Source organism: Gopherus flavomarginatus, chromosome 8 (assembly GCF_025201925.1).
Source record: "Gopherus flavomarginatus isolate rGopFla2 chromosome 8, rGopFla2.mat.asm, whole genome shotgun sequence".
Classification (NCBI taxonomy): domain Eukaryota; kingdom Metazoa; phylum Chordata; order Testudines; family Testudinidae; genus Gopherus; species Gopherus flavomarginatus.
In genome coordinates this window covers 2870437-2942525 of record NC_066624.1, presented here as the reverse complement: position 1 = coordinate 2942525, position 72089 = coordinate 2870437, and the positions used below count along the sequence as shown (strand labels likewise).

The window sequence follows — 72089 nt, the reverse complement described above, 5'->3', positions numbered from 1 at the left end:
CTTTGACTCCCATCCAGTTCAGTGTTTTTGGTACCTTTCTGGTTTCCCAAATATCACTGGAGCAGAGCCCCAGGGGGAATGGAGAAGACCTAACTGTCCATGCATTGTGATGGGGAAGCATCCTTAACCTACAGCAAGCCTGTGGCCAAATGTCTACCACAAGGTCAAATTCTGCACTGATGTACGCCCTGTGAACCCCAGTGAAGAAGACAGAGTGGGTGAATCAGGACAGATTTTCACCTGTAGTGTCTGTGCCATTCACTGGGGGTTTCTGATGATGCTTTTAACTAGGGAAACCAGAGATTACTTTGTGAGTTTCCCAGTAAGCAAAAAGGTCTAAGCAGGAATCAGGGTGTTAGGAGCTTCTGAGTTCTGTTGCTGTTCAGTGTTTGTGACATGCTGACAGGTGCTTTCCAACCTGGTCCCTAACACTTGCAAAAGTCTACTGACTTCTCTGACTCAATGTCTGCATCTGTAAAATGGGGATAATCACGAAACTCTGCTTCTCCATAGTGTGCAAGGGCTAATTAGTTATTATTTATAAAGCCCTTTGAGAAGACAAGAGGTCCTAGATTCATTCTTTAAGGCCAGAAGGGACCACTGGGGTCATCTAGCCTGACTTTCTGTATATCACATGCCACAAAATTTCACCCACGTACCCCAATGTAAGTGTTAAGAATTATCAGGCCAATTGTACCTGATCCGTCTGTGGAATGATCAAGAGATTCTACAGCCCAAACCTGTGAACCCACCAACACCTCTGAAGAGTCTCCTCACAGCCAGAGTGCTGTGTACCTCTCTCTCTCTTTCTAACTACTGCTGCCCCGGGCCACATAGGTCCCACTGCTATTGTCCCATATGAAGGATCTTCATCTGATGGGAGCCATGTTCTAGGGGATCCCCTCAGCTGTGGCTTCCCGTGGAGCTCTCCCATTTCGTAAGAGAAGGGGAAGAGATCCACAATGAAACTAGTCATAACACTTTTAGAAGAAATTTTTTTTCTTAATTTTTGTCTAAGGGCTTGTCTACACTTACTGGGGGATTGACACACAGCGATAGATGAATCAGTGATCGATTTAGCGGGTCTTCACTAGACTGCAGATCACTCTCTCATCGACTCCTGTACTCCAGCGACTCGAGAAGAGTAGGAGTTGACGGGAGAGCATCTCCCGTCGACATAGCGAAGTGTGGACCCCCCCAGTAAGTAGATTTAAGCTACATCAATTTGAGTTACACTATCCACGTAGCTTAGATCGAATTTCCCCTGTAGTGTAGACAAGGCCTTAGTCTCCAGCAAAAAGTTTGGGGGTTTCCTCTAGATAAATGATGTATTAAATATGTGACTATATTTGAATAGTTCCTTCTCGTCTATGTTCTAATGATCTCTCTTCTGTCTCCCGTGACTAATCGAGCATTGCATCTTCCCTTCTCGGGGCAGGATGTCTGTGTCATCCAAAGGTCATGCACAGTGGGACTCACTCAGCCAGGAAGCATCTTTCCTGGCTATTGAACAGTCATAAAAAGGGCATTTTGAATTAGTGTCTGATTCCACTGTATTTTTATAGGCGTTAATTAAGTTGTTTGTTTTGATCTTTCCCACCTGGAGTACTCTCATCTACCCAGCATTTACTCTTTTCAGGACTTGTCACTAGTACCTTTGTCAGTGCTGTCTCTTGTCCTGGGCTCTCAGGTGAACATCAAAAACTCTGGATGCTGACTGAGTTTTGCGCTGCTTCCAGACTTATCAGTGCAATTTGCGTATGGTTAATATTTGTTCCTCGCCGATGTAATATTTCACTTATGACTGGCCTTTAGTAGCATTTTTGTGGAGGACATTAGATTGCTTTATGGAGGTATTTAAAATTTGCAGAACTTGATGTAGATGCTTTCATTACATGCATAAAACTTGTAGGAGATACTATAGTAAAGCGTATTGAGTAGATAGTAAATATCCTCCTGTTCTGAGGATACTTGATGTGTGGTGCACTTACTAATGAAGGATTCATGGTTCAAGGAGCAATTTAGCAGTAATCACCATGTGGCTTAATTGGGAGCCAGTCTACTTGCCTATGCGGTGGAGATATTTGTCTTTCTGAGGTACCACGACATGCTGGTGGACATGAACCCAGCAGGTCAGCATGTGGGGTGAGTGGAGTCATGTCCAGCACAGCTGATCCGACATGAAAGGGAGAAGTAAACTGACCCAGGAAAAGGGCTAATGCAGTTTACTTGCCTTCTGCTAGCGCTCTGAGTCAAGATTCAGGCCCTGCCCTGCTTCTTCAATAGAACAGTTTCCTGCTGCTCCTTACTCAGGGCCGACTGCAAAGTGCCAGGCTAGTCTCATAAAAGTAGGGGTAAAACGAAATAAATTCCAACACTGTTCTCCTCCTTGCAACTCTCAATGGAAGATCGATAAAGGAGTTTGAAATGCCTTAAACCAGCTTACATAGAACGTAGATTATAAGGCCAGAAGGGATCACTGTGATCATCAGCCCTGAATTAATTCTGGTTTGAACGAGAGCAGATCTTTTAGAAAAAATCAAATCTTGACTTAAAAAGTTCCACAGATGAAGAATCCATCCCAGGCCTTGGTAAACTGTTTCAAAGGTTAATTATCCTCCATGTAAGAATTTGCATCTAATTTCTAGTCTGAATTTGTCTAGCTTCAACTTCCAGCCATTGGATCCCTTTATCAATTTTTTGTTCCGACTTATATATATCAGTTATTTGTAGGTACTTATAAATTGTGAGCAAGTCACTCCTTAACCTTCTCTTTGGCAAGCTAAACAGATTGAGCTCCTGAAGTCTGTCATTATCAGGTGTGTTTTCCTGACCATATTTCTTATACTAGATGTATAAAACCATAGTTCTTAGGGAACCTACGCTTTGAACGAATGACAGGAATGAAAAGCACATAATAAATGAACTTATTGATCATTTACTAAATTATTGATATCTGATTTGAGTTATACAGAGAAAAATGAATCCGATTACTGTAATGTATTTTCTCAACTGAGCTAAAAGTCATGATTTACAGCAGGCTGAATAATACAGAAAGAATTTCCAGCATTTTTCTGAATAAATGTAATGAGTTCAGTTTCTTACTGTTTGTGCGGGGTCACATTATTCATTATTCATGGGTATTCAGACATAAGAACATAAGAATGGCCGTACCGGCTCAGACCAAAGGTCCATCTAGCCCAGTATCTGTCTACCAACAGTGGCCAATGCCAGGTGCCCCAGAGGGAGTGAAGCTAACAGGCAATGATCAAGTGATCTCTCTCCTGCCATCCATCTCCATCCTCTGATGAACAGAGGCTAGGGACACCATTCTTTACCCTTCCTGGCTAATAGCCATTTATGGATTTAGCCACCATGAATTTATCCAGTTCCCTTTTAAACTTTGTTATAGTCCCAGCCTTCACAACCTGCTCAGGTAAGGAGTTCCACAAGTTGACTGTGCGCTATGTGAAGAAGAACTTCCTTTTATTTGTTTTAAACCTTCTACCTATTAATTTCATTTGGTGACCCCTAGTTCTTGTATTATGGAAATAAGTAAATAACTTTTCCTTATCCACTTTCTCTACATCACTCATGATTTTATATACCTCTATCATATCCCCCCTTAGTCTCCTCTTTTCCAAGCTGAAGAGTCCTAGCCTCTTTAATCTTTCCTCATATGGGACCCTCTCCAAACCCCTAATCATTTTAGTTGCCCTTTTCTGAACCTTTTCTAGTGCTAGAATATCTTTTTTGAGGTGAAGGAGACCACATCTGTATACAGTATTCGAGATGTGGGCGTACCATGGATTTATATAAGGGCAATAAGATATTCTCTGTCTTATTCTCTATCCCCTTTTTAATGATTCCTAATATCTTGTTCGCTTTTTTGACCACCTCTGCGCACTGCGTGGACATCTTCAGAGAACTATCCACGATGACGCCAAGATCTTTTTCCTGACTCGTTGTAGCTAAATTAGCCCCCATCATATTGTGTATATATAGTTGGGGTTATTTTTTCCAATGTGCATTACTTTACATTTATCCACATTAAATTTCATTTGTCATTTTGTTGCCCAATCACTTAGTTTTGTGAGATCTTTCTGAAGTTCTTCACAATCTGCTTTGGTCTTAACTATCTTGAGTAGTTTAGATCATCTGCAAACTTTGCCACCTCACTATTTACCCCTCTCTCCAGATCATTTATGAATAAATTGAATAGGATTGGTCCGAGGACTGACCCCTGGGGAACACCACTAGTTACCCCTCTCCATTCTGAGAATTTACCATTAATTCCTACCCTTTGTTCCCTGTCTTTTAAGCAATTCTCAGTCCATGAAAGGACCTTCCCTTTTATCCCATGACAGCTTATTTTACGTAAGAGCCTTTGGTAAGGGACCTTGTCAAAGGCTTTCTGGAAATCTAAGTACACTATGTCCACTGGATCCCCCTTGTCCACATGTTTGTTGACCCCTTCAAAGAACTCTAATAGATTAGTAAGACACGATTTCTCTTTACAGAAACCATGTTGACTATTGCTCAACAGTTTGTTTTTCTATGTATCTGAGCCCTTTTTAAATATTGGCGTTACATTAGCTAACTTCTACTCATTGGGTACCGAAGCCGATTTAAAGGACAGGTTACAAACCTTAGTTAATAATTCCACAACTTCACATTTGAGTTCTTTCAGAACTCTTGGGTGAATGCCCTCCAGTCCCGGTGACTTGTTAATGTGGAGTTTATCAATTAATTCCAATACCTCCTCTAGTGACACTTCAATCTGTGACAGTTCCTCAGATTTGTCACCTACAAAAGCCGGCTCAGGTTTGGGAATCTCCCTAACATCCTCAGCCGTGAAGACTGAAGCAAAGAATCTATTTAGTTTCTCCGCAATGACTTTATCGTCTTTAAGCGCTCCTTTTGTATCTCGATCGTCAAGGGGCCCCACTGGCTGTTTAGCAGGCTTCCTGCTTCTGATGTACTTAAAAAACATTTTGTTATTACCTTTGGAGTTTTTGGCTAGCCATTCTTCAAACTCCTCTTTGGCTTTTCTTATTACACTCTTGCACTTAAGTTGGCAGTGTTTGTGCTCCTTTCTATTTGCCTCACTAGGATTTGACTTCCACTTTTTAAAGGAAGTCTTTTTATCTCTCACTGCTTCTTTTACATGGTTGTTAAGCCACGGTGGCTCTTTTTTAGTTCTTTTACTGTGTTTCTTAATTTGGGGTATACATTGAACTTGGGCCTCTATTATGGTGTCTTTAAAAAGGGCCCATGCAACTTGCAGGGATTTCACTTTAGTCACTGTACCTTTTAACTTCTGTTTAACTAACCCCCTTATTTTTGTATAGTTCCTCTTTTGAAATTAAATGCCACAGTGTTGGGCTGTTGAGGTGTTCTTCCCCCCACAGGGATGTTGAATGTTATTGTATTATGGTCACTATTTCCAAGCGGTCCTGTTATAGTTACCTCTTGGATCAGCTCCTGCGCTCCACTCAGGATTAAATCTAGAGTTGCCTCTCCCCTTGTGGGTTCCCGTACCAGCTGCTCCATGAAGCAGTCATTTAAAGTATTGAGAAATTTTATCTCTGCATTTCGTCCTGAAGTGAAATGTTCCCAGTCAATATGGGGATAATTGAAATCCCCCACCAAGTAATCAAGAGCGTTCACAAATCTGGAAAATTTCATGACTGTTAAGGTTGGTTATGGTTCATGTCAGACTTGAAACGTGCATTATTAGTTAATCATAATTTCTTGTGCTGAAAAATCATTGTTTAATTCATGCCATTTAAAAGTCTGCCAACCAATCAGGGAACTGAAACAATGCCATGTAACGTAGCCCTGGCACATAAAATTCCACACGGGTGGCCGCTCTCTGTTGGACAGGTGAAAACTTTAGAACTGCAGGTCTATAGAGGAGAATCACACAAATTATCCTACAGGCTGAAATTTGTTGGGAAAATAGGTACAAACTCATTACTAGAAATCAGGATCACTTGCAAACAATTTGGAAATAGCAAAGAGGCGAAACTGACACTGCCTGTTAGAGACAATGAATAACAGGGCTATCTCTAATGAGGATAGACAAGTTAAGATCCATCTGTGACTGATTTTCTTTCACTGGAAATCTGTATGAAGATTTCTAGAAGAAAATTGTCTGACTTTTAAATTTAGGAAATTTTTTGTTTTCAGTCTTGAAATTGATGATCTAAATTAGCAATACTTTAATCTTGACTTGAAAAGTGTTGATCATAGGCTCAGAGCAGTGTTAGAACAATTCAAAGAAAGGGCTACTGCCTTGAAATCCAATAGAGTAAGCTGCCTTGCAGATCTGCTTCTGTCCTTCATTTGCGCTGAATACAGCACTCTTCTGATCAGGTGTGACAAGTCAAGCCCCATGTTTATCAGTAAATCTTAATGTATTTTACAATGGAAGGTCAGAACCATTATCTCCATTTTACAGGTGGAGAAACCAAGGCACGCTGAGGGGCAGTGACATGCCCAAGATTGCACAGCAAGTCAGCAGCAGAGCCAGGAACCAGACCCTTTGCTCTCCAGATTACAGGGTCCTGCCACTGGGCAGTACAGCCACCACTCCCAGTGCCATGCTCCTGTGCATCCATTGACTGATGCTACCTTCCTGTTTCAATGAGCACCCATGGGAAAGAAATCTGGAGACCTCTGTAGGGTTAGTGGAACTGTTCGTACTACTGCAGTACTTAAGAGCTGCAAAAGAAAGAACTCAGGTCCAGCCCTATCAAGTCGCATCCTATCAGCTCATTCCTCTAGGCTTTCAAGATGGACCCTGTCAGCTATTCATCTGCCTTTCCATGGAGCCTATAAGCCTGATGCAAAGCCCAACCGAGATAAATGGAAAGACTTCCACTGACGTGAATAGGATTTGAATCAGCCTCTAAACGCATGTATGAACTGTGCTGAGTAAAGCTGTGGTTAAAGGTGAAAAGTAAAACCAGTGGAGAACGTAAAGATTAGAATGGCAGGAGTCAGCAGCTTTGCTGACATGAATGCTAAAATTGAAGAGCTATCTTCTGGGAACGCGGCTGAGGAGACGAGCATTATGGAGCTGGCTAATGGGCTGCTGTTTCTACTTTATTCCTGAGTGAGTTTGCTGCATTCTTTGTTCCTGAAAGAGAAAAGTTGACTAGAGCCTGGCAGATTGTGGGAAAGTTTCTCCATTGGCACCAGCCAGTCCATGGCTATCCTGCAATGGCCCTGGTATTCCATCACTGAGCTTCTCCTCAGAAGAGGCTGCCAACTGGGCTAAACCTTGTGCCAAATTTCGTAGTGTGTGTCTGTGTGAGTGAGTTACCCGCTAAGAATACACAACGGCATACCTAATATGTATCTGGAACGTATTTTCAGCAAATTATTTGTAAAACCTACAGTGCAGCTGTTCCACATTACTCTGTTCTGCCTTGTAAATCTGGCTCAACACAAGGCAATTCCTCACTTTTTTGGAGCTGGGTACAGAAGAACAGTGAAAGATCTGAGGCACTTGACAGGGGAGGGAGTGTAGGGAGCTACTCTGCACCCCTTACCACCATAAAGAGTTTGAGGCTAGATGAAGGGCAATGTACTGACCGTGCCGTGCCAGCATGTCTCAGGGAAGTATCACATCAGGGTGCCATAACTTGGGAGAGAGGATTCTTTCCTGCTTGATTCCCACACAGCACAGGAATGAGGATTTAGCCCTTAATCTGTATGTGTCTGGCTATCCTGTGAAGTTCTTCTTTAATGTAAGCAGGATGGGAACAATCATAAACATTATAGACGAATCCCGTTTGATTTTCAGTGGGCTGGGCCGTAACTCACAACAAGAAAGCAATGGAATATTCTGTTTCACGTTTCCTTAAAGCTTGATTACTGCTATGTGATTCAGCACCACGGGAATGGGTGTACTGCTTTTATATTTTCATCATTGAAAGGTGAAGCATTTACTGTTGATGTTCATTGATTCCAAGGCGAGAAGGGACTGTTGTGATCATCTAGTCTGACTTCCTGTAGAACAGGTCAGAGAACCTTCCCAAAAACAATTCCCAGAGCAGAGCTTTTAGAAGAACATCCAGTCTGGATTTAAACATTGTCAGTGACGGAGAAGCCATCAGGACCCTTGGTAAATTGTTCCACTGGTTAATTACTTTCAAGATCAAAAATGTATAAATTATTTTAATACCCTCTGTAGGCAAGTAAAGAATAGCACGTGCATTTACTGTCCATGTATCTGATATGTCATGGAGTTCAGTAATTCAGGGCAGCTCTGCCACCCCCAAAAATGATCAGTTACTTTAACCTAAGCATGTGTATTGTTAATGGGTAATATTTTGCTGGTATTTTATTTCGTGTTTATACCCATTGGAAAGCTCTGACAAGGACACAAATACATAGGGGAGGTTCCATTGTAGTTGGAGGAGCAGTCTGTCCGTCGTTTCCCTAAACAGTAGCTTCCTTAGCTGAGACCTCTGCTGCAAGATAAATTGACCTAGACACAGTATTATGTGCCCTCACCTTTCACTTATATGTGTAACTCATTTTGCAGCCAGTTACCAGCCTGCTGAGCTGAAAGGGGCTTGTGTCTGAAGAGGGATTTTAGCAGACAACTAGAGGTTACTCAGCAAGTGGACAATACTGAGAATAAAGCAGGAAGAGAAATGATTAAAACTAAAAAAGTAAAATCTTGAACTTTCCTATCGAGTACAATAACCTGTCGAAATTGTGCCACCAAATAAATAAAATACAATAACTAGACTGTTGCCCAATTGCACTTTGTCCTTTGAATTAGACATCGACAGGGCTTCAGTTCAGAGCTATCTAGACTGTAATCTCTTTCTGGAGCGGAGACGGTCTTTTGGCATGTGTTTGTACAGCACAGCGCCTGGCACAAAGGGGAACTTGGCGCGGTTAAGCAGTACCGTGATACAAATAATTGGGGCTGGTTGGGCTTAAACTAAACCCTTAGTTCAAACAGAGCCATTTTTTTTGGAACTTGCAACTTCACAGCTCAGTTACATGGCTTGGGCCCATCTAGTGTTTGAATGATATGCACATTGTCATCTGTGGCAGGTTCGTACTTCTAGAAGTACCCAATTTGGGGTCATTTCTGTTGATATTAGTGGAAAGGTTTGGTTACACATTTTTGATCTGATCCAGCCCTTGGATACAGGGTTTCATGAATTTTAAAAAAATGGATTTCTATTGAGCTGTTTTCTGGTCTCAATGTAATTGCCTTCTGGAGAATAGTGTAACAGTAATGGGATGTCTCATGTGTGCTGTTATATTCTTGAGTGCGTTCTCACTACACTGGTTCATTAAAATTTTAAGTATTTTACTTGAATTCACTATTAACACAAGACAAATTGATGCAAATGTTTGAACATCAAGCCTAATTTTTGATGCAAAATGACTTTGGTCATAAAAGATGTACTTCTGAGCGCATGATGCAGTTTCTCTTCACTTTCTGAGTCCAGTTACTCTAAAGCACATCAGAACCTGTGCTACAGTGACCTTTTTCAAAGTATCATTTGCTTTGTTGGTCAGTTCTATTTTCTCTTGTTAAGAGGTTCTGAAAGCAGAGGGAGAATGGGCAGTCACTCAAAGCAAGGACTCTAGTAAATGTCAAGAGTACAGTTTGGTAGATGTTGACTATCTCATGATGAAGAATTTAATAAAAATGGGAATTTGCCAGATATCTACAGTATTATTCTGACTACAGTTTTAAAACTGAGTTCCTGTGATTTCTCCTTCATGGGTTCTACACTAATACATGTACCAATACATTGGTAGCATTGGCATTGAAGGTCGGGTATGTTACCTATTAGAAAATGGTTTGACCACTAGTTTTTTATAACTAGTCCTAAAAATTCAATTTATGTTTACTGCACTCAGTAGCCTTAATGCTATCATGTATTCCAAAAGGGATATTTTCCTCTTCATTGAACCTTGTTGGTGTCTAAGACCAAGTTCCCTTGTGACATTTAGCCAGAAATATGTTACAATGATATTTAAAGACTAGACCAGCAGTATTCAAACTGAAATGCTCTGGGAACCATATATAGTCAATAAAAATAAATTAGGATCAGAGAGGGGACAATATGTCTGAGTCAACCTCAGATCTATGAGTTCAAAATGTGCTTGCAAAACTGAAGCATTTTAGTTGTGAAGAGTGTTTAACATAATCTTACCTCATGTATTTAGCTGTGAAAGCACTGCAGAATGAAGGTTAATTTTCACTGGTAGCAGCTCTCCAGAGACAGAGAGGTAGGTGTGGGGTAGAAAGAGAGGAATCATGAGGAAAATTAAAAAGGAGGGAGAGATGGAACTGGAGATGTATATAGAGCCTGGTGTAGGCTGCGAGGACAGACATTAAGTGAGAGAGAGAGAGTAGGTGGAGGCAGGAAAACCTAGTGCCACGATAAGTGAGAGAGGCAGGGCCAGAGAGACACTGGGCATTGGAAGTATAATAAAATGCGACTATAGGAAGGTCAAAGTATCTGTATGGGATCTAGTTCTTGGGTTGAAATCCTACTGCAATGAGAGTTTTGCCATTGACTTCAATTTCAGATCTGTCTTCTAAGTTGCCCTATGTTTTAACTGTAAGTGAGACACTTCTACCTCAGCACAACTCACTGTAGTTAGCTATAGGTAGCAGATTACTCATCAGGTTTTTCTTCTCTGGGACGGGATGTACTAGGCTTGGAGGTCCCCTGCTGGAGGCCCAGTGGTCCTACCCTAAGTTGCCCCAGGAAAAGGGCAGTAGAGGTGAATCCTCCAGACTGACTAGGTTGGCTGCAAGGGTGCATCCAATCAGAGAGAGGCTTCAGGGAGCAGACAGTCAGAATCCAGCAGGCTCATAGAAAAGGAGGTGTGGTACAGAGTAGAGTCCGTTGCTGGCTGAAGCCAGAAGAATAAGGATGTTGTTCCTGGCTGGTTGCCGTACCTTGACAGAGCAGTTGCTGGCAGGGACCAGTGGAGCAAGAAAGGTGCTCCTGGCTGACTGCAGGGACTCAAGCAAGACTTCAGCCCTGAGCTCAGGGTGAAGGCGAAAGGGCTGCAGGGAAGTGTCCCAGGGAACAGTAGCTGCAGAGTTAAAAGGGATGCAGCAAGTGGCTTCTATTTGTAAGGTCCCTGGGTTGGGACCTGGAGGAGTGGGTGGGCCTGGGTCCTCAACTCTGGCCTCAGGTGGAGTGGCCAAAAGCCCCAAAGAAGGGGAGTTTAATCAGCCCCAAGGAGTGGGCTGAAGACCATGAGAAGGGTCAGCATTTGTGGACTTTGATACCACCCCCCAGCAGGGAACTGATCTGAACTAGTGGCCCAGCTGCAGAGCTGGGGCCAGTGAGGCTTGCTACCAAGTGAAGAGTCTCCAGGGAGGAAGCCATGGGGTCACTGCTCCATTCCAGAGCAGGGACCATTTGAGAGAGAGCCCGGAAAGGGCTGGAGACTGTTTGAACCAGGGTATTTGATAGGCCGTTTGGACTGACTGAGCCCAGGGTTGGGGTTACAGATAAAGACACTGTACTGAGGGCACTGAGACCAGCCCTGTTGAACTAGTACCCTGGAAGGTCTGGTTTTTCTTCACATGCACACAGATTGTGTGTGACTGACTGGAGGGCTGAGTCACTGAAAACTCATCAGAGAAGTAAACTGCCAGCAGGGATCACCCCAAGCAGTGCAACGCGGAGAGAGAGCAGGTGCAGACATGGTCACGTGAGGTGAGTAGACTCTGCCACACTCCCCCATTCTTAAAAACAAAGGGCTAATGTCTGTTCTAATCTGTTACAGAACATTTCGATTTATACCAAAGCTACGAATGGAATTCCACGCTTGGATACCTTGGGACCAGCTACTTACTGGGTGTAAATCATCTGATCCTGTGTTTTATAAGCATTAGATAAATATGATGGTTAAACGTAGTGCTTGAATGGTAACACATGTTGGGCAAGTTTTTAGGATAGATTTAGAGCATTTGCTTATTTAGAATGTTGTGTATTGCAAAAGACTTTTAATCAGAAAATGGCCTTTTTTAGAACAAAATGTTGCTATTGACATCTACAATTGTTTATGAAAATTGGAGATATCAAAGTTTTATATTTTTTTAATATATCATGCTATTTGTATTGAAAACATCATTGAAAATCTTAGTGAAATAATATGAAAGTTTTCTGTAACAAATTTAGAAAAAATCATGGAAAGATGACAAATTGGCACATATTGAGCTATTCAAAACAAAAACATCTTTGGAAATTCAAAATGTTTCATTTTTCAACAAGCTCTAGTTACAGCTAACCAACCAGTGGGGCCACTGGACGATCAAGCTGTTAATGGAGCACTCAGAGATAAGGCCATTGCAGAGAAATTAAATTAATTCTCTGCATCAGTCTTCACGGCTGAGGATGTGAGGGAGATTCCTACACCTGAGCCATTCTTTTTAGATGAGAAATCTGAGGAACTGTCACAGATTGAGGTGTCATTAGAGGAGGTTTTGCAACAAATTGATAAACTGAACTGTAATAACTCACCAGAACCAGATGGTATTCACCCAAGAGTTCTGAAGCAACTCAAATATGAAATTGCAGAACTACTAATTGTAACCTATCATTTAAATCAGCTTCTGTACCAAATGTGCAATTTGGCATTTACAGGCCGGTAAGCCTGACTTCAGTACTGGGAAAACTGGTTGAAACTATCATAAAGAATAAAATTATCAGACAGATGAACATAATTTGTTGGGAAATAGTCAACATGATTATTGTAAAGGGAAATCATGCCTCACCAATCTACTAGAATTCTTTGAGGGGGTCAACAAGCATGTGGACAAGGGGGATCCAGTGGACATAATGTACTTAGATTTTGCAGACAAGGTCCCTCACCAAAGGCTCTTAAGCAAAGTAAACTGTCATGGGATAAGAGGGAAGGTCCTCTAATGGATTGGTAACTGGTTAAAAGATAGGAAACAAAGGGTAGGAATAAATGATCAATTTTCAGAATGGAGAGGTAAATAGAGGTGTCCCCCAGGGGTCTGTGCTGGGCCCAGTCCTATTCAATATATTCATAAATGATCATGGAAAAAGGGGTAAACAGTGAGGTGGCAAAATTTGCAGATGAACTACTCATGATAGTTAAGTCCCAGGCAAATTGCAAAGAATTACGGAAGGATCTCTCAGAACTAGGTGACTGGGCAACAAAATGACAGATGAAAACCAATGTTGATAAATGCAAAGTAATGCACATTGGAAATCCCAACTATGTATATAAAATGATAGGTCTAAATTAGCTGTTATCACTCAAGAAAGAGATCTTGGAGTCATTGTGGATAGTTCTCTGAAAACATCCATTCATTGTGCAGCAGCAGTCAAAAGAGTGAACACAATTTTGGAAATCATTAAGAAAGGCATAGATAATAAGACAGAAAATATCATATTTCCTCTATATAAATCCATGGTATGCCCACATCTTGAATCCTGTGTGCAGATCTGGTCACTCCATCTCAAAAAAGATAAATTGGAATTGGAAAAGGTTCTGAAAAGGGCAACAAAATTATTAGGGGTATAGAATGGCTGCTGTATGAGGAGAGATTAATAACACTGGGACTTTTTCAGCTTGGAAAAGAGATGACTAAGGAGGGGTAATATGATAGAGGTCTATAATATCATGAGGGGTCACCAAATGAAATAATAGGCAGAAGTTTTAAAACCAACAAAGGTAAGTATTTGTACACACAACACAGTCAGTCTGTGCAACTTTTTGCCAGAGGATGTTGTGAAGGCCAAGACTATAACAGGATTAAAAAAAGAACTAGATAAATTCATGGAGGATAGGTCCATCAATGGCTATTAGCCAGGATGGTGTCCCTAGTCTCTGTTTGCCAGAAGCTGGGAATGGGCGACAGGGGATGGATCACTTGATGATTATCTGTTTTGTTCATTTCCTCTGATGCACCTGGCATTGGCCACTGTGGGAAGACAGGACACTAGGCTAAGTGTACCTTTGGTCTGACCCAGTATGGCCGTTCATATGTTCTTATGTTTTTACTCTTTCTGAATACATTTTTCTCTATGAAACATTTGCACAGTATGGAGTTGGGCCTGAACTTTGTTGAAAAAAGAAGACAGGAATAGCTAGAAATAAAGGAAGGGCGCATCTCTCTGCTTTGGTCATGAAGTGCAGAACATGCCTAGGCAGATGGCTTTTGGTGACCCTAATGGGCTTCCTAGGTCACTGCGGAGATCTGGTTTCACTTGCAAAATTAAACTTTAGGCTACATTTCTTTCCAAAGAAGAGCAATGTATCTGTGCACCAACAGGGCCCTAATGAAATCAGCGGCAGGTTTGGGAGTATAAGATTGAGAAGTATTTAGGAATAGTGAGTGTGTATTAGGTATACAAGTAAAGCATGACTGACTCTAATGCAAGGCCTACAGGTGGTGACATGTAAGATTTCATCTTAGTCACACTAGGCTTAAGGAAGCTTGACATAAGTGGATGACCTAAGAATAACCCTATGCCAATCAAGTCACAAGATTACTGGAAAGAGTGTGCCAATAGGTGATGTGCCAGAAATATGTTGTAATGTACCTGTCTAGATTGTCTTGGCTGCAAGACACCTGATTGGAACATCATAGAAAGTTCTGCTTTTACTGCAGGTTACCATGGGAACATGTGTATGTAAATGTTAATAAGACACTAAAAAGAAAAAGAGGAACTAAGAGAACAACTTACTAAAAGTGGGGTGCCTTGAAATTTACAAGGTATAGAAGTACAGATAAGGAAAAGGAGGTTGGAAACCTCATGTATATGCAAAGGGTATTAGGCGTGATCAGAAGAAGATGACAGAATTGGTGCTCTGGTTGGGTGAAAGTGGGAAGACTCTGAGGTAAGACCTCGTTGGGAAAACCACCCTTCTATCGGTGACCACGTGTTGAGAGATTCACCAGACTCTGTACTATCTTTGGGTAGGTGAGGATGAATATGGTGTTGGCTATTGCTTGGGCTTTCTCAGGATGTGTAGATGGGTGTGTGAATATAACTTGTAATACAAGATTTTTTTACCTGTAACTGTGTTTGTGGTCACTATATTTGTTCTTTGCACACTCCTAAGAGTCTCCCAATCTAAGAGGTTCTTAAAGGGTAACTTTCACCCTATTGATCTGAAACTATGGCCACCTAGGATCAAGCTCACTCTATGGGACACTAGTTTCACACAGGACTATCAATCAATTCAAATTTTAAAAAAGGCTACAAGAGGCTAGGGGTTCCCAATATGTGCACCTGGCAAATATGACCAGATGTAAATCTATGCCCATATGTTTGTTTGGGTTTCCCTTTGGAAAAAAAAATGAACTTCCATGAGTGTTGTTCACCTGTTCCACACACAGCAAGCTTCCTAGCAGAGCTGTGTTGGTTTTCCACTTGTTCAGGAAAAAAAAAAAATTGGAGGGTTGGAAAAGCATTTGAAATTTTTGGTGAGCCAAGAAGTAAAATTAAAAAAAAAAAATCCATTTTTGGATAAATAAACTGCTATATTTCATTTTTGAGCTTTATTTAAAATAAAATTGAAGTAAATTTCAAAACAAAATTGTTTTGAATTGAAAAATCAAAATCTTTTATTGAAAAAAAATACCAAAACAATTTGGCAAATTTGACATACATTTGCAAAAAGTTTCAGTTGAACTGAATCTGCATTTTTCAGAGCAAAAAAAAAAAGTTTTGGTGAAATATTTCAGCCAGTTTTAATTCCAATTCACTTCTTTACTGGAGACTTTGGCAGAGTTAGCAAGATTAGAATTATGTGACAAATTCAAAATCTTTTGCTGAAATTACAAGCCCCAAAGCCACCACAGACATAGCATGAACAGAAAATATATTATACCTTTTAGAAACTTCACACACCCTTCCTACCTTATTTAAAGCTCTTTTAATTACAAATGGCTTGTAGCTCAGTAGTACTATATAGCCAATCAATATGGATTGCACCATTTCACAGTTAGGCCTGCATCATTTAGAGGCATGTGGTGTGCCTTGCTGTTAAACTAAGGACATTTCCCAGGCTGGCTTTTTGGCTGTGACATTTCACCTGGACTGCGGCATGCCTCACTAGACAAATCGGAATGTGACATGCCTTTAATTTCACTTAGAGAGATCACAGAATGCTGCAACTTCCGCTGAGTGAGATTTCCTCATATCTACCTCAACAGGTAAATAAAAAGGAATAATTTATTTAACCTGCATTAGTAATTTGCATGAATTATATTGGATTTATTTATCAAACTATCAAACCACCATCATTACTTCAGGGTCTCTGTTACAGCTGTAAAATCTCCTGGAAGGAGAGTAACCCATTCTTTGCTTTGTACAATGCAATGGGTGTGACAAAACCAGATTGGGCCCTAGTGTGCTGCACGTGACAAACAGAGCGGTGAATCAGATGAAAGATGTGAAGAATTGGAAGCAGTCAGAGAGGTCTTACCCAGCTGATGGTCTCTGGAGCTAGCTGGGTGCTGTTTATTCTAGAAAGTGAATGAAACCTCTGGCATTCCTGAAAAGTGTGTAAACTCCCCTTGTATTTGGTGGGGGAAACCCCAGAACTGATGGTTAGAGCCAAAACTTCCATCCATCTTTTTGGACAAACATAACTCTTACTGGGCACAAAGATGCATCAGGCACATATAGGTGTTTTCACACTACAGCTACGGAAAGCCAACTTTCCCAGCAAGTAGTTGTCTGGATGGCTTTAGCAAACTCTCTTTGCCTGCTACATCAGTGATTAATAGCTGCATACATGGTCAGAGCTAGTTACTAGATCAGGTGCCAGTGTGCAAGAACATGCAGCTTTGTTCCTGGACTTTGTAGGACAATAAACTTGTTGTGCACATCATCTCATCATAAGAACATAACATAAGAATGGCTGTACCAGGTCAGACCAAAGGTCCATGAAGCCCAGTATCTGTCTACTGGCTGACTGACTCCTCCCATCAATTTGCACCCCCTCACAAAGGCTGGCCACTCCTGCAGTCCTTGAGCAAGTTTAGGTGCAAGGATTGCTCCTAGCCAGTGCAGCTGTCAGTGCTACTAACCCCAAAAGGGGATCAGAGAGGGCTGGGAAGGGAACCCATAGTCAAGTCCCATTGACTTCAATGGGACTTACTTGTGTGCTTTAAAATTAAGCATATGTTGTAGCATTGTTCTGAACAAGAGCCCAGTTCTGAAGCAGAAAAAGCAGAAGAGTCTCGCTGCAGGTACCTTTTGTTCAGAGGCACAGTTTGTTTCATTGTGGGGGAGTGCAAATCTTAGTTTGTTGTTGAATTTTTCATATGAGCCAATTATCCTGATTATATAGCCAAGAATATTTCTCTTTCTAAAGAGGAGATTGGAGTTGTCTCCACAGATTTTTTCTAAGCTATACCTTTCTCTAAGTTCAAGCAGAGCAATATTTCTTTACACAACATGGAAGTAATTTCTCTTTGACACAAGTTTATTGTAATGTAAAGGCTAATTGATAGCTTGCAGGGCACTTGGGTTTTCCAGGCTGTTGTTTTTGCTCCCAGCAAAAATTTACTCAGCTGATGAGAATATTTTGACAAGTCTGCCTATGTGTGTTCAGGAAGTGCAGTTTGGTGTGAATTTTCTGGGTGCACTGACCCACTTTTAAAACCTAAAATGGACATGCTCCAAATTAGTATGATGATAGTGTACTTGGATAAAATAAAACAAAGAGATAAGGTAAATAAACAAATATACATTACAGAAACAGGTAGCAGAGTTTGCTAATCAGGTGCTAAATTATTTTTTGTCCTCACACTTTTATTCTCTCACTTATTCCAGGAGCTACAATTGTTTTGGTTTTAAAGATTCAGTTTGGGTTGCAGAAATTAATATTTTGACCCAGTTGTATCTGCCCCAATCCCATACTTTTTCAGCAAATTACCTTAGTTGTAAACAAACACACACAAGAATGAATGTGCCAGATCAAATAGAATTACTTTTCAAGAGAGGAAATATGCTGCTTCATTTTTCCTTTGTGTTCTTGGAAGAAATAAATGCCTCATTTAGAATTCTCTTTCATTTATATTTACAGTCCATGGTGTTTATTGGTGTATGCTTTTCTAGGCTTATTTGTCAGTAAATCAGGGACTGTATTTTAAGAGTAAAAAAATGCTGTTTCTTGGTGTTAAAATATTTCTTTCCTTAGGTTTATAACATAAATTTGCTTCTTCCAAAGTCTCATGCTCCTGTGATTAAGCTCCCAGCAATCACAGGAGACCTTTAGGATTTGTTACCAGAGTTCTATACAACACAGTATGTGTATGGATGTTATGTTTGTAGGTGAGTGTTGTGGGTTTGCTGGTTAAACTGTGCGGATAACTGTGCTGCATAGGGCTCTCCTCAGTCTTCCATGTTGTCCAAAAACACTTTCTAACACTACAACATTGTTCCTGTTGGTGTCTATTTTGTAATTACACACATGGGGAACTAGTGAAGGGATTCAAGGGCATAACAATGGTCATATCAGTGGGCATGAGAGAATTTGTTACTGTTACCCATAAAACCATAAAGAATCGCTCTCTGTCTCTGTTTTAGATTTGTGCTCCATTTGACTCTAAACAAAAATGCACTTGCCTAATAGGAAAACTCTTCCTTAGCCCTACCATTTACCTTGGAAATCAAACCGGCTGGGTTGATAGGCCATGAAAACCTAGCTAAAAAAGAAAACAAAGAAAACCACAGTGGAGTGCTGTCCTCCCCCAGGAAATATTGTTTCATGCCTCCTTTGTTACACTGCCTTGGTTGGATGTTATGTGGGGGGTGTCTGAACCCTCATTGTCACTGAATGCAAATTGATCCTGACAAATATAAGGAGAGAGAGAAAACAAATGGGAGCCTGAGTGTTGCACAGCTCTACTGAATGCATAAACTCTAGGAAAAATTCTCATTCTCAGAGCAATGAGCTAAAGCTAGAAGTCTGGCTGTTGTATTGGCTTCTGTATGGCCATGCAGAACTGGTTGGAACAGACACGTCTAATGGTGAATACTGCTGAGAAAGTTGCTTTCTTACCTACTAGTTAATCGTTACAGAATGCACTGTGTTACAATGCTGTGAATAATAACCCCTGGATTGCACTGACACTATTCCCTGTGCATTAGCAATGGCTGTGCTCAAGACACAAGCCTCAAATCTTCAGGGAACTCCTCTTAGCTTAAAATCTGGGGTTCCAGATCCCGCCTGTTTGTCAGTGTTTAGTTCTGGTGAGGCATAGGTCTTCTATTGACATGCTGAATGAGGCTGACACAAATTGCTTGTCAGAGTTTTCCATTCTGGTGAATAAGCCTCTTATGATTTAAATTCGGCCTGATAGGTTGGCTGTTTATCCCATTATTTTTCACAATGGAGAGGAGTCTGCAAAGGCAAAGGAAAAAAAGAATCATGTTGGCAACTGCAAGCTGCATGATCATGCAAACTGCACCAAATGTGGGCATCAGCAGAGCTGCTGAAAATAACAGCAATATTCAGAAGCAGATTACTGAGTCACGAGCATGTTTCGACTGTGATTACAGGAGAGAGACAGAGTTAGTCTTTGGTTGCCATAGAAGTTTAATGAGGGAGACAGACAGGGACAGACAAATTGAGGCGCTCACTTGGTAAATGTTCTAGCCAGAAGCTATTGTAAACATTCCTCTTATTTAACAAAGAGAGATACTAAATCTATATTGGTTATGCTGGCCAGAAAAAACTAGTAGTGTGCTATAGGTGTACCTGGGGGTGGACTGTGTCAGGAAAATAAAGTAATAACATGCTCATTTTGGGCCATTCTGATGCATCTCCAGTAGCACAGTCAATTAAACACGTCGTTAGAGAAACGTGTTCTTCAGCTGGTGTGATGCCAGTGGAGCAGCCCTGCCTGGCGGTGGATGCAAAGAGCGGACTGATTTCCACTCTTGTAAGTCCTGTTTTTTTTTTAAATTACAGTGCTCAAGCCATTCTCCATTATTGGCAAGTCAGGTGGGCTCAGCATTCACTGCAACATATGTGGTGACCAGACAACTCCACTAGATCTCCGCACTGCCTCTCTGCATAGCCGCAGATCTGCATAGTAATGAAAGTCGTTCTAGAACCGTGACTCCAAATCTCTTGGGATTTCAAGGCAGGAGATGTTTAGGTTTGGACTCCAAAATCTGTTCCTATCTCCCTAGTTTCCCTTTTAAGGTATGAGTCAAAACTAGAAGGGCTGAATTTACTAGTTCTGGTTCATATTCAGCCAATATCTTGTGTGAACCATGCCCACAGAATTTCAAAACTAAAACTGTACAAATGTCCTGAAAGCAGGTGCTCCTGGGAAATTTCCACCATTCACACTGGCAGAACTTCAATTTTAGGCTGAAATCTTGTGAGAACTGCTGGAGAGATTTCAACACTGTCATACTCCAATCTGAATCTGACTCTAATTTGGTCTCATGCTCCTCAACTCAAATCTTACCCTAAATGTAAATGAATAAGCTGCTGGAGATGCATGTGATCCAGCCCTGATCTCAAACTTTCCCTATTTCAGTTTGAATTCAAATTAAACAATACCGCTGAGTCATATTCTGCTGTCTGTATTCAAGCACAACTCCCATCAAACAAACAGGAGTTGTACTACCCTACCTCTCTGCCCCCAGCAGTAGAGCGTGTCAGAAAATGCTTTTTCTGCAGAAAATTGTTATGAAAATAACTTTTTTTTGTTTGTTACCCACATTTCCGCTGAAAGTTTTGACTTTTTGTTGAAAAAAACAAAATCTGAAAATATTTGTCTAATAACCAAAATGTCCTGGTTTTGGTCAGAAACTTTTCAACAAAAATGACATTTTCCACAGGAAGCAGACACTTTGCAAACCCTTTAGTCCACCAGAAACCCAATCCCTATTGAAAACCAGTTTGGATAGAGTCACGGGGATGGACTGAGCCCTGTGAGCCCAAGTCAGCTGGCAGGGGTGTCTAATTGCAGTGCAGACAGGCCTGTTAGGGCTGACAAAGGGCAGCAAGTCTCTACAAAGAGTGAGAGGAACAGGAAACGGGGAGAGGAAGCTGGAGCAGAGACTGCCGAAGAGCTGCAGTGAGCAGGAACCTCCGTCAGGAGACCCTTGATTTGAGACCGGGTACAGAGGGCTGAGGGAAGGAGAGCAGCTCCTGGGAAGAAGAAAAGAACATTCCAGCTAGGGAGGGCTGGGCAGGACTTGCTAAAAGCGAGGAAGACTTTGTAGACTTCGAGTTTTGTATTCAACTTTGATGTTAATTAGCCCAGACCCAAAGGAGGAGTGTTCAACCAGAGAGACGGCCATGGGTGGCGTTCACTGAGGAGATCTGAAGAGGGGAAACTGGACCAAGGTGGCTCAGAGCCATGCTTGAGCCAGAGGCAGCACTTGGGGGCGACTGACTTTGTTAAAAGCTTTTCATCTTACCTTATTCATTAGATTAAACCCTAAATTTACTCAACTAAACGGTGGCTCAAAATCAATGCTGAAAATATTTAGGATGCTGGAAGTTATGTATCCTAATCAATCACTTGACTTTCGCATAGAAAAAGTAATGCCAACTGGGGAAAAAATCTAATTTATTGTACTAAACAAGGGAAATATTTCTGTAGACTTGTTACAGATCTGTTGACATTTAAGCCACATTTAGATTTTGCTTTTGTTTTCTATTCTGAGTAGTCTTTACGTCAGTACTTCTGTACTAGAGCCTACCTATAAATAATTCATGTGTTATTTAAATAAACTGCAGATTGCTTTCCAGTTGGTAAGGAAGCAGCTGTTCTTTTCTATATCACTGTGTACAGTTGTAGTAGCTTCTTGTTTCAGATATGTTTATGATTCATTCAGAATGCACCAGTAAATCAAATTACAATAAATGTAACAGCTGGAAGTTTAATTAGATGATAAACAATGATAGTTCTGCATTTTGCTAAACTAAAGTATCTTATTTGTATCTGTGTCTGATTCCAATATGCTTGAGAGAAAGTGAAATATCATAAAAATAGTTATAGCTTGGTCCTTATCGAATGTAATTACTCCCTGGGACCCATCCTGAGCCAACCCGAGCACTGGGTAACTCAGCTTTAACGTGGTGGCAGTGAAGAACTAGAAAGGTAACTGGTCGGATTCATTTTCACAAACTCCAGAGCTGTTAAGGTCAGAAGATTCATTGCGATGTGTGTGACCTCACAGTATCAATGTTTACTACTGCTGCTCCATCCTGCCTAGGAGAGGCCCTTGGACTTCTCTGTCATTCCAGGGTTCAGTCCAACAAATGGTGGGTGCACAAAGACACCCAGTCTTGATTTAAAGACTCCGAGTTATGGAGTGTTTGCCTTTTCCCGTGGTAATTCATTTCAATGCTTAATTACCCTCATTTTTAAAAAAAACATCTCCTCTCCTGTTTGAACTTTACTGAGTTCAATTTTTGTTCTTTCCATGAATACAGTTTAACTTGCTTTCCTGTGGTTAATTTTCTAGTATTTTTAACATTATAATAAATGTGGCAGAGGCAGCTCATCCTTTTCTTCTCCGTGTAAGCGAGGGAATGGTCCTGCTACTGTGGGGAACTTCCCTGGCTTCTGCGCTACCCCGGTGAAGTGGGCTAATGAAAGGATCTGAGTCCTCGCTCTCACTTCCTTTACCCAGAGGCCTCCCTGCCCTCGAGAACTCCCCTTCCACTCTCCTGTCTGGCAGAGTCATCGTATCCCCGACAAGGCTGGGCCCAGGATTCCTGGGGGGCTCGACCTCCAACCCTGCTGTGGTTGCCTGGGACAGGGGCTAGGGCATCCCTGCTCCAGGATGCTCTCTCTGCACTGGGCACCTCCCTGACCCACTGATCACATCATACAATTTAAAGCAAATACAAGTTGGTTACTTCACAATTAACTTAAAGAAAAGAATAAGGAAAAATGGGAAAGGTTAAAGGAAAACACCTGGCCCTGCTCTGTGGCAGGGAACGTCACAAGCAGTGTCTCTGGACGTCAGGGCACTTCACAGTCTGTTCCTTGTAGGTCCCAGGTCTCCTCAGGCTCTGGCTGTGCTGCAGGGATGCTGCAGGTTAGACACTTGCAATGGTGGTGGCCACGCACCTCCGGGCTTTGGGTGGTGGGACCCTTCTTCCCAGCGTCAGACCCACCGTCGGGTTAAGATCCCCCTCCCAGTCTGGCCTGCAAGGACCCTTTGCTGGGGGTGTCCTTCTGCTCTGGACCCTTTGCTCAAGGTCCCCTCTTGGCTGGCCCCAGTTCCTCACCACACTGGCACTGGGGCTGCAGCTCTGCTTCCAGCACGGGATCTGCTCTCCCTGGGCTGCACCTCTGGCTCTGCTCCCAACTCTGACCTGCTTCCTGAGCTGCTTTTCTGGCCCCTCTGGATCTGGCCCAGCTCTGCTCCCCAGCTCAACTCGGGCCCCCCCCCTCCTTATCTCAGCCTCACTCTGTCTGATCCAGGCAATTCCAGCTCAAACGGAGGCCAGGACCCCCCTGGACTGCTGACTCCCTGATTAGTCTGCCCACACTGTCAATCAGGCTCAGAGGCTGAGACTGACCTGCAGCATTGGCCTCTCCCCAATCTTTTAGTGCTGGGAGCTAGCCAACCAACCCCTCCCACTGAATGTTAGTAAGGGGGCAACGGTCCCCTTACATTCGTATTCACTGAGAAACACCATCCTTCCAGCGAGCACCGCTTGAGCTATGGAGCTGGTGAACAATCAACATAATCCCTTTGAATCCTCATGGAACTGAACCCTAGAAACGTGGAAGAAGCCAAAAACCAGAACATCTTGTAAAATCTCATGCAAGTGAGGAGCATGAGGGAGAGTGTAAAGATTTTGGACCTGAGTCTGCCTAGAGCGCAGTGTGGCTAACTCTCTAGGGTGACCGGATGTCCTGAGTTTATAGGGCTAGTCCTGATAGTCAGGGTTTTGTCTTGTCTAGGTGCTGTTACCCCTCACCCACGTCCTGATTTTTCACACTTGCTACCTGGTCACCCTACTGCCCCCTGACCAATAGGCAGAGCTACTGGCCTGACACAGACAAAGATGCTGCTCCTGACCAGTAGCCACCTGACCCCGGGCAGCTGTCCAGCAAAGGTCTCACCATACAAAAGAGAAATGAAGTCATCTGAGCTGCTATGCTACTGTTCACTTCCCGAGGTTTATAATGGAGTTTAAGGCCAGAAAGGACCCACTGTTTAGTCTGGCCTCCTGTCATTCCCAGGCCGCCTCCACACGAAGCCTCACAAAGAACTACATCCTGCAGGCAAAAGACAGAAGGGACCTAGGTGTCACCAAATCTTCTACGTGTGGCCCAATCCTGCATTCCTTGTGCTCCCCAAACACCCACTGAGGTCCTTAAGTTACACACACAGTGCAGATTTGGGACCGAACAGAGATGAACTCAAACCGTCTCATTTGAAAATGGATTCTTATCACCCCAAGTGAAGAGGGGGTAGAATCTGGGATTTGGGTTGAGTCCAATATAAAGATGGAGACATTTGCAAAATGTGGACTGAGGGCTGGGCTTGGCTGCTGAGCTTGGACGGGGCCAGCCACACACTACACACTGTGTTACCCATGTGCTAAACCCTTGTCTTAGGGGACTGAAAGCATAATGACAGAGTTCAAAGAGAGAAACCTATTTTGTCATCTGAGACCAGGGCTTTTCTGGTGTTTGAGTTGTTTGGTAGAGAACGTGCAGTCTGCTGACAGAAGGATTCCGTCACACTCTGGCTTTGGGAAGCCAACAGTGATTTGTTTTTATATATTCTTTTTTATTATTTTTGAGGGAGTTGTAACGTTTGCTTTCATTTTAAACAGTTATTTCACTTGATTCATTTCAGCGGGGGGAACAATATGGCTTTTGACTGGCTCATCTCTGCCAGGACATCCCTGCTGACAGAGCATTTTTGCAATGCTGGGTTTGTTTTTAGGACTGTGAGATCAGCAGTTGCTTTCCTGCTAAGTGCCCCAAATTTGACTGTCTAGGGGTTGGCGACAGGCAGTTCTCAGTGGAGGGCCTCAGATCCAGGGCTCACAGCTGTGGTGTAAGTAGTTGCACTGGTGTCATGTGGGATTTTATGTACTGCACCTTTAAATTCCTAGTTGTTGGCTAGAGGCAGTTGCCATTTTGTGTTCTGTCCGGAAAGGGCGTCGTTCATGAGTGCCCCATGGCCACTCTATGCCAGCTTGGATGTAAAGCCATCACAGGCCCAGAGATGGCATAGCCACCCTTCTGCTGGGCCCTACTGTAAAAGCTGCTTCCAATGGAGGGCATTCCCTGCAGGAGGAAGGCATGGAGAGGTGTTCCCACGTGCTAGCTGTTCCTGGGTGTCAGGATGGCCCATATTGGTAGCTGGGCACCAGCTGGGACAACCTCAGTATAAGGGATGAATTTGTCCCTGCAGATCTGGATTCCAGCTCCTTTGATTTACAGAATCCGTCCCGGAGATGTGGGGAGCCTTTCCTCCTTTGTTGCACGTCTCAATTTAAAATACGTTGTTTAATGTGCACCTCTGTGCCCTTCTGTATGGAAAAATAACAGCTCCCCCCGCTTGCAGAACACAGCCTGGGTTTAACCTTCGGGGCACAGTGCAGAGGTCATCTATTTATTCCCAATTCACCTGAGGGCTGAGACGTATATTTCTGTTCCTGGGAGTCCGTCTCGTTTAGCTGACAATCATTAACGTTTTTGTACATGTTTTAACATATGTTCATGCATCAAAAATAGTTTACAAGTAAAGAAATGCCAGACTCTCCTTTTCCCACCTCACCATCATCACTGCCAGATCGTTAAAGGAAAAGAATTTTACAGGCCTTAAAATCACCAGAGGTTTCAAGGCAAGTCCTGGGGAGCTGGAAACATTTTAATTCGGTAATGTTTGCAGATGGCATAATTAGAGAGATGAAAAATAGAAACCCTGATTGTTCTTAAGCGGCCAGTTAAGCTGGAGAAGCTGCTGACATTATGGAGGGTAGGCGGGTGTCCATGTTGGAAGGTAAGGGACAGCACAGTCAGGAGCAGCGCCAGAGTTTTTGGTGCCCTAGGCAAGGGTCCTTCTGTGCTCCTGGTCGGCGGCAATTCGGCAGCGGGGGGGATCCTTCTGAGCTCCTGGTCTTCGGGGCACTTCAGCGGTGGGCCCCGGCGCAAGTGAAGGACTTGCTGCAGAATTGCCACAGAAAACCCGGAGCACGGAAGGACACCCCGACGCCGAATTGCCGCCGAAGACCCGGAGTATGGAAGGACACCCTGCCACCGAATTGCCGCCGAGGGTGGCAAAATGCCGCCCCCCCAAATCCTGGCGCCCTAGGCGACTGCCTAGGTCGCCTAAATGGAAGCGCCGGCCCTGAGCGCAGTGCATGTCCGGGTGCAGTTTACATCCTGCCAGCTCTCACTGCTGTGTTATATTATGTTTCAATGAAGGGCTAATGTAAATGTAATTGTTTAAATAAAAGATCTCTGTGGAACACAGTGACCAAGAACAACACAGTGACAAGGTGGATGAACCTGCCAGGGGAAGGCAGCTGCAGGAAAAAGGCCAGATTAAAAAGCATAGACCCGACAAATGCACCAACAGTGAGCTCCGTGGGTCCCCCAGATGGATCAGCATGCCTGAGCTAGACCAAAACTAGCATCTCAGTCATAACTGTCTTTACCTGTGTTGTTCCGAACACCTGAGATTGCTAATTAGGAAAGGGTTTTAGAGAATGTATTCTCCTTTTTGTTGCTTGCCTTGGATTTCTCAGTTTGGATAATGTAAACATACCAATCTGTTTCTCATTCCTTTTGTTTGCTTGTTCTCATATGCTACAATGCTCGCGTTACAGAGTCTTCAGAGCAATGTTGTTCTAAAAAAACTTGTTTCCAATGGAATTTGCTTTCAAAATTAATGGAAACATTTTTATTGTGGTAAGATATTTTTAAAAGGCTTTACTGCTTTCAAAGTCTTCTTTAAATAAAACTTAAATTAGCAGCTAAACTTGAACTGACAGCATTTCATTAAATCCTCCCAAATAAAAATTCAAATAAGTGTCTTTCTCTAAGCATTCACCTAGCTGTGGGAGCCTATTATCTTGTGTGACAATCTCTCTCAGTGACTCTATTCCTGGATTGAATTAAAGGTGGGTCAGCTCAAATCTAGAGGATGCTGAGGAGTTGGTGAACCTCCTGAAAATGAGCAAGCTGCTGAAAAGACTGCTGCCATTTACAAAATGATGTGAGCTATTCAAATGTTCTTGTTCATTGTCATGTATTTGTGTTACCGAAATGAAATTGATGTCCCATTGTGCTGGTGCTGCACATATAAATAGCGAGAGAATGTCCCTTCTCCCAAACAGCTCACAATTTAAATAAAAAAGAGAAAAGGTGTCAGAAAGGAAATATTATCATGCATGGTTTGTTTGTTTTTTACAGCTGGCGAACTGAGTCATAGATCAGGTGTTTTGCCTGAGGTCACACGGGGAGTCTGAGTAGAGTTGGAATTGAATTCAAATCTCCTGAGCCCAGCCAAGTGCTAGAAGCACAAATCCTCTTTTCTCTTGTAGACCATCTTTCCTGTAGCCCATCCAGCAGCTGTCCCTGCTAAAGTGTCATTGACTGAATTGTAATGAGTGTGTCTGCTTAGCTGGTTGGGGTTTAATTATTCTTTTCCTTAAAAAAAAAAAATGGTCACATACTGAAAACAAGCTTGTGGCTAAATGTTCTGCTCTCTTGGTGGGGCTATTGAGCAGAAAGGCTGAAGGTTAGAAGAAGCCCATGCACTCAGATAAATATGCCATGCCCCTCCCATGAAAACCATGAGTGGCAAGATCTGCTCTGACAGCTTCCTTCCAAATGAATCCCATTGCCTGGGAAACTGTTCCTGCTTTCTTCTGAAAATCCCAGACCAATCTGCAGAATAAATTCCATTTCCTTTCCTTTCATGCATACGATCAGCAGAGTGACATTGCCAGGGCTCTACTTACGTATTGGTAAGGGGTGGTATCTTTGAGCTGGGTAGATTTTTTTTTCTCCTAGAGTGGTGAGAGAAGGAGGCGGTTTTGCGAGGTATCCTCTGAGCCTTTTACTACTGCCCTCAATGCCCCCTTTATCCTGATGTTGACTAGAGAATGATGTATGGTTTGACTCTAGCCTGCTGCCTCCATAACACTCCCAGCTCTGGCTGACTTGGGAGCGGGGGGCACAGCTTGGGTCTTTAATGCAGATGCTGTTTGTCGGTTCAGTGGGCTGCCAGGCACTCGGCTGTGTGCTGGCCTGCACAGTGAGTTATCATGGGAGCTGCTGCTCCTACTGCACATAAAGAGCACCAAGAATCAGGAAAGGCACCCGAAGGAGACGTGGGCCTGGGTGGTGAGGCCCCAAGAATCTGTTTGCAAGTGGATTTGGTGGGGTGCATTTTCTCCTTTAACGACTGAGTGTAATTATGCTGCAGCTGGTGCTGAGCATGTGAACCTTCAGGGCAGTGTTCCCTTGCTGCCTTCCCACAGCTTTCACCCAGCCTCACTCACCCTGAGTCCCCTCTTCCTTCCAGGGGAGCAGCTGTAGGACATATTTCACTGGGTTGCTGGAGACTTCCACTTATGGAGCAAACTGCAGCCCCTCTGCCATAGCCAAATGGGAGATAAAGGATCTGTGCTGGGGGATTAACAGCTCCTGGAAACAGGGCCCTGCTACCCGTGCAGCTGATTGGGGAGAGTGATGGGGTGTTCACCCTACACCACCCCAGAAGGGGTTAGAATGGCTCCAGAGGGGAAGTGGACAGGACGGGCTGCACCTGGGTGAAGATAGACAGCCCTAACCAAAGCTGAAGCCAGGCTGGGCTTGTATAAAGCCAGAGAGAGGAGAGCAGAAAGGGGCTGCCACAGGGGGAGGGAGTTGGCCGTTGCTCTCAGCATTGAGAGAAAAGAGTAGGAAGGAGCCTGTGGAAAACAGCAGCCAGGGTGAGCCTGCATGGACCTCAGCTGTCGAATGTAGGGTCCCTCGCTGGCATGCAGAGTGGAGGGAGCAGCCCTGGGCTCCCCTACAAGCCACTGCGGGGGGGTGGGGATCACAGACAGTGCAGTGGACTTTGAAGACTGCCTGAGGCAGTTTGGCTAGAGAGACTTTTTTACTCAGAACGGGGGGAACCTGGCCGAGGGCTCAGCCACGAAGAGGAAGGGCTGCAGTCTGTGGAACGTAAGAGAGGAAGCAGAATGAGAGATCGGGACAAGGGCCAGAGAAACCGTAGGAGGATGTCACACCCGTGGTGAGCTGATCCCCAGATGAGCCATAAGGAGATGCCACAGCAGTGAGTGGAGCAAACCCCCTGACAGGAAGAGAAAAAATAGCCTCTGGGAATCACCCGCCCATGGAGATAATCAGGCACAATGAAGACGGTGACCCCACAGCTCCTGGAGGTTAGAGAAAGACCTATGGCTGGGAACTTACTGCAGGTCTCTGTACCATTGTGATGAGGATAGAAAGGACACCTAGGCCCTCTTGTCACAGTTCTCTTGCGCTGTCCTGAAACTGAGGCATGATACGTGCACACCCAGGATGGCCGGGTGCAAACACGGGGCTGCCCAGAGGGGAGGGCAAGTGGGGCAATTTGCCCCGGGTTCCGCAGGGGCCCCCATGAGCATGGCTGAGGCTCCCTCCCTGGCCCCACCCAGCCCCGTCTCCTCCCCTCCCCTCTCCCGGAGCCTCAGCCCATCCAGCAGCGTCCCGGACAGCGTCCCATGAGGGGGCAGGGCTGCGAGCTCCAGGCTGAGCTCGCAGCCCTGCCCATGTGGCTCTGAGCGGGGCAGAGCTCAGGCCCTGCCGGAGACATGCTGCCTTTGTCAAGCGAAGCTCCTGGATGCGCTGAGGCTCCGGGTGAGAAGGGAGCCAGGGGTAAGGGGCCGGGGCCGGGGCCGGAGGGGTTGGCCAAGGGGAAGGGAGTCCCAGGGACAGGGAGGGGGCAGAGGTTGGGGGGGCGGTCAGGGGACAGGGAATGGGGGGGGGGTTCCAGGGGTCTGTCAGGACTCAGCGAGGGGGTGATAGGGGTTGGGGCAGTCAGGGGACAGGGAGCAGGGGTGGGGTCCTGGCGTGGTAGTGGAGGGTCTCTGGGGGACAGTGAGGGGACAAGGAGCAGGATGGATTGAGGATTCTGAGGGGGAGGCTGTTGGGGGGCAGGAAGTGGGTGGGAGTCGGATAGGGGGCAGAGCCAGGCTGTTTGGGAGGCACAGCCTTCCCTACCCTAAAGCTCATTCAGCAGTTTGAGGCTTGCAGAAGAGCCAAGCTGTTAGCTTTTCCATTAGGGCTCCCATCCCTTTCACTTCCCAAATGCCAAATGATAGTCTATATTTAATTTCAGTGCCATAGGGAGATTCATGTCAGGGGAGGGTGGCTTCATTTAAAATTAGCCACTGGGGGAGGGTTCACATGAGAAGAGCAATATCCTACACCACCTACCTCCTTCCCAACCCTACCAAGGGAGACCCCCCCTCCCCTACATTTCCTGAGGCTCCAGAGGGGTTAATTCAGTGGTTCTCAAACTTTTGTACTGGTGACCCCTTTCACACAGCAAACCTGTGAGTGTGACCCCCCCCCGCCTTATAAACTAGAAACACTTTTTTATATATTTAACACTATTATAAATGCTGGAGGCAAAGCAGGGTTTGAGGTGGAGGCTGACAGCTCGCGGCCCCAGTAATAACCTTGTGACCCCCTGAGGGGTCCCGAGCCCCAGTTTGAGAACCCCTGGGGTAATTTAATTTTAACACCCTATGTCCATTCTCATGCATGTGCTATTTTGAGCATTTCAGTTTTCACAACATAGGATCATCCCAGATTTGGAACAAGCTCAAATGCTCAGTTTGTGGAGTACGTACGTAAGCTCTACTAAAGACAAACCCCCAGTAACCATCTCCAGTTTGTGAGGGACCCCATGGAGCCAGTCTCTAGGAAACAGATTAATGCATGGAGGTTAAGTCCATTAATGGCTATTAGCAGGGCCGGCTTTAGCAAGTGCGGGGCCCGATTCGAACAGTTTCAACGGGGCCCCAACAGGGATGACTGAAAAAAAAAAACACTACACATAAAAAAACACGTGGGGCTTGTACTCACCAGACGGTGCTTCTAGTCTTTGGAGGCGGGTCCTTCACTTGCTCCGGGTCTTCGATGGCACTGAAGGACCTGCCGCTGAAGTGGTGCCGAAGACCCGGAGCACCGCCGGGTGAGTAAAAATTAAAAAGGAACCTCTAGCCAGGGAAGGGATTCTTGGCCACTTGCCCCACCTGGCAGCCCTGCCACTGGGCACAGGGCCCTCTTAGGCATGGGGCCTGATTCGAGGGAATTGGTGGAATTGGTCCAAAGCCGGCCCTGGCTATTAGCCAGGATGGGTAAGGAATGGTGTCCCTAGCCTCTGTTTGTCAGAGGGTGGAGATGGATGGCAGGAGAGAGATCACTTGATCATTGCCTGTTAGCTTCACTCCCTCTGGGGCACCTGGCATTGGCCACTGTTGGTAGACAGGATACTGGGCTGGATGGACCTTTGGTTTGACCCAGTATGGCTGTTCTTATATTCTAACCTAAATGAACCCAAAGTTGTGGAGACAGATATGAATCAAGGAAGCCAGTAGCGTATCAGAAACCTGGAAAAATCTCTGACTGGATGGGCTCAGGTGTTTGGTCACAAGCTGAGGTGGTTCAAAAAATTTTGGATTTTTTTTTAAGCAGAATTTTTTTATTGTTTCTTTAAACAATCAAACACAGCAAGCAGCAGATATTTGGCCACACACTTCTGAAACCCCAAATCATATTCAAGTTATAGCAGACTAATTTCAGCTTTTCAATTAAAAAAATCACAACAAATTTTGAAGAAAAGCAGACATTGTCCGTGATTTTTTTCCTCCTTCTTAAATACCCCTAGTTTTCGATCCAGAAAGAGTTTTGATGGCACATATTTGTCCAACCCTTTTAATGAGCTTTAGTGCCTTTTAGCACTAGCTGATGCTGAGAACCAGTGATACCTTGTAAAGAAGTTTTCTCAAAACTGGATTTGTGCCGAGATGCAGAAGGTTTATTTTTCCCAGCGCTGCCCATGGGGGGGGAGCAAGTGGGGCAATTTGCGCCAGGCCCACAGGGGCCCCCACGAGAATATAGTATTTTTTTTATGGAAGAGGCCTCCGAAATTGCTTGCCCCAGACCCCCTGAATCCTCTGGGTGGCCCTGTGCAAACATATCTCTATGGGGTTTCTGTCCCTGAACCCCTTGGGTTCAGACAGATCACAGGCTTCCCAGAGCAGCAGCCGCACACAGGAGTCTGCTCAACGCAGGCAGGAAGCTATTTGAACTAGTGTCAGATTCAAGAACAAGAGGTTGTGGTCTTGCTTTGTCCCTGGCCCCATAGGCAGAGCATAGGACACATCTACAAGTAGACAGGCTCCCTGAGGCTGATTGTCTGCTGTGTGCTGGTTATGGCTCCCTGATTCTCTGCTCCTGGGGTCTGATCTTTCATAGCGTCCAAGGCCATGAGGGAGCAGGTCTGACCTTCTGTAAAGCCCAGGCCATGGACTCTGCCCCAAGATTATTCCCACAGCAGAGCTTTTAGAGAAATACCCAGTCTTAATTTAAACATTGCTAGTGATGGAGAACCCACCACGACCCTTGATGAGCAGTTCCAATAGTTAATTATTCTCATGGTTAAAAATTTATACCTCATTTCCAGTCTGAATTAGTCTAGCTTCAACTTCCAGCTCTTGGATCGTATTATAAGTTTCTCTGCTAGATTGAAGAGCCCATTTTTATCCATGTAGCTACATACAGACTGTAATCAAAGCCGCCCCCTGAATCTTCTCGTTGCTAAGATAAAAAGATAGACTCAAGGAGCTCAGTCACGATAAGATATGTTTTCTAATCCTTTAATCATTCTCATGGCTCTTCTCTGAACCCTCTCCAATCTATCAACATCCTTCTTGAACTGTGGGCACCAGATTGGACACAGGATTCCAGCCTTGGTTACAGCAGCATCAAATATGGAGGTAAAATAATCTCTCTACTCCTACTTGAGATTCTGTTTCTGCATCCCAGGATTGCATCAGCTCGTCTGACCACACTGTCATGTTCATCTGATTATCTACCACAGCCCCCAAATCTCTTTCAGAGTCCCTGCTTCCCAGGACATAGTCTCCCGTCCTGTAAGCATAGCCTACATTCTTTGTTTCTAGATGTATACATTTACATTTAGCCTTGTTAAAATGCATAGTATTTGCTTGTGGCCAATTTATCAAGAGCTCCTAATCACTCTGAATCTGTCCTCTTCATTATTTACCACCTGCCCATTTTGAAACACATCCCCATTTCAGCCATATTGAGACCTATCAGTTAGCTATTTTTAAAATCCATTTAAAGTGTGCCACATTACTTATATATCATTCTAGTTTTTTAATCAAAATGTTGGGCAGTACCACATCAAATGCCTTACAGATGTCTAAGTGTATTACATCAGCACTATTACCTTTATTTTACCAAACTTGTAATCTCATAAAAAAAATCTAATTAGTTTGACAGGATCTATTTTCCAGAAACCCAGGTTGATTTGCATTAATTACATTACCCTTCTTTAATTCTTTGTTAACTGTGTCTCATAGGAGCCACTCCATTACCTTGCCTGCGGTCAATGTCAGATTGAAAGGCCTATAATTACCTGGTCATCCTATTTCTTCTTTGAAAAAATTGGCACATTAGCTTTCCTCAAGGCTGCTGGAACTTCCACAGTGCTCCAAAACTTATTGAATATCAACATTAAAGGTCCAGCCAGCTCTTCTGGAACTTACAGATGCAAGGTATCTGGACCTGCTGATTTAAAAATGTCTAACTTTAGTAGCTTCTGTTTAGCATATGATGAGATTGCATCTTCGGTTATTTCCCTTTCCAAATACAGAACAGAAGTGCTGAGTAAATATTTCTGTATTATTACTGATGATTCTACTTTTTCCATCTAGTAATGGATTCTCAGGAATCTTTTTGTTCCTAATACATTTTTAAAACTTTCTTATTGTCCATAACTCTACTGGCCATAGAGCTTGCCTTCTGTCCCTTGGCTTCCCTTATCAATTTTCTACAATTCCTAATTTCTGATTTGTATTATTTACTATCAGCTTTAAACTATGTTCCCTTAGATCCAGAGCCAGGTGAGGATTTCCAGGGTATATTATGCACACACACTTCCCTCTCTGCCCCTGACATGTCCCCGGCAGGGAGGGAAGCAATGGTGCTGGCTTTGCTCCTCCACACCCAGATATCCTCTGCAGCAGAATGTCAGGAGGTTTCTAAATCCTTTTCTCTGCCTGAGCAGCACAAAAGGAGGAGACCAAGACAGAGAATTTGCCTCCCTCATCCACCTTCCATCCAAAGGCAGTTTTTGGCACCGTTCACAAAACACGGAGCTAAGCCAATACTAGAAGTGCTACATACTGTGAGTCGGCTTCCAACTTCAATCAAAATACCGCACTCCTGGAGATGTACTTTATTGCTTGGTATACATTTAAATATTACTCAACAGGATGAAAGCTTATCCTCATTAATTATAAAGATTTATGTTGGCAACCACTTAGTTCCTATGGTTACATGTCTAAGAAATTGTAAAATAGGCACTTCAAGGCTCTGGGCGGAGGAACAAATTGACTGTTATAGAATCCTTGAATGCTAATAACTCATTTACTTATAATGCTAATAAATAATTGGTCTAAAATAGTCTACTGCAGACTTAAAATGGACAGGGCATTGAATGGTCAGTGCTGCTCTTAAGTCTCTGTTACAGCCCTAATATGAAAATAATGCATCCTAGATATCAATTAAAAATATTTCAGATTATTCTCTTTGCAAATCTGTGTTAAACCATGTGTTTGCTCTCTAGCCCCCAGAGTTCACTTGCCATATCATGTGCTGGCAAGTTACTGAAAAACCCTGATTTCTATAAATCTTATGGATGTTCCAGTAGGAACACCTGGCATTTCTGTAGTGCATCAGACTGCGTTCCACTGCTCCCAGTGGTCAGTACCAAATGTTTCAGAGGATGATACTGTAGTTGCTGCTCTAAATATCTACTTAATAACCTGTCCCTAGGGAACAGCTTGTTCCTAATCTCTGTGTGAAGATTTGGGGCCTCTGTAGGTACAATTTATGAGTTCTGTTTGATATCGGAGGGCTCCCGATATGTACCTGTGTCAGGCTGCAGACTCCATTTTGGATGTGGGGTTTTTCACATCTCTGTTCTGATACCTCGATGTTGGATTGAAATTTCAGCAGGTCATGATACAGGGCTGTGGAGAGAGGGTCATTGACTTAAGCACTCACCCATTGATGTGGAATCCCTCTAAACAAGCTGGCTTCTACCCAGGAGAATGGTATATCAGGGGAGTGGTCACCAAGCAATGACAGTCACCTGGTAAGGATCTAGAATCACTGGAAGAGGCTGATCTGAGAGTCACCTAACCAAGGCAGTGAAGGGCTATGAAAGGCCTGTCAAGAAGACAAAGAGAGCCATGTAGGCAGTTTGGGCAGGAGAGGGGACGGGGACAGACCAGCCAAGGTCAGAGGAGGCAAGCTCTGTGTATGTGGGGAGAAGGCACCATGTTTCAGAACCCAAGCCATGCACTGCAGCAGGATGACCCTGAATGGCCCAGAGGACCTGGACTCCAGCCAAAGAATGCTCTGGAGTGGTGAAGAAATGGAGGTGGAAAAGTGAAGTAGCATTTATTATTTTCATCTAGCTCTGTATGTTTCTCATGCTATCAAAGGAAGGGCAATATTGTGTTAGAATCCTGTGCACTGTGTCACTACCTGCCATGTGTCACACCTACCATATGCCCCTTAAAGAGGTAAACCAGGAGCCTTGCACCTTTGGGTGGAGTTCTGGGAGAGGGAGTGTGTAAACACTGGGGAGAGTCTGAGGGGCTGGCCAGTGGTTGCTCACAGGGGTAGGTGCTAGGTAGAAGATCTGCACCCCAAGACTGTGCCCAGAGGCCCGAAGACAGTTGCAGTGCCTGGACTTTGTTCAGATTCTAGGGGCTTAAATCACCCAGTGCAGGTTCAATGGCTGGTTTGGTGAATGGCCAAGAGAGGCTGCTCAGCGAGTAGATGGCATAGAGCCTGAATCCTGCACCCCCGTGATAGTGTTTAATTTTGTCTGATGTATTATCGCTATAAAGCAAGGGTAGGCAACCTATGGCACAGGTGCTGAAGGTGGCATGCAAGCTGATTTTCAGTGGCACTCACACTGCGTGGGTCCCGGCCACCGGTCTAGGGGGCTCTGCATTTTAATTTAATTTTAAATGAAGCTTCTTAAACTTTTTAAAAACCTTATTTACTTTACATACAACAATAGTTTAGTCATATATTATAGACTTATAGCAAGAGACCTTCTAAAAACATTAAAATGTATTACTGGCACATGAAACCTTAAATTAGAGTGAATAAATGAAGACTCGGCACACCACGTCTGAAAGGTTGCTGACCCCTGCTAAAAAGTGTCATCCTTTTTTAAATACTGCTGAGTCCTTCAGTATCTTGAGGAAGTTAGTTCCACAATTATTTCATTTATTATGGAAAAAATATGTTTTCCTTTTATCAGTTTACAGTGTGCTCCCTTTCCATTTCATTGGCCAGCCTCCTCCTCTTGTGTTATGAGGAAGGGTGAATAGATGTTGTGTCATTTTTGACATGAACTGTGACTGTATAGATCATTGTTGCAGCCAGGATCCTAGAGTTGCACCAGGTCTTGTCCAGAGGAGGCCAAGTGGGGTATCTATGGGAGGTTGTAGTTTGCTGGTTATGATTATGCTATCTGCATGTGTGTATCATTTTTGTACTTGAAGTTATGAATATTGGCTGTGTATTTGTTTGATTCTAAGTAGCTTCAGTGAAGCATTTGGTCAGCTTCTTGAGAAAGGATTATTCTCAGTAAGTGCCAATCAAGAAACCCTTAACTGACAATGGACTTTGGGAGACGCCAATCCACATCTGAACGTTCCTGGGAACATTCAAACAAACATGTAAACAATGGCCTCGGCCTGCAAAAAGCTGAATCATTTGTAGATGTGTGACCTGCCCAGGTGGATAGAGACCCCATCTTGTGGCTGTGATGTTGCACAAGAGAAAGGATATAGAAGGCCCTGAAAGCCCCTCCATTTTGTCTTCAGCTGCCTCCCCACCCCAAAGAGATGCCTGAAAGAAACTGGAACAAAGGACAGTAACTCTGGGGGTGTGCGTGATTGCTGGACGCAGACTAGGATGGAGTCTAGTCTGTCAAAGAAGCTTACTGGAACATCTCTTAAGGTGAGATTTACCGACATTTAGTTTCCTACTGTATTAGGCTTAGACTTGCGTGTTTTATTTTATTTTGCTTGGTAACTTAAACTTTGTTTTGTCTGTTATTACTTGGAACCACTTAAATCCTACTTTTTATATTTAATAAAATCACTTTTTACTCATTAATTAACCCAGAGCAAGTAATTAATTCCTGGAGCAGCAAACAGCTGTGCATATCTCTCTATCAGTGTTATAGAGGGTGAACAATTTATGAGTTTACTCTATATAAGCTTTACACAAAATAAAATGGATTTATTTGGGGTTTGGACCCAATTGGGAACTGAGTATCTGGGTGCTGGAGACAGGAGCACTTCTTAAGCTGTTTTCAGTTAAGCCTGCAGCTTTTAGGGGATGTGGTTCAGACCTTGGCCTGTTCTTGTAGCAGGCTAGCATGTCTGGCTCAACAAGGCAGGGTACTGAAGTCCTAGGATGGCAGGGAAAACAGGCTCAGAGGTAGTCCCAGCACATCAGGTGGCAGTCCCAAGGTGGTTTCTGTGACTCAACCTGTCACAGACGCACACAATTTTCCTTCTCAAGGACATTTACTCTTTGTACGCCTTTGTCATGTGCAGTAGGAAGAGATCCTGAGACAAGTCCTTGTATCAGAGGCCTGGTATGAGGCCTGAACTAAAGTAGTGGTCAAAACTTTGCCAATATGAAGCAAAGTCAGGTTGTGAGCAAGAGGCAGGCCCTGCTCACAGAATTGAGCAAGCGCAGGGCTGATATTGCAAAAACACCTATTCCTGAGAGGTGCCGGGCACAGAGCACTCCCGCAAGCACATTCCGGAAGGGTGGTACCAGAACACCTTGATACCAGCACATTCCCCAAAGATAAAAGGAATACACTGACCCATCCTTAAGGATAAAGTCAGGATGACAGCATGAAGGATAGAGATGTTTTGATCAAACCAACAGGTACAAGGCAATGGGTGGCACCCTGATACATCAGGGGTAATATGCAACTTGTTTGTATTGGTGTATAAAGATTAGGGCTGTCAAGCGATTAAAAAAATTTATTTCGATTAATTGTGTGGTTAAAAAAATTAATCACTGTTAGTCACACTGTTAATAATAGAATGCCATTTAAATATTATTGGATGTTTTCTGCATTTTCAAATATATCAATTTCACTTACAACATAGAATACAAAATGTACAGTGCTCACTTTATATTTGTTTCTGATTACAAATATTTCCACTGTAAAAAACCCCCCCAAAAAAGTATTTTTCTATTCACCTAATACAAGTACTGCAGTGCAATCTCTTTATCATGGAAGTTGAACTTACAAATGTAGAATTATGTACAAAAAAACCCCTGCATTCAAAATAAAACAGTGTAAACCTTTGAGCCTGCAAGTCCACTCAGTTCTATTTCTTGTTCAGCCAATCGCTCAGACAAACAAGTTTGCTTACATTTTCAGTAGATAATGCTGCCTGCTTCTGATTCGCAATGTCACCTGAAAGTGAGAACAGGCGTTCGCATGGCACTGTTGTAGCCCATGTCGCAAGATATTTACGTGCCAGATGCGCTAAAGATTCATATGTCCCTTCATGCTTCATCCACCCTTCCAGAGAACATGTGTCTGTGCTGATGATGGGTTCTGCTCAATAATGATCCAAAGCAGAGCAGCCAACACATGTTCATTTTCATCATCTGAGTCAGATGCCACCAGGTTCTATAGTTTCCACATTGGGGTATTGCTCTTTTAAGACATCTGAAAGCATGCTCCACACCCCATCCCTCTCAGATTTTGAAAGGCAATTCACATTCTTAAACCTTGGGTCGAGTGCTATAGCTATCTTTAGAAATCTCACATTGGTACCTTCTTTGTTTTTTGTCAAATCTGCAGTGAAAGTGTTCTTAAAACAAGCAACATGTGCTGAGTCATCATCCAAGACTGATATAACACAAAATATATGGCAGAATGCAGCTAAAACAGGGCCATAGACATAATTCTCCCCCAAGGAGTTCAATCACAAATTTAATTAACACATTATTTTTTTAATGAGCATGGAAGCATGTCCTCTGGAATGGTGTCCAAAGCATGAAGGAGCATACGAGTGTTTAGTATGTCTGGCATGTAAATACCTTGCAATGCCAGCTATAAAAGTGCCATGCCAACACCTGTTCTCACTTTTAGGTGACATTGTAAATAAGAAGCAGTCAGCAGTATCTCCCACAAATGTAAACAGACTTGTTTGTTTTAACAATTGGCTGAACAAGAAGCAGGACTGAGTGGACTTGTAGGCTCTAAAGTTTTGTACTGTTTTGTTTTTTAGTGCAGTTATGTAACAAAAAAAAATTACATTTGTAAGTTGCACTCTCATGGTAAAGAGGTTGCACCATGGTACTTGAATGAGATGAATTGAAAAATACTATTTATTTGGTTTATTGTCTTTACAGTGCAAATATTTGTAAAAAAAAATAATATAAAGTGAGCACTGTACACTGTGGATTCTGTGTTGTAATTGAAATCAGTATATTTGAAAAAGTAGAAAATATCCAAAAATATTTAATACATTTCAATTGGTATTCTATTGTTTAACAGTGTGATTAAAACTGTGATTAATCGTGATTAATTTTTTTGAGTTAATCATGTGAGTTAACGGAGATTTATCGACACCCTAGTAAAGATGTGTCTCAAAGGGAGTGTCTTTGGCCAGCAGAAAATCCCGCTGCTGACTGAGCTGCATCCATTGTCACAGGCATACATGTCTTAGTATCCTCGTAGAGTCTGCCAGGTGCTAGTACTGTGCTTTGTTGACGATAAACCTGGCTGGGTGCCTTTGCTGAAAACCAAGTCTGTGGATTATTTGGGCAGTTTAATTGAGGTCTGCTATCTCCACTACTGCACAGAGCTGGGACAGCAGGCTGAAGGAACACACGCGGCAGCCAACATCTGACTACATCATGGTCTCTCTATTTGTTCCTTCTCTAACCCTAACAGTCAGAGCCTTTCCCCTCTCTCCCAGTACAATCATCTTCCCATTTCCTATTTCTGGATGCCTTCTATTTCTGACATTTCTCTTCCGAGGTGGCTTGCCACAGGAGAACACAGTATTCAAGGTCTGAGAGTCTCATCCCTGTGTACAGCTGTGTTTATAGTGATGTCAGTATTATACATTGTGATTTATATAGCCTGATACTTCACTTGCTTTTTAGACTGCTTATGCGCATTGAGCCGAGGTTTTCACTGAGCTCTCCATTGTCTGTTACAGCTATCCCCTATTCCATTTTGTTTCTTACAGCTGTCCCCAGAGTCCATTTTGTTTTCTGTTCTCCTGTGGCCGCCCTTCCCTGGCTGTTAAGTTGTTTACCAGGGGCCACTGCCCTTCTCAAAGGGAGGGCCCCTTAAGTTGTTTAACAAGAGCCATTTCCCTTCTCAAAGGGATGGCCACTTGTGCTGCTTGCTCAGTGGGACCACTGCCCTGTTCAAAGGGTTAGTTCTGTTATCACCTCGTTGAGCCTGGGCTTGGTGTAGGGTAGGCAATGTCCAGAGCTGCAAGACCTAATGTGTTTTTAAGATCCTGGGCATGAGTCATAGGCCTCATGTGCTCTTGAGTCACCTATTGCACAGGACTATGTCCAGGCATGTCTCTGGGATTACCTTCAGTTTTTTCCCTGTGCCCCTTCCCCTGTGACAGAGGGATCCTATCAGGATTACTGGCGGGAAACTGCCCAAGTTTGCCTTTAAAACCAGACATTTTTGAAACACACCTCAGAAAGGTTCCTGCATTGCTGCCTGGTCTGATCAGCCAGGGGTTCTGGGAGGTCCTTTCTCCGCTGTCATTTTTTTTTGAGCATACCCCCGTTTTTTGAACACCTCCCCCCCCACGAAAAACGAATTGCTACCTGAGAGATCTCCTGATTATTGAGACTGTACCGAGCCCTCCTTGCCTCTTCTGATGTTGCTGCTGCTTCTGCCTTTGCTGCTGCCTTGGGGACTGCTAAGAATCCCTCTGTGAAACTTTCTATACTTTTATTTTATTATTTTAGCTGCTGGCTCTGTTTCCCCAGCACACAGACTCAAGCTAAACCTTGGTCTGTGTCTTAAAACCTCTCTTAAACACCAGGGCTCTTTGCTGCTAAAAATAAGTTTGTGCTGCTGCTAAGCTCTGCTCCTGTGGGCTTTGCCTTGGGGCTCTCTGCTTTCAGCTGTATCCACCCCTGTAGCCACCAACCCTTGGCTTCCTTAGGAGCTGGGTCCTGGACACGTACCACTCTGCCCTCTGTAACCTCCCCATAGCATAAGGTGCACCATACGTCTTGTTTTTTTTAGTTTAATAAGTCATAGTTTGTTAAGATTGTAGAGCTTGTAAGTTTCAACTGCCTTGTTATAGTATACTGTTTTGTTGCTCCATATAGTTGCTTGTTATAGCTTTGCTTAGAATTGTGATATTTGTTGTTTTGCCTAGTCATTGGTTAAGATAGATAAGGTTTTTTGCTGCTTAAATTCGCCTTCCTGCTGTCCCGATCTCTCCCTGAACTTTCCCGTGTCTGTTTTTCCCCCGCTCCAATCTCCCCCTCTGTGTGCTCCTCCGTGTCTCCCTGTTATAACTCTTTGCTGCTTTTCCCCCGCATCTGCACTCTCTCCGAACTTCCCAAACCCCTTGCTGCTTCTCCCCCTGTATAACTTCCCTCACCCTTTACTGCTTTTTCCCCTGCATCTGCACTCTCTCCGAACTTCCCAACTCCTTGCTGCCCCCCCCCGCGTCTGCATCACCCTCCGAACTTCCCAAACCCCTTGCTGCTTCTCCCCCTGTGAAACTTCCCAAACCCTTTGCCGTTTTTTTTTACCTTTGTTTTTGGTGTCCGCTTGTTGCTTAAACCTCTCTCTAGCCCTTCTTTACACTTCTCTGCTGCCCCGCCCCTACCGAAGATCACCATCACACTGCTCCGTTGTCCTTACCCTGCAGGGCTTCGGAGTCTCTCGCTGCTTCCAGCCGCTCGTCTGCATACCACTAATCACTCATCCCCCCGCTCCTGTTTCTTGACCCAGCCTTTATATTGATATTGTAGTGTTGTACGGTAACTCACATTTTACTTGTAATTATAACACCCCATTGGTTGCCTCCACTTTTCTGATATACTTTGTATTTACATTGATGCCACTGTGTTACATTGTGTATCTAGCTATTAACTCATATAGAAGCTACCATTTTATTTTGCATTTCTTTTGGGTACGCTTTGCATTTCCACACTGTATCTAGAGTTGCTTATTGACTGTACTGTATCCCATTGTGCTGAACCCCACTTGCTGTAGCCCACTATTAGAACTCCCTACACTGTTCAATAAGAAGAACCCCCCCATCGTTGTCTATTGTAAACACCCTATACACCCCATCCCATCGTATTTCATTATTAAATTCCCACCACTTCCTTTTTTTTCCTTTAATAAAGAAATTAATTGGAACCCCAGCTGTGTGGTAATTGCTCCCCAAGATCCCATATACCTGCAGGCAGGGACATCCATAACGATGCCCAGCAGTTGCAGTTAATGTAAAGCTCAGCAATGTGTATAGGAAAGAATAATTTAAAGCTTCCCAATTCCAAGAACAGGGTGAATCATAACACAACAAAGGTAATTCCTCCCCAGATGGTTGGGCAATGAATCCATAACTATTCTTCTCACCATAAAGATGCCATTTTGTGTCGATACTAAATAATGTTCCCTGCTAAAGCATGAAGCTGCATAAGATTAACCATTTGTCAGTGACTTGCATAACATAAAGACTAATAAATATATACAACTCTTAGCAGCAGTAGCTTCAGCATAAGGGAATGGCATTTATTAATCCAGGCTGCCTTAGTTCTGAGAAATATTCAAAAGCGCTGTATTCTGGACACATATTATAGATGAGCTGTTGTTGCTAGAGAGAGGATAACAGACCTACAGATTCAGACACCAAAGTCTGCCTGGGTTCCAAAAGCTGATTCAGTTCTTCATTTCATGGCTCAGATCCATCTATGGCTGTTGCTTTCTCATGACAAAACAATAGAATTGGCCATATGTTCATAAATATGTGCAGATGTAATGTTACTTGTAATCATATTTGACTTTGTTCTCAAAGTTCTTACTCTATTTATTGCAATGACATTGATTCAACAGTAAGGTTGTAAAGTGTCAGGAAACAGAGCAGTCGAGGCTTTCATAGGCCATGTTGCACATACGCTATAAGGACCATCTAATGGATCTCAGTGTAAGTACTAAGGATCTAATGTGTGGAGCTGTAGCAGGCATCTGGTTGGTTAATTTTTGTCTCTACAAACTAGCAGGTTGTGATCCTAAGAGAGGGTATGTTCAATTAGAACTTACATTGCCGGGGTTATCAGGGGATCCAGGCTTATTGCTAAAATGTCCTGGGCAGTTGATAAGTAGGACTGAAGTGCCCCAGACTGTCTTCTAACGTATTTAGGATCAGATTGTGCCTGTAGACCCAGCCCTGAAAAAGGACTGGTGCATAAGAGGCATGGCTCCAGGGCAGTATTGTGACTATGAGCGGCCAGACTGGCCAGAAAACAGCAATTCTGTTTTGTGGAAAATGTCAAGGTTTCTCACCGGAATGAAACCAAGACCTTTCAAAGCTCCCTGGTAGAATAACCCATAGCTCAGTGGTCAGGCACTGTGAGAGACCCATATTCCAGTCCCTGCTCTGACTCCGACGTACGCACTGGGGCTATTGGCTATTTTGGGGCTTCTCTTTTTCTAACTTCGAGTCACAATTCGCCTGCTCCAGGGAGGCAGTAATGGGCTTCTGACCTCTGGGAGCAGCCTGTTAGAACACAGCCCCTGCGCCGGCTCTGCTCAGTCCCACAGAGGCAGTGCAGAGGGCTCAGGGTGTTCTTACTCTTCTGCACAAGCAATGGTGGATTAACACACAGGGCCTGTGACCAGGGGCCCTGGCCAATTTGGGGTCCCCCTTAGGATCACTGGAACCTGTACAGGAGTGTGGGGGGGCACTTGCATTGGAACTGGGGCCCCATCCCCGCCTCATTCTTGGTGAGGTTCTTGCCCAAGCAAGTTATCCTGAGTAGTGCTCTCTAGAAATCCAAGGTGGGGGAGAGAAGGGTGAAGTGAGAATGCTGGGATACTGGATGTCCCAAGAGAGTGGGGGCAAAGAGAGAGGAAGCCTTTAAACTTCTGGCTCACTAGTCAAATCCAGGCCATGCCGGTAGCGATTAAGGATGGGTTTCCCAGTTCTGGTTAAAGCAAGACTACTCCTGTATTGTGCTGCTCTGAGGGTAGACGAGGCCTGAGTGAAGATTCAGGGAGTCACAATCTGGTCTCTGTCCCCCTTGGGGAACACGGGGGCAGTGGGGAAATCGGCACAAGCACCACATCTGGCCTGTGTGTCAAGGAAGGGAGGCAGGGCTCTGCCAGTCTCTGATGCCTGCACAGGAGGAGGAGTAGCAGCCCCCAAAGACTGTCCGGTCCTCTCCACCCCTATAGGGAAGAGAGGGGGCACCTGATGCCCCATCACTCCCTGCACAGCTATGTACTGGGGCCATAGGCTTTGCAGGCTGAGAAGGGTCTTGTGACTATGGCATGGCTCAGAGTGTCAGGAGACCCCAGTTCAGCTACAGCCCCTCTAGGCGATCTTGAATGAGGGGCTTAATTTCTCTGTGCCACATGACAGTATCCTCTTCTGTGAAATGGGGGCTGTGTCCCCCTCCTTCGTAGGGGAGTTGTGGGATGCGACTCCCTGAGAACTGTGAGCTGAACGTGGATCGTGGCAATGTCTGCGGGCAGGCTCTTTGAGAAATTCCCCCTCTTCTTACCCTTGTTGGCACAGCCTGGTGGCCTCTCTTAGTGGGCCGTGAGGCTGCTGTTGGCATTCCCATCTGCCCAGCGCTGGTGCCCTGGCATACAGCAGTGCAAGCTGGAATCCGCAGACCTCCTTCCTCCTGGCAGGCTGCACAGCTGTGGCCTCCACAGATGGCCCCCCAAGAAGCTGACAGTACAAGGGGTTTCAGACAGAGCTGTGTTGCACACAATGCCGCATGGCCATGCCACATTATCTCCAACAAGCCCACGCATGACAACAGTTCTAGGCACAATTTGTTTGGAGGAAGAATGAGGATGATCTATGGAAAATCTATGAGCTGGGGACATAGCAGAGTGGTGGTTAGGTCAAAGGGACTGTTCCGGTCCAGCAGGTTTTGTGCTGTTTGTCGCACTCCAGTTCTCTGTTCATAAGAACATAAGAATGGCCATACTGGGTCAGACCAAAGTTTCAGCTAGTTCAATATCCTGTCATCTGACAGTGGCCAGTGCCAGGTGCCCCAGCAGGAATGAACAGAACAGAGAATCACCAAGTGATCCATCCTCTGTCGCCCATTCCCAGCTTCTGGCAAACAGAGGCTAGGGACCCCATCCCTGCCCATCCTGGCTAATAGCCATAGATGGGCAGATCCTCCATGAACTTATCTAGTTCTTTTTTGAACCCTGTTATAGTCTTGGCCTTCACAACATCCTCTGGCAAGGAGTTCCACAGGTTGACTGTGCATTCTGTGAAGAAATACTGCCTTTTCTTTGTTTTAAACCTGCTGCCGATTAATTTCATTTTGTGACCCCTAGTTCTTGTGTTATGAGGAGGAGTAAATAACATTTCCTTATTTACTTTCTCCACACCAGTCATGATTTTATAGACCTAAATCATATCTCCCCTTAGTTGTCTCTTTTCCAAGCTGAAAAGTCCCAGTCTTCTTATATGTTAACATTGGCTAATAGGTTTATGATTTGGCCCAAATGGGATGGGACAGATTGACCCTCTGTGAAGTTTAAAATGGAAAGATTAGCAACACTGCACAAACAGGAGCATGTGGCCTTTGTTCATTGTGTCGCTTCCAGCATTAGCGGAATAAAGAATAGTATTTGCTCCACTTAAATTTAAAATGACACTAAACCATGAATCAAACTTGCAGTGACATTTATCCAGTTAGCTGATGTTTGCTAGAGGTTGAAGGGACTCATAAATACAGTTGTCTTCATGTCTCAGACACATTTCTCAGTATATCTTGACAGTTCATAAATACATTACTTTCTCTGATGCTAATTTCAGTACTTATGAAAAATGCATTTTTCAGGGGGCTGACACTTGGCAAGTATTTGATGGCAATGAATTGAAGTAGGAACGGAGTTTCAGTTGCCATGGTTTCCTTTTCCTGCACTTTACACTGGTATGTGAAATAATGGTGTTTCCATTCAAACACTAATCCCTTGTTTGTTCTGCTGTTTTTAGCACAATTAAAAATCATCCCGATTGTATTAAATTATTCTTCCCCCCCTTTACAAAATTGCCCTACTGCTGTTTGACTTTCAAATCCTTCTCCTCACCAGTCACTGCCTTGCTTCTCTCACAGCCACTGGTCCAGTGCCACAGGGAGTCCCTGTGCAGGCCAGGCTGAGTGAAATGGTGCAGCATTCCCCATCCCCAATCTGCATCCCTGCGATCTTGAGTCTGAAACAAGGCCAGCTCTGCAACTGGAGCCATGCAGCAGAACCTGGTGTCAGTACAAGGCTTGGATAAGGGCCCACCCACAGGGGCTACAGGCAGTAGCTCTTCCCCCTGGCCTGTTTCTGGCACCAGACTGACTGGGCATGGCATCTCCCAAGAGCACTGACGGCTGCACATCACGAGGTGCTTTCAGCTGCCCTTTAAAGGCCAGAGATACGGTTCCAGCTGGGGCTTTGCTGTAAGGCATGCCCAGATTGTCATAGCAACAGCCATGTTGTTGATGTACCTCAATCTGTTGCTTGATTGAGGCTAAAAGAAAAATGACTGATCTGGAAAAATGTGGGGGCCGGTTGTGCGCCATTGGTGATTTGGCTTTATTATATTCTTTTAAGGTGCCTCGAGGCTTCTGGGCAAGGGCACCATTAAATGACACAGGACTGATTGAGTTTGTACCCTAAGCCTAGAGTGAATCAAGGCATGACTAATGGCCCTGATTGTGCAGCACCAGTATGTTCGCTATGGAACATTTGTCCCTAGCCCCTGGCGAGTTGCGGCCTAGCAGTGTTGTTTCCCAAACAAAGCCTGTGGGGCGGCAGTGAACATGTGGATGGCTGTGTGCAGGCAGTGCCCATCCCCGACCCCCTGCAGATGCTGTTTTGTACCTCTCAATGTTGCATGTTTGTCCTCACTTTTCTGGAATTCCTACGTAAGTGCCCTAATGTTGACTTCGTGCTCATAGAGTCACAGGGTCAGAGGCATGTAAACTCTAGGCAGTAGTGCATAGGGACCACACACATAAGAACGGCCCTACTGGGTCAGACTAAAGGTCAATCTAGCCCAGTATCCTGTCTTCTGACAGCGGCCAGTGCCAGGTGCCCCAGAGGGAATGAACCGAACAGGGAATCGTCAAGTGATCCATCCCCTGTCGCCCATTCCCAGCTTCTGGCAAACAGAGACTAGGGACACCACCCCTGTCCATCCTGGCTAATAGCCATTGATGAACCTATCCTCCATGAACTTACCTAGTTCTTTTTTGAACTCTGTTATAGTCCTGCCTTCACAACATCCTCTGGTATAGGATGACTGTATGTTGTGTGAAGAAGTACTTCCTTTTATTTGTTTTAAACCCGCTGCCTATTAATTTCATTTAGTGACCCCTAGTTCTTGTGTTATAAGGAGTAAATAACACTTCCTTATTTACTTTCTCCACATCAGTCATGATTTTATAGCCCTCGATCATATCCCCCTTTAGTCGTCTCTTTTCCAAACTGAAAAGTTCCAGGCTTCTTAATCTCTCCTCATATGGCAGCTGTTCCATAAGTCTAATCATTTTTGTTGTACTTTTCGGAACATTTTCCAATTCCAGTTTATCTTTTTTGAGATGAGATGACCACATCTGCACACAGGATTTAAGATGTGGCCTTACCATGGATTTACACAGAGGCAATATGATATTTTCTGTCTTATTATCTATCCCTTTCTTAATGATTCCCAACATTCTGTGTGCTTTTTTGACTGCTGCTGCACATTGAGTGAATGTTTTCAGCAAACTATCCACAATGACTCCAAGATCTTTCTTGAGTGGTAACAGCCAATTTAGAACCATCATTGTATATGTATAGTTGGGATTATGTTTTCCAATATGCATCACTTTGCATTTATCAACATTGATTTTCATCTGCCCTTTTGTTGCCCAGTCACCCAGTTTTGTGAGATCCCTTCGTAGCTCTTCACAGTCTGCCTCGGACTTAACTGTTTTGAGTACATAAGAACATAAGAATGGGTCAGACCAAAGGTCCATCAAGCTCAGTATCCTGTCTTCCGACAGTGGCCAATGCCAGGTGCCCCAGAGAGAATGAACAGAAGAGGGAATCACCAAGTGATCCATCCCCTGTCACCCATTCCCAGATTCTGGCAAACAAAAGCTAGGGACCCCACCCCTCTCCATCCTGGCTAATAGCCACTGATGGACCTATCCTCCATGAACTTATCTAGTTCTTTTTTGAACCCTGTTATAGTCTTGGCCTTCACAACATCCTCTGGCACAAGTTGACTGTCCGTTGTGTGAAGAAATACTTCCTTTCATTTGTTTTAAACCTGCTGCCTATTAAGTAATTTTGTATCATCTGCAAATTTTGCCACCTCACTGTTTACCCCTTTTTCCAGATCATTTATGAATATGTTGAATAGGACTGGGCCCAGTACAGACCCCTGCGGGACACCACTATTTACCTCTCTCTATTCTGAAAACTGACCATTTATTCCTACCCTTTGTTTCCTGTCTTTTAACCAGCTACCAGTCCATGAGAGCACCTTCCTTCTTATCCCATGACAGTTTACTTTACTTAAGAGCCTTTGGTGAGGGACCTTGTCAAAGGCTTTCTTAAAATCTAAGTACACTATATCCACTGGATCCCCCTTGTCCAGGAACTTGTTGATCCCCTTTAAAAAATTCTAGTAGATTGGTGAGGCATGATTTCCCTTTACAAAAACCATGTTGAGTCTTTCCCAACAAATTATGTTCATCTATGTATCTGAGAATTCTGTTCTTTACTATCGTTTCAACCAGTTTGCCCAGTATTGAAGTCAAGCTTACAGGCCTGTAATTGCTGGGATCACCTCTGGAGCCCTTTTTAAAAATTGGCGTCCCATTAGCTATCCTCCAGTCATTTGGTATAGTGGAGGCGGACCTGGCCACACTACTCAGGGAAAAGGTTGGGCCAAGTGCATTGAGGCAAAAAACAAACCATCCCTGCCCATGTGCAGGCACTTCTTGTGGGTGGACCTAATTCTCATATGTTATTTCCCACAGCAATGCCCCCTATTCATGACCCCACTGCTAGGTCTGAGCAGGGCTCTGCAGAGTTGCTCCTGCATTGAAATAATTCTTCTAATGAAGCGGAATGTGTCTCTGGCTATTTTGCTTCTGATTTTTTTTCGGGGGGGGGGGCGGAGTTCCTGTGGAGAAGCCAGTCTGCCTCTCTCCACCTTCATTCACTTATTTATGGATATTACCAGGAGAATATCAGCTTTTTTGGCCCACAACAAACAAACTTTCTTTCTTTTTCTTTTTTCTTTCTTCTTTCCACTGAATCAGCTGCAGTGCCTTTGGAGAGGCTGGTCACCTTACTCCTGCAGTTACCTTAATGGCAACAATTGATATAGGGTTCTTTTTTAAAGAACCCAGGGACTGATCTATACACTACAATTCAGGATTATTTCTTTCTAAAGCTGCTAATCATATTTAAGGAGCACAGAAGAGGTGCTCTGATAACTGTAGCAGCAGATTGGAATGGAGCTGAAAGACACTCCATATTGACTCTGTTCCACATTACATCCGGAGAGCTGGAAAATGCTTACCAATCAGTGCCCTCACCTGACAGGCCAATGGAGGCGAGAGACTCCCAAGGTGGGAGGAGCTACCTGGTGTCCCTCAGCAAGTGTCTCCCTACGTAGCTGTTGGGATTGTCCCCATCAAATCCCCCCATCCATTGAGGCAGATAGTAGCATTCCTTATAGCTTCCCAAGCCTGAAGGGAGGGCTTATTTCTATGGGAACTCAGGGTTATTTGATGTCAAGTATCAGAGGGGTAGCCGTGTTAGTCTGGATCTGTAAAAGCAGCAAAGAAGCCTGTGGCACCTTATAGACTAACAGATGTTTTGGAGTATTCACCCACGAAAGCTCATGCTCCAAAACATCTGTTAGTCTATAAGGTGCCACAGGATTCTTTGCCGTTATTTGATGGACATTCCCTGTGGTCCAGGTGGAATTTTAAGTCTCCAGGGCTGCAGGACTTCCTTCCGAGCACTGATGCTGTTCAACGTATAAGTTTGTACAGGACCCTGGCACAACTAGGGTCTGGAAGAAGAGCCTGGCAATATCCTAAACCTGGTTCTTTAAAATCAGAGGACCGGGGTCTTGATCCAATTCTCAATGAAGGAATTGGAAGTTCTTCTTTAGGTCAAATGACTGGGTGAATAGCAACCAATTTCCATCCTCTCCCCTCAACTCCCCTTTCTGCTGTAGATTACATGTGGCTGTCACTTTGCTAGACTAATGTGGGTTTTTTTCTATTGAAATCTCTTCTGTGAAGGGGTGTAAAATCTACACTAACATAGACAGTGTTAAGAAATCTGTATGTGCATAGCTTTTGCTGGAAATCTGGCTGTTACTGTAAACTAGCTCATCCAAGAATAATGGAACAAACACAGCTTCACAGAAGTTCGTTGCATTCAGGAAAAAACACTCTAGAAATGGATAGAACAACTGACCAAGTCTGTAATGAGTTTGCCTCTCAGTTGGACTTGTGATCGCTTTCAGCTGTGCTGGGAAGACTGGAGAAACATTTGTTTGTCCCTTGAAGGAAAGGGGGTAGATTGACTTAAGATTTAGTTCTAAATTTCTAGCTGGAAACAAGTCAGACAATGTCTTTTTGCTGCTGCATAGAAAAGCCTTTTTTATTAAAGGCTCTTTTCGTTTTAAATGAAAAGCTGGACAAAAAGGTTCAGAAAAAGATAATGTCTAGGTTTTCATCTCTATGCGCGTGGGGTTTGATTCTACACTCAGGGGTAAAACTCCCATTGACTCTAATGGTGCCAGATCAGAGCCACAGTGACACACAGCCCCTAGCCCAACGGATCTGCGATCAAAATGTACAAGATGGACAAAAGGCAGGGAAATGAGATACAAGCTGAAAGCAAAGTGATCAAAGTGATTATACATGCATGGCGGTTAATATATTATCTATGCATACACCTCTACCCTGATATAACGCTGTCATTGGGAGCCAAAAAATCTTACTGCATTATAGCTGAGACCGTGTTATATTGAACTTGCTTTGATCCACCGGAGTGTGCAGCCCCGCCCCCCCAAGCATGGCTTTACCGCGTTATATCCAAATTCGTGTTATATCGGGTGGCGTTATATCGAGGGAGCAGTGGATTTGTTGCCATCTTCTTCAATTTAGTTCCAAATTGCTCTTCCCTGTTCTAACAATCCTTTCTTTAAAAACAAAAATGATGGCAGTAATGGTCCTTGCATATTTGGTTTTATTTTGTAGCAACCATTTTTCATTGTGCAAGTAACATTCCAGTTCCTTCCTTCAAAACAATTAACTTTTTCTCCACACTCAACTACAGCCCTGCCTCCCTCCATGTTTTTCCCCAATGAGCTATTTTTTATTTAAATGTAACCTTCTTCTTAGTACAATTAATTCCTTTGGTACCATGCCATTTTCTAGGTATTGTGCTCAAACAAATTTTAAATTGCTCTGACTCAAGAATTTCAGAATAATCTTAGCAAAAATAACATAGCAACTTAATCTGCATCAAAGTAGCTGAGGTTTCTGCATATTTTCATGATAAAATTCTATTTTCAGCAGGATTTATATTGGCAGGACAACATATATTGGCATGGACATTTCCAACTTGCAGGACTGAATTTATTTTTAGAAATTGGGTCAAAGAAATTGGTTAGGGTGGAACAACTCTAAAATGGCTCCATTTCAAAAAACAAATTTTGACAGTGGCTCATTAGTCTACAACAATACAGGGCACTTCTCTATTTCCAAAACTGGGAATAAAAAACTCCCATTAGCTGAGTGAGTTATTTAAAGTTAATATATGTGTGGAATAAATATACAAGAATTCTTTAAAAGTCAAAAGCAGTGAACAAATTAATGAACAGATTGACAGAATGTGTTCTGCACAGAATATTCTGTGTCTTCTGTGCATTTAACTTGTTGGTGACTGCATTTCTCAAACTTTCTGTACATTTAAAACTGTTTAGTAACTAAATAATGGCCCTGACTCCTGCAGGGCAGGCCCTCACGGTCACTTGGAGTCCCACTGTAGTCAGTGGACTCTGCCTGGGCACAAGCGGCCCATCTTGAAGATCTGATGGGAGGATCAGGACCTAAAACGAATAAATAAACAGTGTAAAATAAAGGAAGGCACTATTGGTTTCATAGCCTTTTCTTCACATTCCCCTTCCCATTCCCTTTCCCCCATTCAGATCCCACAAGACTTGTTGGAGATGTTGGCTCTTCATGGTGGAGGTCCTGTGACTCTGTACAGACTCCTAGACCTACCCATGGAAACATGGTTGTGATGAAGCCATGCTGCCAGGTACTTTTTGAGCAGTCACTGTCCCTGGAACACCCTTTTATCACTGAGGGAGCCATAGCTTGGTGGGGAAAACCATAGGTGCTGGAACTAGGGGTGTGTGGGGGCTGCCACACCCCTGGCTTGAAGTGATTTCCATCATATCCAGGGTTTACAGTTTGGTTCAATGGCCCTCATCACCCCCACTATACAAATTGTTCCAGCACCCGGAGGGAAACTGCACAAAATAATGCTGACTCCATCAGCAACAACTTGCGTTGAGTTGTGCAAAATTTAGCCACCATCTCAAAAAGGAGGCTTCCCATTTTACTGAAAATATTTTTCAATGAACTTACTTTCTCTTTGGCCCAGTGACTATTCAGCTAAGAGTGACTGTCTCTCTCCTGGGTTCAAGTCTCTACTCTGAGGAGGAGTTTGAGAAACACTGTCCTAGATTGTGTTAGGGTCTGATGGGTCTCTCATGGATTGATTATCCATAGAGGGATGATTCCTGTTGTAGTTTTCCCATAGGAAGCTCAATTTTCCAAATCTGGACAACTTCATTTTTTCATAATGTGATTTTTGGCTATACCTACATTCTGCACATGTTCCTGAAAGTGTCAGCCTTCTTTTTCCTTACTGGTCTTGTGTTCCCAAGAAACTTCAGGTATCCCATTTTCTATAGTTCCTTGGATTCTCACCAGCACTCATACACAACCTGTAGTCTGTATTTAAGACACATTAGAGAGCAGGGTGACCAGATGTCCCGATTTTATAGGGACAGCCCCGATATTTAGAGCTTTTTCTTATACAGGCACCTATTACTCCCCAACCTCTGTCTTAATTTTTCACACTTGCTGTCTGGTCAGCCTATTAGAGAGAAATGTGCTTCTAGAGCATTTTTGTGGTTTAAAATTAATCTTCTGGCAAATTTTTCATAATTTCACCCCTTGGTACATCTTGTCCCATAATCTTATGGCATAGGGTTATTTTCTGGTCACTTACTTATGTCAAGCATGTTTTATCTCTAAGGCCTAAAATAGCTAAGCTAAAAGGTTACAGGCCTCAGCATATAGGTCTTGCGTTTCAGCCCTCCTTACTTAGCTACTTAATACATAATTATCCCTTCTAACTACTGGTCAATCTTATACTTCTATAATCCAACAATTTACCCTGATTATATAGAACATGACATATGAGTTAGTCATAACATCACACAATAAATGAACAATAAACTAAAACCATTGGCTACACACTGGGCTGTAGGATATAAAGCCCCCCGCACACACTTCTTTTTTCTTGTGAAAGGACTGGTCTGGCTTAGGTGCCTACCTCCAGGAAAGGGTTCAGACCTATGGATCCTGAGCAGAGATAGGCACCTCCCTCAGGCCCCACATTTAGGGGTGGGGTTTAGGTCCCACCCCTCTCCCTGGCATTTCCTTTTGGCTAGCTTGGGCAGCTCTCTGGTTGGTGTGCTGGCTCCTGGGAATCCCTTTTTTAGGTGCCTGGCTCTCCTCAGGGCTTGTATAGTCAGCCTGGGAGCCTAACCTGAAGTTGTGACTTCCACCAGGTAGCAGGACACCTAAGAGTTCCCCTTGTGACTCAAGCCCCATGTGTTTCCTGTGCTATGCTGCATACTATGGGACACACTGTCCCACACCCAGGACTCTTTTAGAGTGCACAATGAAAACTAATCTGTTATTTCAGGGCTGCATCTATAGCAGCAATTAACCGATGCTCTGCCCCCTCCCCACACCCTACCAGACCAGGGCTGAAAAGCAAGGAAATAAACTAAATGAGGGCCTCAAAACACAGTGGGGAGTCAATCGGCCACTGCCAGCTAGGAACAGAATGTTCACAAAGCTTAAAAACAAAACGGTGCGTAACCAACAGTGCATCCGTTGTGCTACAATTGAGAGTGAACATACAGCATCTTGCTCTGTGACTCTAACTCTGAATATTGCATTACAGGACTAACTTTCTGTGTGAGGGAAGGCTGGCAAAAGTGTATAGATGAGTGTGTAAACTTGGCAGTTCTTTTAACTGCCCTATCTGTTATGGCAATTGCTTTTCCCTCATGGTGTAGCCTCTTTGCCTCTGCAACAGTACCTGTCGTTTTTCTTTCTCTTTCATATTTAGTCCTGCAAACCTTCCTCAGCTGTTGCTGCTGCTGCTCTGGGAACTTGAGGTGCTACCTATCACTGCTGGTATCCTCTGATTCTTAGTTCCCTTTCTGCATGGGCTAGGGATGGACTATGACTCTTGCTGCATGCTCATGCATGGCCTAAGGAACCCTGTACTTGCCACCCATCTCACAGCTGGCTGCTCGGGGGAAGGCCAGCACTGCCAGGCCACTACTTGCCCCCCTGCCTGCCCCTCTGTGCAACCTGGCTAGCAGAGTGGAGCTAACCTGGAGGGGGAAGAAATCAGTAGCAGGAAAAGGACATGTGCAGATTCACTTCACATATGGAGCTGGGAAATGGAGTCTGAATTGTGACAGGTTGCTGGGTTGTAATTTGGGGTTGCTAACCACCTTACCCAAGATGATAAAGAAATGAAATACTCAGCGTGGGCCAACACTGGTATTATGGGGCTAATAAGTTCTCAAGGAGCATTTCTCTTACTTTGCCTCTCTTTAAATGTAGGTTATTACTGATGGAAATGGTTTTTGTTGGTTTGTGTGTATGTTGAAACCAATGTTTATCAACGTTTACTGATAAAAAGCAATCTTTCCACCTCTCTCTGTGTGTATTTTTATATATATATATATATATATATATATTTATATATATATATATAAAATCAGGCATAGGACGCACCCGTGTCCAGTGGGCTGAATTGACTTAAGTAAATAACCTTCCTCGATCATATAAGATAATGATTAGCTCAAATGGATCAGAAAGAATACGTTAAACAATATATAGGAAAAGGAAATACACAGTAGTAACTGTAGCTTCTTATTTTGGATTGTTAAATCTCTATTGTACAGTTGCCATATACATTTTATGAAAAATTTGACAAGTATTTAAGAAAGACAATAAATGGCAAGATAAGGATTGTTGTTTCCTTTGTGTAATATTTCTTTATTATAAGAGAAAACTAAGAATAATATTATAAACCAAAATATCAGCACTTAACATTTTGCCTAGGTTTTGCTTCTAGTCCATTTTTACACAAAATTTGCTTTGCTTTTTTCTATAAAAAGAAATTACATTCTTTATTCTACATTTCATTCTAATGGAGAATTAGTTCAACATATTGGCCCTGATCCACAGCCTGCTGAAATCAATAGAAAGACATCTATTGATTTCAGTGGCTTTTGGGTCAGGCCCCTTGTGTTTTACAAGTTCTTCAGTAGATGAATTCAATACTGACTCAGCGTTCTGTCAGGCTGCTAACCAGTGCTCAGCTGTGTGTGTGTATGGCTGTGTTGTGGGGTGAGTGGAGGCAAAGGGGAGAGACAGAAGTTGTATTTCATACATTAGAAATGTTTAATTATTACATGGAAAATATGAATTGTAGCTGGTGGACAATGTTACTGTACCTGAAGGTTTATCAGAATGCTGATGACTATACTTCCCTTGGAACTTTTTAACTACAGGATAGGATCTGCCAGCCTCTTTAAAATTTGATGTAACATGACACTTGTGTCACATTTTATCTGGCTACGTTGGTTTACGTTATAGCAAGTGATGCAATGGAATCAGACATAACCTAGTATTTAGCGATGTACAAAACAGGCATTATTTTCTTCCCTTGCTGGGATGGGGGTCAGATATCCCAAAAGCAAAATATTCTCTAGTGTGACCTTGGCATTGTCTTATAAGCGGTAGCAAATCTAGGATTATGCAATGAGGTACCCCGGCTGGAGACAGTATTCAGGTACATAACACTGTGCAAAAAAGCCTGCATCTGAGCTTCGTTTTTATAAAAGACAAAGAAGTGCAGCATGTCTGATTACTGCCAATGTAAAGCAATAATCATTGCTACCCTTTCCAAGTGGTCAGTGGTATTTTCTATCAGTTGCTGGTGTTTTGGGTTTTCTGGTGAGGCGTAAAGCTAGTCCATTCCAACAGTTGTCATAGCACACCGAGGACTTTTCGGCTTAGCAAGAGAGGAAAGCCACCGTTCGCGGGTAGCTGTTGTCAAAGGCAAAATAATACAGACTCTCAGCAATAAGTGTAGCTAGAGTGGAAGAGCAATGGATCAAGCTGAGCCAGCATTTTGCTAATAGGGAATGTCCTACTCTCCATGTCAGTATTGCCTACTGGGACTCAGTAGAGACCTGTTGGATTTTGCTTTTGGAAAGTGTTGGTTGAATTCATCCTCAGTTTGATGCTCATCTTGGAAGTTGTTTTATGTGCTTGAAGGCTTACGTCCCCCCTCAGGCTTCTCTTCTCAATCCTAAACAAACTAATTTTTTTCAGGTTTCAGAGTAGCAGCCGTGTTAATCTGCATCTGCAAAAAGAACAGGAGTACTTGTGGCACCTTAGAGACTAACACATTTATTTGAGCACGAAAGCTTATGCTCAAATAAATTTATTAGTCTCTAAGGTGCCACAAGTACTCCTGTTCAGTTTTTTTCAATCTTTCCTTGTAGATCAGGTTTTCAGACCTTTAATCATTTTTGTTGCTCTTTTCTGGACTTTCTCCAGTTTGTCCACATCTTTCCCAAAGTGCAATGTTCAGAATGGGTCAGTACTCCAGTTGAGGCCTTATCAGTAATTACTTTTCATATCTTGTCTACAGCATTCCTGCTAATACATCCCAGAATAACATTTGCTTTCTTTTCCATAGTGTTACACTTTGACTTACTTTAGTTTGTGATCCACTATGACCCCCAGATCCTTTTCTTCAGTACTCCTTTCCAGGCAGTCATTTCCCATTTTGTATTTGTGCACTTGATCATACCTTCCTAAGTGTAGTACTTTGCATTTGTCCTTATTGAATTTCATTCTAATTATTTCTAAATAAATAAACCATTTCTCCAGTTTATCAAGATCATTTTTAATTCTAATTCTGTCCTCCAAAGTGCTTGCAACCCCTCCTGCTTTAATATCATCTTCAAACTTTTTAAGTGTACTCTCTATGCCACTATCCAAATTGCTTATGAAGATATTGAACAAAACTGGACCCAGGACAGATCCTTGTGGGACTCCACTTGACATATCCTTCCAGCTTGACTGTGAACCATTCATAACTACTCTCTGAGTTGGTTTTCCAACCAGTTGTGTACCCACCTTATAGTAGGTTCATCTAAGCTATATCTCCTTAGGTCATGAATATCATGGATAGTTTTCATTTAAATTGATCTGTACTGTTGTCATAGGAATTCTCCTGAGCATGTTCATCTGCTAAACATCAGGCCTTCTTTCATAAATACTAAATTATACTATCCTGGTCTAATCGTGAGTATCTGATCAATGGAAGGTTTTTATAATTGTTTTTATGAACCAACAAGTAAGGAATATTATTTTCTGACTTCCCTGGGCTTTTCATGTACAGACAGCTTCATGAGTCAAGCTCCAAATGTGTCATTACATTTAATTCAATGACAAGAGAAAGACATAGATCTAATTATCTCCTGACAAGACAAATGTGCAATTCACAGTGCTGAGATCTGATCTTGCAAGCTTTGTTTACTTAATTAAATCTTAGTTAAGTAAGCAGTCTCATGGATGTACTGAGGATAATTGTGCAAATAATATTTTCTCCCATGAGTAAAGCTTTGCAGGATCAGGTCATTGTTACCAAGGGCAGAATCCTACACCTACTAATGTCAATGGAGACATACCTATTGACTCAAAAGCAGTCTGATCAGCCCCAAGTGTACGTTCCATTCTGAAAGATGCTATCGAGTGCCTCAGTTCCCACTGACTTATCACTGCAATCCTCTAGCCATGTTCTGACCCCGTGACCCAGCAGTGACAATAAACAGTAATAAAACTGATAATAAAAAGAGCATATCACAATCCTGTACAGTTAGCTTTGGATACAAGTTTTCAGCTACTGGCATGTCTTTATATACATAACAGATTAAGAAATCTTATTTATACTAAGCCTCTTGCATTTCTATTTCCAATTAGAAACCCTGGAGGATTTTTCTTTGAAAGTTCATTAAATGATCTACATAATGGCTCTAGATCAATAGTAATAAATAAAAGTCACCCACCATTCAGTGCTATGTGTACTGTAGTTGGGACCACAGTTCAGTCACTGGTGCATGCCCTGCCCTCCCCCCATTAGGAAGCTTCCATTGCTCCTGTCTAAAACAGAGGTAAGAAACAGAACAAAACATCAAGGGACTGTTACAAACAGTTGGGTTGGATTTTAGTGATATGTAAACACTTTTGTAACTTGTAAAATCATACTATAAATACTACTAGCTGAAGTGCGTATCTTTGAAGCGCATCTTCTGTGTAAGGTGAACGTGCTGCGAGATAAGAATTGCTCCCTGGAAGGCGAAGCATGCATGTCTCCTTGTTGTCTTTGTGCTGCTTTGTCTTTAGGGAATACATTTGGCCAAGTTCAATTATTTGGTCTCTTGAACATGTTTAAGAATGAACCAGGAGTGTACTGAAACAATTGGCTACACATTTTAGTTAATAAGTAGACATTAATGATTACTTTTTATGTATCTGTCATTATTTTTGTCAATTTACAAGTATCATTACAAGAGCTGTTATAATGACATTTAATTAGAACTGAAGGAACTGTACCAGTTTTAGTGTAAGAGTTATTGCTCAAACCGCTTAACATTTCAAGAGAAGTTTCATTATCCTCAGGGTTCAGCGGTTTTCAACAGACTTTTCTTTTCACCAGAGGCCGATTTTCATCCTTAATGTCCTTACAGTTCTGCCCAACTCACCAGTTTGTGATGTCTTGCTCAGGTCATTCAGAAGTATGATTCACTCTCTTACTAGCTCCTTAACATACCTGCTTGTCTGCCTTGACAGCAAACTCCTCAGGACTCTACCAGTCTGAACCTTGCCTGCCAGTTATTAATCAGTGAGCCCCAATTCCCGAATTCCCCAGCAGTGGCTTTCTGCAGTGTCCAGTCCCTCTCACTGGATAGTCACAGAAGTTAATAAGTTTGCTGCCTCCCAAGAGGCAGAGCTGTCCTGTTGACTTGAGTACTTCAGCCCCAGAGTTGTGGTAGCTATGTCAATGGAAGAAGCTCTCCTGACAACATCGCACCAGCGCATAGGCTGGTGTAACGTACGTTGCTTGGGCAGTGGCTTATATACACCCCTGAGTGACATAACTTACACAAATGTATGCTGAAGTGTGTACAAAGCCTAAATCTTTCTCTAAACAGGTGTTTCACCTGTCGTCAATACCTAAGATTTCAGGCCACGAGGATCCACTTTTCATGATCTCAAAGGGCTCTGCTCACCCATTATCCCCTAGATGATGAATGCCAAAATAGCTGCCTGTCTTTGCTCATATTTCCCAAAGTCTATTGTCTCTGTTTCAAGAACCAGGAAGGCTTCCTCAGAGTGCAGGCTCCACCCCTTGTCATCATCATTACACAGTCTGCCCCCCCCCCCCACACACTTAGTTTAGCTTGATGGCTTTGTTTACCTTATATAGAGATGTAATTTCATTGTCATCTGTGGCAATACTGAGCTCAATGTACACGGGAGACACAGGAAAACAAGTGAAACAACATTTGTTTTTCTAGAACAGGCTGGGCTTATATACTGCTTACAAAACACCTTTTAAGAATATGCTTCCAGCACACATTTATAATTCCTTATACACTTCCCATACATACATCATGCACTAATATTAATGACCAGTGGGACACTGAATTGCATATGATACCTGACGTGACACCTTTTAGATCCAGGTTATGACAGCAGTGTGTTGGGGCAATGAGTGTGTTATGGCATGGTGTGCCCTGTGCCAGATGGCACTATGGGCTCCCTGGGTCTCAGTCCTGCACAAATATCTACCTAAATCATGCAGTATTACCATGGTGAGCAGTTTGGCACGTTACATTTTCTAATCACTGAGAAATGGTGACCTTTTCAAGATGGCTGCATAAGCAAATAAAGATCATATATTTATGAAGGGGTTGGTTTTAGTGTGTGGCTTAAGGCAACATTTTGAAATTGTAAGCAGTGGGAAAGAAAACAAGAAAAGTATAATGGTTGAAAAGCTCAATTAAGTTTATTTAGCAACTTTTTGTAAGCATGGCACAACTGTTCTGACCAGACAGGCCATGTCTTAAGATTGGATATTTACAGATACACCTATCTCATAGAGCTGGAAGGGACCCTGAAAAGTTATTGAGTCCAGCCTGCTGCTTTCACTAGAGGGATCAAGTGCTGATTTTTGCCCCAGATCCCTAAGTGGCCCCCTCAAGAACTGAGCTCACAACCCAGGGTTTAGTAAGCCATTGCTCAAACCACTGAGCTATCCCTCCCCAGATGTGTGTGCCCCATACCTGTGTCTTTGGGAGACTAGCAGTCAGCAAAGCAGCTAATGAAGTCAAATCTGCAGAGCCACTTTGTCAAAGATCATGGTCTAATTTTTATGATGGTGAAATGAGCTCTTTTAAAGAAAGTGGCAGAGTACTTCTCACAAACACCATATCCCATTAGGGTTAATTTACACGGCTAGTCAGCTTCCATTTGTGGATGCTTCAGAGATAAACAAAGCACAAAAGCAAAGCAGAACCAAGTTGCAGCCTGCTCCCATTGACATTAATTTCTTGTTTATATATTTATGAAATCAGTTGTAATAAGTGCACATTTATAAGTGTTACCTTTTCAGTTCCAAGTGTTAGATTCACCGGGGGAAATCTATCTAAATTAAACCCACAAGGCAAGGAAAAGTTGCCAGCCTGTAACACAGTGATTGCCATTAAGAGTCAGAATTTAACAGCAGTTACCCCTGGAGCTATTGCAGTTATTTCCTATTTTAAGTAAAATAAAACTGCAGAATTTCAAAAGACACTGGGTGATAATTGTGGGCAAATGTTGCTTTTTCAATGGCCATCACTCTGCCTACATATTGCAGCCGAAAGGACATATACCGTGCAATTACATGCTCTTCTGAAACCCTTGCAAAGCCTCTGCACAGTAATAGAAGTACTCATGAGGAACTTTGCAGGTAATACAATAGCACCTGAACTATTAGCCTTTCATTGTACTCAATGTTGTTATCGATGTGGATAAAAGAACTATAAGAAAAACCTTGGGAACCATGGGGACGGCCCATTGTCAAGTGTGATTGACCCTCAGGGATCCTCGGGAGCCCTGGTTACACAGTTCTCCTTTAAAATTTGAACTTGGAAGCCATCAGTCTCCATCCTTAGCACCAGCATGAAGCCTCTGAACAGAACTGTTGTCTTCACTCTACTTCAAGACAGCAACTGGGCTCCTCTGGGATGAAGAAATGAAGAGCAGAGCAGTTGAAACAAACCAATAAGCTTTAAGTTTTATTGAATTTTGGAGAACATACCTCAAGTCAACATAAACCACATGAGCAAGAAAACTCCACCTCATTGGGGACAAGATGGGCATTAGAACTGATATTTAGGAAGACCAGAGTCACTTCCTGGGTTGCACCAGAGCTGCAGAGAGTGCTAACAGAGACATGGGGGTCCTGCACCCCCCCTCAGGAGTCTTGCAAACTCACTTCTTCTTGACCATCTGGACACTTGTGATGGCTTTCACACCTTATCTTTTCCTGATGCATGCACTCCTCAATAGTCAACATGGTTTCTGTAAAGGGAAATCGTGTCTTACTAATCTATTACAGTTCTTTGAAGGGGTCAACAAACATGTGGACAAGGGGGATTCAGTGGACATAGTGTACTTGGATTTCCAGAAAACCTTTGACAAGTTCCCTCACCAAAGGCTTTTATGCAAATTAAGCTGTCATGGAATAAAAGGGAAGGTCCTTTCATGGATTGAGAACTGGTTAAAAGACAGGGAACAAAGGGTAGGAATTAATAGTAAATTCTCAGAATGGAGAAGAGTAACTAGTGGTGTTCCCCAAGGGTCAGTCCTAGGACCCATCCTATTCAATTTATTCATAAATGATCTGGAGAAAGGGGTAAACAGTGAGGTGACAAAGTTTGCAGATGATCTAAACTACTCAAGATAGTTAAGACCAAAGCAGATTGTGAAGAACTTCAGAAAGATCTCACAAAACTAAGTGATGGGGCAACAAAATGACAAATGAAATTTAAGCTGGATAAATGTAAAGTAATGCACACTGGAAAAAATAATCCCAACTATACATACAATATGATGGGGGCTCATTTAGCTACAACGAGTCAGGAAAAACATCTTGGTGTCATCGTGGATAGTTTTCTGAAGATGTCCACGCAGTGCGGAGAGGCGGTCAAAAAAGCAAACAGGATGTTAGGAATCATTAAAAAGGGGATAGAAAATAAGACTGAGAATATATTATTGCCCTTATATAAATCCATGGTACACCCACATCTCGAATACTGTATACAGATGTGGTCTCCTCACCTAAAAAAGATATTCTAGCACTAGAAAAAGTTCAGAAAAGGGCAACTAAAATGATTAGGGGTTTGGAGAGGGTCCCATAAGAGGAATGATTAAAGAGGCTAGGCCTCTTCAGCTTGGAAACGAGGAGACTAAGGGGGGATATGATAGAGGTATATAAAATCATGAGTGATGTGGAGAAAGTGGATAAGGAGAAGTTATTTACTTATTCCCATAATACAAGAACTAGGGGTCATCAAATGAAATTAATAGGTAGCAGGTTTAAAACAAATAAAAGGAAGTTCTTCTTCACGCAGCGCACAGTCAGCTTGTGGAACTCCTTACCTGAGGAGGTTCTGAAGGCTGGGACTATAACAATGTTTAAAAGAGAACTGGATAAATTCATGGTGGCTAAGTCCATAAATGGCTATTAGCCAGGAAGGGTAAAGAATGGTGTCCCTAGCCTCTGTTCATCAGAGGATAGAGATGGATGGCAGGAGAGAGATCACTTGATCATTGCCTGTTAGCTTCACTCCCTCTGGGGCACCTGGCATTGGCCACTGTCGGTAGACAGATACTGGGCTAGATGGACCTTTGGTCTGACCCGGTATGGTCGTTCTTATGTTCTCATGTTATGTTCTCATTCATGCAAACAATCTCTTACAGGAACCTTCAAAGGTATACAGACAGCAGTATTGTATATCCAGCAGAATACAGTGTAAATCAAGCCTTGCTAAATCTTATAACTAAAACAATTCACATTGGGGCTTCAAGCCCTCAACATTCCTCTAATCTCCTTAACACAGAGACAATACAAGATTCTGTCTCTTACTTACTAAAACCTTGAAACAAAGAAATGTACATTTAACTAGAGTGCCTAATTTGTAATGCATATAGGAAACCATAGCAGAGATAATAACTTATCCTAAAACAAAAGGGTGACCATAATCAGTCATAAGGATTGTTTTAGTTGCTCATTCCTTTCTGCTATTCAAAAAGGGTGGTTGACAGGATAAAGTCAAATCATACATTAATTCTTATGGGAAATTATAGAATCCTGCTCCTACAGAAGCTGCCATCTCAGATTTGAACCTGGAACTGGATGTGTGTTTTGGAACCTTGGTTTTGGTTCAGGCCAGCTCTGATTGTTGATCGTGGAATATGAATGAACATAGGTTGATTGCATGAAATGCATGCTCATGCATGTGTTTAGCTGTGTTTGGGGTCATTGCTGAGGGTGAATATTGAATCCACTTAGGTTGAGTTTTTCCAAGCTAAGTGATTTAGACACATGCACAGCTAAGAGCTTCCAGGTGCATGTTTGTCTTATAATTAAAGATGGCCCAAACCTTTCAACTCAGGTCTAGTTCTAGATTCAAATTTGGGGCTGCTGCTCCAAAACATCTTTTGAATGAGTTGAGTCCAAATACCATGAAATCTGTGGAATTTTAATTCTGATTTTGTCAGTGTTTTGCCTGGAAATGTTTGTTTTAAGATCCATCACTGCTTATGGCTGGAATAACATAGATAACGCTAATGTTAGCTATGTGTCTACATCCCTTAGACTGCTTTGAACAACCATCTTGTATATCATGCACTCGTCTGAGAAGTTCTTGACTTCTTTGCTCACAATTGTCGATGTTTTATAAATCTTTTCCCATTGTTTTCCTTTGTACTGAACTTGCCAATATGAGCAATTTCCCCTTCACCCTGTTGGTAGAAAACTGGGAAATTCTTCAGTCCGCTATATTTTCCTCACTGCTCCTCACTTCTTCTCTATGTATGCCATTGAGGTGCTGGTTCTTGACTACTAACATGGAGAAACCAAGAGGCTTCACATAGGAGTTCAGGCAACCAGCCGTGATTTGGCCAACAGAGTTATTCCCAGTATGTAGAGCAGTTTCAGTTGCAAGGGATCGGATGCACTAATTCTTCACTTTAATTAAGGATTTTCTAACTTTTATCCCAACACTGTGCTTCTGCAGGGAGGTGAGTGAGAGGAGTGTCCTGCTGTTTGGTTTTCGTCAGCACTATCAAAAAGATTGTTCTATCATCCCAAAACAGGGCTGCTCAGAGGGGGGGCAATTTGCCCCAGGCCCCGGACCCCACAAGGGCCCCCATGAGAATCTTGTATTTTATAGTATTGCAACTTTTTTTTATGGAAGGGGCCCCCGAAATTGCTTTGTCCCAGGCCTCCTGAATCCTCTGGGCAGCTCTGCCCCAAAATAGCTTTTTTTGTTTTGTTTTAGCTTCATGATTCTTAGGAATATGAACAATAATTCCCCTGCAACTGAATCTTGCAGTTATCTGACTATTTTTGCTCACCAGAAATGATGGTCTATTAATCAGAAAGCATAACTTGATTCCCTGAGGCTTAAATTGAGCACAAGTACTGTAAGTATCAGAAATATACTTTTACTAGTGAACTGAATAACTATGCCAAGGCAATCACAAAGGGCAAGAACAAAAGAAATAGTAACTAGGCAGTTCGTTAGGTATTTTATGTCTGGTATTTTGTTTCCATTATTCTCTATCTAGTGGGTAGACCAACAGGATGGGTATGGAGAGTCAGATGGTGAATGGATGTAACTGGGAACAGACTTTGACCCGCAATATAAAAGAAAGATGCAATGGCGCCCAGTTAAAAGCATACTGGTTAAGCACAGGCCAGTGATGATATTTGGTGGCTTATGTGAAATGAATGTTTTGGTCTTTAACTATGATTCCTAGTAGGCAAACTCGTCCCTATTGCCTTGTAGTGAGAGACTCAAAGGGTATGTCTGCACTGCAAAGAAAATCTCAGAGCCCAGGTCAATTGACTCAGGCTCCTGGGGCTAAAATCAGCAGTGTAGCTGTTCCCCCTCAGGCTGGAGCCCGGGGTCTGAAACCTGGCTGGTAGGGGGGTCTTGGAGCCTGGGCTCCAGCCCAACTGGGAATGTCAACACTGCAGCCCAACCCCCCGCGAGCCCAAATCAATTGACATGGGCACTTTGACTTGGCACTCTGGGGTTTTCTTTGCAGTGTAGACATAGCCAAAGAGCTCAGCCTGTTTAGCTTATCAAAGGGAAGGTTAAGGGGTGACTTGATCACAGACTATAAGTACCCACATGGGGAACAAAACTTGGTAATAACAGGGGGCTCTTCAGTCTCGCAGACAAAGGTAAACCAAGATCCAATGGCTAAAAGTTGAAGCTAGAGAAGTTCAGACTAGAACTAACGGTGTAAATTTTTAACAGTGAGGGTAATTAGCACATTGGAACAACTTACTAAAGACTGTGGTGGATTCTCCATCATGGACATTTTTAAATCAATATAGAGTGTCTTTCAAATTCTGCTCTGGCTCAGACAGGAATTAATTCAGGGAAGTTCTCTGGCCTGTGTTATACAGGAGGTCAGACTAGATGATCACAATGGTCCCTTCTGCTCTTAAAATCTATCAATCAAAATGCTACCACCATGAACATGAGGAAAATTAATGAATAATGTCTTTTCCTTGGTTGTTCGTTCATTTCCTCTGACACCGCTGTTATGGTACAAGTAAGTCTCATGCACTAATAGCTTTCATAATTGTTTCACATGAAGGGATGATGGACCAGCATTTCACCAATACTGATCCAATTCCTGGCATTGCTGTGCTCAGGCAGGAAGGCGGGAATGTACTTTTCAAGTGTTTGCAGGGGGGATTCAGAAAGACTCTTACGTGATTATGAAACTGGGAGGTAAAACAGGCACCCACTGGAGCATAGTGTTAAATACATCATGACCTGGAGAGGCTAGAGAGAAGGGCTGAGAACGAAGGGCAGGGAATCAGCATGGGGAGTGATGAAAAATACACATCTAACATGAGGGGATACGACTGACCGAGCAGATATTCTACTTCTGTTTCTGAAAAATTGGCTGTGTGTGCAATCAGATGCTACAGCCAGAGTCACATTCACTGTTGGCATAAGCTATACTGACTTCACATGTCTCTAAAAAGCATTAATGTTGGGGAGGTATCTTCAGAAATGTGAGGGATTGATTCCTCTTTGGCTAGCACTGTTAAGACTATAACAGGTACTGTTCAATCTGAAAACACCTGGGGGGAGGTGAGAAGAACTGAATACATATAGCACCTTCTCAAGAATATAAGACTAACCGTAGACATCCCTTTCTGAAAGTACTTACCAGAAGACGGAATAGATTCTTCTCTGTAGTAATGAGGATTAGGCAGAGTCTAAAGCCAAGAAATATAGGGTAATTAAAAAAAAAAGGTGTCTGTTTAGTTGGACAATTAAAACAGACTTGTCCATTTCACTTTCATTTATCATCACCTGGCAGGAGGGATAGTTCAGTGGTTTGAGCATTGGCCAGCTAAACCCAGGGTTGTGAGTACTAATCCTTGAGGTGCTATTTAGGGATTGGGGAGAAAAAAAACAAAAAATCCACAACTGTTAGGGACAGTACTTGGTCCAGGCAGGGGACTGGATTCAACTCAGTGACTTTCCAAGGTCTCTTCCAGCTCTATGAGACAGGTATATCTCCATATAGGTGATGAGGGCTTATTACTGCAGTCCCTAGGAAGCTCGTTTGAGGACCAAGGCCCCTTTGCACAAGGTGCAGAACCAACAAGTAGCAAAAAGGCCATGCTTGGTTCCAATCTACTGACTTTCACTGAAAAGTTGGAAGCTGCTCCAGAGAATATTACTTGGTTAAAAACTAAAGGCGCAAACCTCACCTGCTTCCTTGTGACTGCTAGTAGGAAAAAGATTGAGTAACCTGAGCAAAGTTTGCAGGATTGTGCCAGAACCATTTTCAATTACTTTTTTCAGAGAATCATTTCTGAAAAACCTGAGGCCTAAATTAACCTGACAACATCCTTTTAAAATAGTAAGAACATTTAGACAATTAAACTATCAGCCAAGGGAAATTGTAAGATTGCTGTAATTGGCCACAATGATAATTCTGTGTTGGCGATGCTTTGGTAATAAGAAATCAATGAGACAGGGGACTGAAATGACCCTTAAAAGCTCTCCAACTCCAGTGATTCAGTCACATCATGTATTTAGGGGAAAATCCATTTCATTTCATTTTGCATTGTATATGCATTAAAAAGCTACAGAGGCCCAAAGAAGAACCTGCCCAAATGAGTTTTCTGATGTTACTTTTATTTGCTTATCATAATAAATTTCAGCCATTTTTTCTTCTTTCCCTTCCATGTCTGACATTAAAGTATTTTGAAAACAACTTCACATTAAGCCTGCGTGTTTTTCTCTGGCTATTTTTCATTAGTTAATTAGAAAGAGATTAACATAGAAATATGTAATTAACTAACTGTGAGAACAATTAAAGCCAAGTTTGTAAGTGGTTCATCTAAAAGTTGGTGGATGCCTGGAGTAGCAACAAAGAAAAAAAAATCCCTTTCGTTGAGATGAATTTACTTTTCCGTTTCTTGTTCTGTACAAAGAAGAACCTTTTTGATCCCGAACTTCTGTAAAGTGAATCTCAGTCAGGTTATATATAAAGATCCCTGTCAGAAAACACTTGGTTTTGACAAGCCTGACAGAGTCCCCTGTTGCTTGCAACATGACAGAGGTTGGCACAGAAATGAACAGGGCTGCGATAATGAATAGAGCATATTTTAGTGACATGAATCATAACTACTACAAAGGTGGGGCTAGCGACATCTGTACTTATTACAGACGCGCTGGGAAGTTGTCGTAGTCATGGACATGATTAGCTGTGTCTTGCTAAATGTGTGGGCATCACTAATGAGCCTGAGTCTTCAGAATGCAAACGTCCGTCTGCCCCAATGAAGCCAATGGGAGCTGCAGTCAGCTCTGCGGGTTTGAAATGCAGAAATTTATTAAGATGCACAAATATGGACCTTGCAGTCTAACTTTTGGCAACCATCTGCGAAGTTCTTGGCTGTTCCCTTTTTCCACATGTGTAAGATGAGGCCAGGATAATGCACCATGCGATCCATAGCAGGTGTTCAAGTGTCTCCGCATACTGGGTTGTTCCCTAGTCATACTTTATGACTTCACATTCTCTGCCCTGGAGCTCAGCAGGATATAACTGGGAAGGCGCATCAGGCATTTTTCAAAGCAAGTCCTGGGTGCTGGGTTCAGGCAACAGCTATGGGCAGTGATTCATTTTACCTTCCTTTTATTTAAAGTGGGGATTTGTATGGTTGTTTTCCAATGTTGGTAAAGATTTTATTGTGCATTCCCTATCCTTGTCTGTTCCTTGTTCTGTCCCTGTTCAGAGTTAGGGGTTTCTTTTCTTTACCCTGCTAAAAGTGAAAGGCTTTGTGTCCACCCTTAGCCTGCTTGCTGGACGTACACCCTGCCACATCTGTGGGTGCACAGAGCCGATCTCAAAGCAGCTTTGCCAGAGGAACATTCTGTCAAGTGAAACAAGCTTGCAAATAGGTATGTTTGGTTCAGGTGCTGTGCTGATGAATGACACGCTGCTGGGAAACAGAACATCACACTCGCTAATGTGTACACATAAAATACATATGTGTTTTCATGACTATTAACTGAATTCACTTTTCTTTTGGTCATCGCTAGAGGTAGTAACCATGACAGCAGTCAGAAAGTTAATGACATTTATCCGGCAAGGCGAACGCTGAACAAACATGTAAGTATGATTTCTGAACCATTTTGCTTCCTAGAGTATAATCTCCAGTAATAAAACCCCGAGTAAAGACAGAAGGAAAGTGGTATTGCGTGATGGCTGCCTTTTCTACTCACATAACGACTGCGATAATGAAAATAATGTTTCGTTTGGAATTAGTCCCAAAGTGAAACTCCCTGCTAACCTTTGTTGCACAATAACCAAGCTCTAGGTTATCAAGAAAGATATATATTTTCAAACAAAATTGTTTTAATAATATGAAGCAAATTCTAATGGGTTTCATATCAGTGACTCCTTCATTTTGGCCTGAATTTTCATTTACACTAAAGCCCTTTAGGCCGCTACAAATAAATCACTTTAAGTCTCTTAACATTGCCAGAGTGAGGCCTTAATGTACAGCCCGTCCACTTGGCTCACTCACTTGGGGCCAGAGACTGAATCCTTTTCTCACATGAACAGTCCTATTTCAACCAGTGGGATTCCTTGTGTGAGTAACTGCTCAACAATGGGACTAAGGGGTTCGCAGCAGGGCCGTGGTTTATATGTGTTGCCTACATCTGGCATCTTTATCTTTTCAATAAAGCAGAATATGTTGGTCTGTGAGTGCAAAACCAGAGCTGTACATGGCAAAACCATAGGCATGTACCCTGCCCGCTATGTACATGTCAAAGGAAAATAAAGCTGAAATCAACTGCCAGGACTTAGTTCATCTATACATCCTGGCATATTTCAAGCATGTGAACACAAAAGGCTGCATTACTGATGGCTTTATGCCTTGAACAATGCGAATGTCCCTGTATGTTGGAATGGATATTTGCATCCTTGGAAATTATCAAGTTTATAGCTATACCATCAGGCTACACACTTAAAATATGCTAGGTAATAAAGAGTAACTGGCTGTAATTCCCAGCCAGCTTTGTGTGACTGAATATTCCTGGGCTTCATCAAAGGTGCACCCGAAACTTTTACATCATCATCAATAATACTAATGTGTAGTGCTTCCTGTATTGCTTTTCCTCCCAGGATAGTGAATCTTGATTATCCCTCCTTCGGAACACCCCCTTGCGACTGGCATTTTTAAAAGTCAGAACTTGGTCTCCAGTTTTGAAGGTGTAATTCTGAAGGGTAGTTAGTTGCAAATGCAAATTCCAGCAGATGGACAGTTCACTATCAGGCAGCCGTTGTAAGGTAGATGTTTGTATGCTCTCAGCTGCATCCACAATTGAGTGTGGGTGCAAATTTGGAGGCATTAAATTGCATCCACAAAATTGGAAAAAAAACAGCTCAGGCCTCTTGGGTTAGCCCCCTGGCCACACTAAGTCCTCTTTGCTCTGCTGCCTTGGGTCAAAGGGCAAAAGCGGCAACTGGGAATTACCTTGTTGTAAAGGAACCCTCTGGCGATGTAAGGACAGCATAGCTCTCTTGACACTGTGTGCTCTTCTCAAACGTCCAGGGGCTGGGCAAAGCATGTCCAGAATGGACATAGTGAACCATGACAGCGGCTGCATGTTAGAGTATTTTTATGGGTGCTGTGTCTTGCACCGGGAGCTAATATGGCCCCATCCAGTCGTAGGATAAAAGATAGAGAAAGGTGGCCTTGAGCTGCCTTTGCCTCCCACTCCATCAGCTGCACTGAACTCTGGATGTAGCCCTGTATTTATATGCAATTGTGTTATTTTTAATACAAAAGGAACTAAGGGAAAGCTCGAGCTCAGAATGTTCCTTCCTGGCTTGTTTCCTTTTCTACATCACGGGCTAAAACTGTGACCATGAAACACTCAGTGACAAGAAGGAGAAGACCAGGAAAATGGCTCAAAGGGCAGTGGAGGCCTGGAAATAACATAGAATTGAGAAAACCGTTCCAGGGCCATTATGGGAATGTAAAATATCAGAGCATGCTAGTAGCATGTGTACAAAATAGATTCTGCTAGTGCCTCACTATTGACTTTTCGTCTAGACGCGTCAAGCTCTTATGGAAGGATAATCAATCAATTTTCCATGGGCCACAATTCGCTGTATTCTCCTATGAAAAAATTGCCTTCATTGCAATATTCGGACATGCTTGGCCTGGTTTGTCTCTCACTTACAGTGGGTA

At 43.2% G+C, this 72089-nt stretch overlaps 1 long non-coding RNA gene across 2 annotated transcripts; it reads right to left on the bottom strand.

The window, feature by feature from the left end:
• Positions 1-15665: 15665 nt before the first annotated feature.
• On the bottom strand, positions 15666-38891 carry LOC127056756 (uncharacterized). 2 transcript variants are annotated; one of them, XR_007775898.1, is made up of 4 exons: positions 38758-38891; positions 35198-35298; positions 19066-19407; positions 15666-17664 (listed from the first exon to the last, which is right to left on the bottom strand). It is a non-coding gene; the product is annotated as an uncharacterized LOC127056756 (long non-coding RNA). The 2 variants fall into 2 exon arrangements; XR_007775899.1 differs by lacking the exon at positions 15666-17664 and having other exon boundaries at positions 19035-19407.
• Positions 38892-72089: the final 33198 nt, after the last annotated feature.